The sequence below is a fragment of the Metopolophium dirhodum genome, chromosome 1, assembly GCF_019925205.1.
Source record: "Metopolophium dirhodum isolate CAU chromosome 1, ASM1992520v1, whole genome shotgun sequence".
Classification (NCBI taxonomy): Eukaryota; Metazoa; Arthropoda; class Insecta; order Hemiptera; family Aphididae; genus Metopolophium; species Metopolophium dirhodum.
In genome coordinates, this window is record NC_083560.1 from 40,333,972 (window position 1) to 40,394,005 (window position 60,034).

Genomic DNA, 60,034 nt, shown 5'->3' on the forward strand with positions numbered 1-60,034 from the left:
TGATGATATAATTGTGAAAAAAGTATTTTATATAATATAACATATTTACATGGAACCTTGTCTTAAATTTTAAATCCTTAGCTATAAAAGATGAACATCTTATAATTTTTTAACTGCTATTGTAGCAATATATTAGGAGCCTTATATTAAATTTCAACGCATTTTTATTTTTTACTTAAGAAATAAAATTTTATTGACAATTATAGAAAAAAACCAAAAAAATTGAAAACTGACAATGTCCGTAAACAGCTCAAAAATATTTAAAAAATGTTATAGTATATAGAAAATAAAAATATAAACATTCAGTGAAATTTCCATGCATCTACAGTTATTCGTTTTTGAATTACACCAAAATAAGAAAATCGCTACATGAGAAATTGAGTGAATATGCAACGTTGTAAAAACATGAACTTCAAACGCTCGTAAAAATATAATTTGACTTTCTTGTAGAAATTTTTTTTTTGATAAAGGTAGATAAACTTACAAGAAATCTTGTATTATATTTTTAAAACTTAGATTTAAAAAGAAACTTTTTATGAATTTCTAGCTTAAAATAATTTACATAAATTTCGTCATTTTTACGTATTTTGTGAATATTTGAACTAAATGCTAGTAAAAATATTCTGATTGAATATTTTTCAAATATCATTGTAACAGTATATAGGGAGCCTTGTATTAATTTTTCAGGATGTTTTACCCAAAAATACAATTTTATTAACATTCATAGAAATAAAACTAAAATATAAAACTAAAAAATCCGTAAGAAATCCAAAACATATCAAATTTTGTTCGTGTTTATAAAATGCTAATATAAACAACCAGTAAAAATTGCATGTATGTACGTTAATTTGTTTTAGAGTTTATAATTGTTAGGTTGTATTGTATAGCCGTAGTAAAATGCTAATGTAACGTTTGTATATTATTTTTTTATTACTGTAATAGAAATGCCTATTTTATAAAATACCAACTGAAACATACTTATAATTGTTTTTTATTTACTTTTTTTTTTAAGTAGTCCAAATTAATTGTATAGTAACTTCTAGGTAACGAACAATAGTTGTTTAAGTTATACGGATATCGACCGTCAGCGTTTTTAAAATGCTCCCAAAAGCAGCTTATACACGCTATATAAGTATTTTACAGTGTTAAGTTTTTATTGCCCCAAAGAGCTGCAGATTTGAACGTAGATAATTTGTGTTTATCTGGATATAGTTAGTTAAGATATATGAACTCGAAAATGTATTAAGATATTATATACCAGCTGATAGATATCTACTGAAAAAATGTAACATTTATAGATATAATTAAGTTTTTTTTAGATCATATTCTTAATAAACAACATTTGAGGACTTGAAATCAATAACACGCACTATATGCAGTGTTCGGACTTCTCTAGGTGAATATCTAGATAATTATTTGTTCATCTTTTATCTTATCTAGAAAAATAGTTACAAGTTATCTAAACGTTCATCTTAGATCATTTTTTTACTAATCTAAATAAATTCATCTAGATACATTTTTATCGATAAAAATCGCAAAATTGTACAAACGCATTTTTAAATATTTATAAAGATTCTCAAACAAGGTTTATGGTTTATAAGTAATGTAATTATTTTTTCTAAGCTAACTCAACATCATAACATATTTTAAGACTCATATAAAAAAAATTATTATTTATAAATTATATTAGTGCAGAGTGTTAAAACTATACAAGTTTATAATTTTATAAATAAGTAATAATAGTATTTAACAATAAAAGTACTTAAGATTCTAGTTATTCTAATATGATTTATAAATTATAATACAATTAATAACAATATACCATATTTTATACTTATACAGTAAGTTTACAGATACAAACTTAATTAACCATTAACATATTAGCCGTAAACTTGGTTGATAACTGATAAGTTATTCATTATCAATGTGTTCTGTGTGTTTTTATGCATTCAATATATTATTTTTAATCATCTGTAACAGGACATTTTTTAAAGAAAAACAGTGAAATTTTCAATTTTTAAATATTTCAATTAAAAAATGTCAAGTGACATATTTCAAATTCAGAACTTTAATTATATTCCTTTTAAACAAAGACAAAATAAATTATTATGTAATTAATTACATATACCTGTACACATATATATGCATTAATATTTCACACAATTGTAAGTTGTAATATTCATCTGTAAATACACAATAAATGAATTAACAAATAGTAGGTAGTGGAATAAAATGGAAACAAAAGAATATAGCATTCACATTATATAAATGCACAGATGGTAACATTTAAATACATTAAATATCCATGTATTAGAGCACCTGGATGAGGATGCCCTAAAAAAACCTAGAAAAAATGTTTATGTTGATGGCCTTAAATGCAAAAAAATATTTTGATTTGTTTTGAACTGTTTAGGTACATTTTCAGTTTCCAATTTTATTAGTATTTTTTCCTATGGATGTCAATAAAACTTTATTTGTTCGGTAAAAAAGATTGAAAATTTAATACAAGGCTCCTACTATATTGTTACAATGACATTTGAAAAATATTAAAAATCCTTAGTCTCAGTTTTTATTTATAAATTATAAGTATTTAAAATTCAAATCTTGACAAAATACGAAAAAATTACGAAAATTAGCAAATTATTTTGAGTTGAGAATTCATAAAAATTTTCCTTTTTAAATCTAACATTTTCAACTTTTTTAGCTAAGGATTGAAAATTTAAAACAAGGTTCCACGTACATTACTTATTGTTTACAATAATATCATCAAATATACTTAGTAATATCATACAACCGTCTTCGCTCAGAACCGTTTTTCTTATACAATAATATTATATCATTGAATTCAAATTTAGCACCATCCATTACAGTGACCAACTTGTAATCTACTGTACAGCAGAGCTACACACACTTGCCCACCTTTTTGTTTATTATAATAATAAAGGTTTTACTGCTAAAATAATTCAAAATGTAATTATTATTTAAAGAAATATACGGGAAAATACATAGCTTTTTATTGAGAAGGATTTTACTTAGTTGGATTATTGGTGTTGGAAATTATAGGGTAAGAATACGCCTCTGCACCACCAGAAATTGGACCCAATTTACGCCACTAGGGTATAGCAATATTGTAGATTATAAGCATAAAAATTGGTTAAAATATATAATATTGTATTTTAAATGTTGAGGGAATGTGAAGAATTATTTCTTTTTAATGGACCTCGTAACGTCGTAACTAAAATAAATATTAAAAAAAAAATAAAAAAAAATGAGCATGTATAATTCATATATGTACAGTTTTATTTTTAATGTACCTACTTTACGTATTATGTAATACAGTCGAGTCGCGATAACTCGAAGTTGAAGGGGGATAAAAATACACTTCGAGATACGTATTATTCGAGATATATAACTCGAATTTATCAAAATTAAATCAAAACTTCGAGTTATGTAATGAAATATAATAAAATATAAAAATTATAAAAATTTATGATAAATATATGTAAATAAATGTTTTTTCATTTTTTTTCGGAACCTGACATATTTGATCCTAAATGAATTGTTATCCGTTCCTTACTTTGTTTGCCACCTGAACAAGTTTCCCCTTTCAATATAAAAGTGCGATCGCGTAGGCATTGAAAAAACAATGCTGTCTCATCCACATTAAATACATCATCAGGAGAATATTCTTTTATGATGTTTAATAACTTTCCTAACCATTCATTACATAAAGAGACATTTACAGAAGCACTTTCGCCACATATTTTACGAAAAATTATGTTATGACGATTTTTCCAATTCCCTAACCAGCCTTGACTTGCTTTAAAAATTAGAATAACCAAATTGAGTTGCAAAATATTCTGCTTTTTTTTAGTATTGGTCCACTTATAGGTATAATTTTATCTCTACATTGACTAAACCATTTGAATAAACATACCTCTACATTTGGATATTCGGCTGGTTTTGACCTTTTATTGTCACCTTTATTGTCTTCAAATTTTTTTAAAATATCCGCCTTATTTTTTAAAAATGTTGACAGCGTATTTGGTGGAATATTAAATTATTTCGCGATGTCTTGTTTTTTCCGGTTACCTTTTTCCACCAATTGTATCACATGTACTTTGTCAGCTATAGTTAAATGATTTAATTTTCGTTTTTGAGACGTGTTTAAAAACATACAAAAATACGCACAATCGACACGACACGATCGACACAACACTGTCGACACGACAGGTAAACACATACTAACATTATTAACCATACATACATACTTACTGTTATTGTGATAATTAATTATAAATAATAATTAATATTACGAAATACCCAGATACCCATATATCACAGATATAAATCATATACTTCGACTAAGAGCTATTCATTACAATTTTATATTCGAGTTAACAAGACTTATAATACATTGAGTGTTATGAGAATTTCTAGGGGAATGAAAAAAAAATCGAGTTGTCAAGTTTTTCGAGTTATCGAGGTACGAGTTATTGCGACTCGACTGTACATATATATTTGGTTTTCATTCTATAATCTATTACCATATTTAATTACTGAATGTTTTTGAAACAATATAATTATTAATAGTTATTAAATAATTTATTTTAACCTTCCAATAGTGTTGTTATACCCATATTTCTGTTGTTGCTTACCTCGTCCAAGTATGATACTATATTTTTAAGAAAGTCTATAACTATTCACAACCCTACATAGTACAATAGTACATATTATAGTAATTCGACTATAATAATTTTATTATAGGTATCAAATATTGTTTGTTCATTTATACTTATGTTCGTGACTTCGTCACTACTACCTAGTATCTAGACACTTAGTAGTCTAGTATCTAGATATAGATCTTAACATTTACTTAACACACACATCTCTGTATTTTTATCGTTGTTAAATGTAAAAGTACTATTTAAAGTAAGCAAGGCAAATGTCTAGGGAAATGTTCATTAAGTTGATTCAAATTTGATTGCAATTTTCTACCCTCGTATTTTACCACTGTATATTATTACAATATTGGCTACAACCACGGATTAAGATATAATGAACTGGTGATTTTAAATTTACCCCTCCCCCTTTAGAACTAGGATATATCCGCCAATGTTACAATTGTCATGGAATCGTCTATATCCAGATTTAGATACAGGACAGAATCACTCGCCGTTCGTCCTCTCCAGACCCCGGTAAAATATCGTGAAAGTCATCACTCATCATAGAAAAGATTAGCATTCTTGGTATCTACCCTTTGGTTAATGCATACCTATGGACGTGGTTCTTCATACTGGCCAAATCCAGAACAATTATACGTCAGGATTTTAACTTCTTAAATAGTTCAATGGACCTAATGGATTTGATGGAAGAGGTGAACCAAACGGGATTATGACGGATGATATATAGCATATGAGATAACTCAACAATACATTTTATACTAATTGGTTAATGACAATTTTATACCACAACGCTGTATAATTTAACACGTGCTCAGCCTGATTAAAATGATTTAACTTATATTATTATCAATACCTATATGGCTATATGACTATGTAATGTGACAAAGACAGTAATTATAGTTAGTTAATTCATAACTATAAATATTGATGGTAAAATAATTTATGTAAAATTTAATATTAAATTTGTTAGAAGTGTTTATTAGAATTACGCTCCGTTCCCCGCGCTGAAACATTCTAGGATCGGGAAATACGCATACGCTAATTCTCCAAATAGTAAAAGGGTATACGCCGTATACCCTAAAATATCACCACTGGACTCTACCCATGTTATCAATCATGTTAAAAATACATTTTCATACCTTCTACTTACCTGTCGCATGTTAAAATATACATAATATAATATGTAAATATATAATTTTATTATTATTAAAATGAATAATTACAATAATAGTTACAAACCATAGCATTTGAAAATGTCACTGTGTGTAAACAATATAATTATAAACGCTAAATGTGTCAATATTGTACCCACGAATAATATTTTAAAATTACAAAAATAACTAAAGATCATGATCAAATATCTAATTTCGTCAAAATGTTTTCTCATCGTTGTTATATAACCGCTGGCCCGGTACCCATCACCATGGCGCCCAAAATAGTGTGTATTATCTATATTATATTTGTTGTATCAATAAACGCAACACCGAAATGTATACTTGAAAATAAACCAAATGATGTCTTGTTCTCCTCGACAGACAACTCATCGAGGCTATATTATTATAGGAATGATCGTCGGTGGGGGGGCAACTACGCTGCAGTGCTGGTACTTTGTACTTACTTGTTATGTTGCAGTTTTATCATTTCATTAAATAATTTATGAAATTACTTATAGTTACGACGTACTTGGGATTATAAACACGTGACATTCATAACCTGACAACGTGTTTTTGTTTATATAATATCATGACTCGCGTTCAATATCTGTAATAATATTTTGTCAATCGCCTACGTGCTACTGCAGCACGTGTTATTACGTCCGATGCCGAAAATTAACAGTAGCACGAACGTCGATGCCAACGGTCGACGGCTGACCAAGTTAGCACAAAAGCTCGCGGTTATGTTCATGCAGTCCTTCGTCACGGCGGTGTTCGTGTTCGTCCTGCTGACGTTCGCGTATTACCTGCACTTGCGGTGCAGGTCCACAGCGTCGGCGGCGGTTGCGGGTAACTTCTCGTACTACGACGACACCGACGGTTCGGGGTCTCGCGCCTCGGTGCCGGCGGAGCAGATCGTCAACGTCACGGCCAGTGACTTCTGTTCGGTCGTGTCCAGGGACCTGTACACGCTGGAACAGATGGGCTACGTGGACGAGACTCGCCGCGTGTCCAAGCTGCTGTCCCTGGACCTCGGTGGCTCACAGGACGTGTATTACGTGTTTGTCAACACCACGCACGTGCCGTGGACGGTCGCATGTTCGCTAGAGTCAGCCCTGGGCGCTGTTGGCAATGTCGGCCGCGTAAATGTGTTCGTCGTCAGTGGAATGGAATTCGTTCGAATCGATAACAGATGCGGCCTAACGCAGCCGGTGAGTGATTTATCAATATAATCATATGATATTAATAATAACCAGTATAGAGATTTAAGTTCCCTAAAAACAATAAAAAAAAATTACCAAAAATTCCTTTTCTACGCAATAATGCCGATAAAAACTACCAAAATTTATTTATAGGTACTCAAATGTGCAGGAAAACGGTGATTTAACTTTAGGCACTTATAACACTAGATTATTAAAACTACCAACAAAACAAACTACAATTGGGAAAACAAGCCAACGATACGCGCTCTGGTGGCATAATCCTCAACTCGCATATTCGGAATGTATAGACATAATTTTATATTGATTATTTCACTTTTTATAATAAATTAATTTTGGTATCGAAACTTTATACCAGTTGTTCTCAACCGGGGTGATATGTCATCCTTGGGTGATATGGATCCAATGTAGAGGTTGACAAGAAAACCTTGAGTAAAAGTTTAAAAATATAGAATTTTTTTCGAAAAAAATCGTATTATTGTAACGGTAATTATTTGATTGCTACCACAACTCAAATAACGCAATAATTGTTTACACTAAACGGCACAGATACACTAGAAGACGATATGAGACTCTCTCTTTCAACCATCAACCCTCGAATTCCACAACTATGTAAAAATCACCAGGGTCAATTTTCTCATTAATTTTTAGATTTTATAGTTTATTCAATTATTATATATTATCAATAATCTTAATTATTTTTTTTTCAATTTAAAATTTCAATGTTTATTTAACAGTAAAACAAAAATACAATTTGTAGTCATTATTTTTCTGCGTACTATATTTTTTATAGCGCTTGTATTTTATATTATTATTATTTTGATGTTAGGGGGACATAGTGTTGGGTTATCGTGGATGAGGGTGACACTAATCCAAAAAGGTTGAGAACTACTGCTTTATACGCTTTTATAGCTAACTGTATACGTCGATAAGTACAATTTCTACTAATATTATCAAACATATTTAAATACACTTCACAAAATGTATGCGAAATGTCGGGAAAATAAATACAATATCCCACATCGAGTCCCACATCGACGTAGGGGGTACCCGCCTAACCATCAGTAAGATAGGCGTCGACAGTGTTAATTTGCTTTCCCAATTGGTACTAAAACAAAATACCAAATACGACGTACAATAAATAAACTAAAACATTATACTGGAAATAAATGCAATCGCGAATGGTTGTATTTATTTTCCAACTGAATAATTAGTTTTTATTTGTTTGAGTTCTGGTAAGACACCTCATCCATACATCATCCGATAATCGCTGGAGATATACTCATCGTACATACTACGAGCAGCATCAAATGTTTTCGCATATTTTGATTCCACCAAAAAAAAATAAGTATAACCTATAAACTATACAGCTCAACATTTACTTGTTGGACCTTATTAAGTAGGTTCTGGTATTAAAAACAATAAAATAATTTAGAATAACATAAATTAGCTTCAGATCAAACTAAAATTCCAATTTTAGGAAATGTCAAATGTGCTGCATAAAAAACTTAAGGTTAAAATTTGCATTATAATTTTAAATAAGGTATATTATATTACATAATGAATAATGTATAATTTAGAGATGTTTGGTATCTCAAAAACCAAATTTTCATCCGCATAAACACGATTTGATCACTACAGAAACATAAATTTGAACTTTAAACATATATATTTTTTTACTCAAAACATACAATCTATATCTAGGTTAGGGATACAATATAAGCATACGTATCGGATGAAGGATAGTAAGATAGGTACCTACTATTATATTTATTTTAACGTGAACTATATTTAAAATGTTAATGTCAACATTTATTTTGACTAAATTAGGTTATTAAATAACATTTCTATATTAAACAAATGAGTTACTTTTTTTACAACTTTCATTTTTTTTATTGCTTTACTTCCAAAGTAACATGCTCCACAGTACAACGAATGATGATAACAACTGAATGTTGATGAATTTTGTATTTATTCTTTTAATCCTATATACCATGGTCATTATTTTTGTACTCTTTTAGGTCATCAACATCCTATGATTCCTATCAGTCATATAATAACAATAATTTATTTATGCTACTGCCACAGGTGTCGCTGTTGTCGATTCTTATCGACCTGACAAACAAGTACGGTAACCACCGGTTAAACGTGATGCACGTCAACCTTGACGATATGCTGGAGTTTTCGCCGTTCCAGTCAATGGGCCTCAACAAGCGTCCCGCGCTCGCCAAGTTTACCGTGGAGCTGGTGCTGCTCTGGCAGTTCGGCGGCACGGTGCTGGACGGCGACATGGTGGCGATCCGAGGGTCCGTGTACCGTGCGACCGACACCGCTGTCGAGTACGGCGACTTGACCGTCAGCTCGCCGGCCACCTGTCACCCGTTCGTGTACGATGCTATGGTGTGCACCAAGAGCTACGCGCTGCTTTACAGACCGTTCATGGCTGACACCAGCCTCAGGATCTTCGAAAAGGCGGTGGAATGGTCGGGGCGCGGCGCCGACGACGTCCGGCGTGTGCGCGACAGTGTGGTGTGCCGGGACGGCGTGGTCGGCGACCAATGCCATTACGTACACCGAGCCGACGTCGACTTCATACACCGCTACTGCCCAACCGTCTAAAATGTATGCTCCGAAATGCATTAAATATTCCAATCATAAAATCAAGAGTAACTATTTAAATAAGTATTTAAGAGGATGTTAGCGCACTATTTTTTTTCTTTCTCTGGCTCACGCGCAACATAGACAAAACGCATTTACGCAGAATCATTTTTTCTATGTTTTTAAGTAATCTTAGAGTAAAATCACCTATTACAAAAAAGATAGAGAATAATAATTTTGTGGGCATTACATATCGATTTGTCTAAATATTGTCTCAAAACAATTTAAACATAATTTAAATTTACAACATTTTTTTGTTTATTTTGAAAGTTGAATACAAAGTCAAATAACAATAAAATTTAAAATCGATATGTCGTTCCCTCAAAAATATTATTCTCTATTTTTTTTGTGATGGGTGATTTTACTCTAAGATTACTTAAAAACATAGAAAAAATGATTCTGCGTTAATGCATTTTGTCTATGTTGTGCGTGGGCCAGAGAGAACAAATAGTAAGCTGACATCCTCTTAAAGTAAATTAATAAATAAACAGTGTCTTAAATTAGAATACGTAGTCCAAGCTGTATGTCTTTCGAAGGACCTGTTATCTAATGTATTTTTTTAAACTATTATTTTCCAGACCCGGGGACTTGTACAAAATAGAAATATTGTTACCAAAACAATGGAAGATACGTGAACGATGAACGACAGCTGATAAAGAAAAATAGAATAATCATATTTCTGAATTTTTCTAAACAGTGCACATAAAACTGAAACGAACAACGGCAGCGAATAAAAAATAATTTTTATTCTGCATTATGAAAAAATAGAAATTCAAAAATGTGCATACACTAGCTTTCACTGCTATGCTTATCTCTGGTAAATTCGTACGTCGTGGTAGCGTCGAGCTGCATCGAAAACTTAGCGAGTATACGGGATACTTGTCATGCAGACTCATGCCTTGGAACGAATTAAATTCAATCAAATTCTCCAAGATGTTGTGTGACACGCGTTCTAACGTCTGGGTCCACTGTAGTCGTACAACCGATGGTCGCCGTACTCGCCGTAATGTCGTATACTTAAAACTATAATATTTAATGACTAATCCCTATTTAAAAGAGCAAAAGACACAAAAAAAAGTTTTTTTTAATTTGAAAAAATTTTCAATTTTAAGAATAATGGTATAGGTTTTACGTGTCTTCTACTCACATAATTCAATAAGTTACGAACAGTTGAAAAAAGACGCATGACGTCATTCGGTCCGGTTCATCGTAATTTCCTATCTTATACGTGTAAAAGTTCCTCGCTTCACACAATGATTTACCAATCTAAAAATGTTGTTTTTGAAATTTAATTTACGTTTAAATGTGTGATATTATGTGTTTAAGGCGGTACAAGTATCAGAATTTCAACGTTTAGTTTTTTAAAATTATTAAAATTCTTATATATTTGAATTTTTATTTTATATTTAAATGACCATGATGCACCGTTTAACAAAAATATCACTTTCAAGATTTATTAGTATTTAAAAAACTAAACTTTATATTGAACATCTGATACTTTTATCCTCTTAAACACATAAAATCACACATTTATACGTAAATTAAGTTTCAAAAATAACATTTTTAGACTAGTAAATCATTGTGTGAAGCGAAGAACTTTAACATGTATAAAATAGGCAATTACGATGAGCCGGGCCCTATGACGTCACTCGGCTATTCTACATTAATTCTTGATATCTCTTAAAGAAACAATTTTTTTGCATCGGATTTTTACCAAATCATAGCCATTGCTACAATAATTTAACATTTAAAAAAAATGTAAAGAACATTTTTTTTTGTGTTGTGTGCTCTTTTAATATCGTATGTTCTTTAGATCACGTTTCTTTAGGAACGTTTGAAATAAAACTCGTCTAAATTAATTTAATTTAATGCAAATGACGAGTTAGGCAAGGCTAAATCACCGATCCCTTTAAGGATTCCATACTTTCTTTATAAATCATAGTTCAGATTTTATAGCTGCAGACCGTTTTATTAATTTGATGAATTGATTTTGTTTCCAAGGCACCCGATAATGTGTGTTTTTATTTATCTAATTTCTTGTACGTTTATAGTTTATACAAAATATGCATTTTAAATCTTCGAAGATAGTTAGAATTGCTTGTTTAAAATCGTTAGCGAATTGTTCACTTATAGGTTGATTACGTAGTTGTACGCGGTATATAATATCAGTTGCAGTGTTGGCATATACAATTATTATTATTGTAATAATATAAAATATTCGATAAAATAACCCGTGAGATATCAAGATGAAAAAAAATCGGTTAAAAATGAATAACTACCGTGCCAAAAACAATGAAAAGTGTCCGGACCATATTTCTGAAGTTGGTGGATACCCCCCGCTGTTCAGTAGTCATACATGGACTGAATGTGCTCCGATTAGTGTAAAATATTTAATATCAATAACTAATATACAACAATTAAATGCGCTCAAATTACGGTTTTATGATATAATAAAAACAAATCATCATTGTCTTTTTAACCATTTTATATCGTTTTCTTACTCCCATAGCATCGAATTCATCTAATGCATCCGTCGATGTCCATTGGACGCAACTATAGACTAGGACTCGATAAGAAATTACGCGAAATCAACAAGTTAAACGAAACGACTATGAGTATTAAGATATTAGACGAAGATCATCATCTTTTACATTGTCCACGTCAAAAAAGCAAATCCAAAATCAAAAAACCACATAAAACGAATACCACGACTGCAGATTACAAATGTCCCGGGGTCGTGCCTCTAGCGGTAAACAAAATTAATTTACTAATTACTACTTATAGTCAGGCACGGATACAAATGAGGGGGAGGGGGTCTAAAGTCCCTTTAGGCCTTAGATACTTAAAAATATTTCACTCCACCTACGTAATTATATAATAATGCAATAAAAGGTTACTTTGTTATTAATGTTTGTTATTATTATTATTTTATAATATGAATGCATGATGAAGGTTTTATTTACCTATTATAAAAACTTAAACTTAATGTTTATGGCCTATGATTTTATGTAGGTTGGTACTCGAAATAAATTGTTTCGACTACCTATTTTCATTTCTAGATCCGTGCCTGATTATAAACAATAATAACACAATATTGAAACATGGGAGATAAACCTTACAGCAAGGTCCTCATAGTCCTTTGGTCCTTACTTGTGATTTGTCTCTAGCCATATATCATATAACTTTGTATTTGTACAGGATGTATTGTCCGGAAAATATCACAGAGACAAAGCAGAGCGGAGGGAACAAGAAAAAATCGCAAAGAAAATTAAAAATACTATGATAAAAGCACAGATATTACCTACAAAGTAATAATTGTATACACTTCAGAACTTTTTTTCTTTATTTATCAAATAAATTGATAACTAGTGTGATAATAACTACCTGTGTGCGTGTTTACATATTTTATGTTAAACTTTACAGTTTTATCAGATCATCATTACATGCTTGTAAAGCAATGAGTCCAGATGAACAATTGAATGTATTGAAAGATATGTGGAAAAAACAAGAAAACATAGAAATTGGCATGTGTAAAGAAGACATTGAAACGATTAAGTACTATTTGAACGAAGTGAGTTGATATTCAATATTTCACGTCACACTCCCACATTTATATTATATCATCATAAAAAGTTAAAATTATTAAAACTGTTGTGTTTGCTCAATTATTGTTCTTTATCCACCAGGGCATATCTAGTGATTTTTATAATCCGTTTCCAGAACAAGTTTTAGAAAATATAAAGGAAAATCGTATTGAACCGAATCTATTAAAAAAGTAATCATACCTAACTTATAGATAGGTAATTATTAATAGCATACATTAACGCTCAGCAGACAATCACGTTTAGCTCCGTTAGTTAAAAAATTAGTGTAAATCGACGTAATTATGAAAATTGATGGTAAAAACATTATCTGTGTTTGTCTTTGGGCTTTTTACGAAAGATACTTAATTTTTTTAGTATGTTATGCGTATAAAATATAGCGTAAATTAAAAATGCTAATAAATCACTTAAAAACTGAAGTATCGTAAAAACATAGATAATGTTATTACTTATTAGTTATTACCACAAGTTTCATAATAGGTCAATTTTTCGTATTTTGTCAAGATTTGAACTTAAATGTGTATAAAAAAATTGTGACATTGGATTTTTAATATTTTTCCAAGATCATTGTAATAATATATTAGGATCCTTGTAATACATTTTCAAGCTTTTTTACCCAACAAAAAATTTGTATTGACATTCATAGAAAAAAAACTAAAAATGTCCGTAAACAGTTAAAAAGAAATCAATTTTACAAATATTATCGTGTATAGAAAATACTGGTATAAATAACCAGTGAAAATGCAATGTATCTACGTTCATTTATTTTGGAGTTATACCAAAAACCAACATCGATTTTGTCAAAAACCTATTTTTCGTAAAATTTTTTATTAATTTTTTTTTCCTTTTTCCTACACTTTCGAAAACTTTTATGATTTTTTACTTTTGAACCCCCAAAGTACCAACTATAGATTCACTTTCCTATCAGAAAAGATACTATTAAAGAAAATCTGAGTATTTTTACTGTCCTAAAATGTGATGACAGACACAAATAAAAAAAAAAACATACATCATTGTAAAATCAATACATTCATCGCTTCACTCAGAATCTAAAATTCCTAATAGTTTTCAACAGCGCAGTGAAAAAGAAAAGAAAAATTAAGGAAAAACGGGAATTTTTATGCAAATTCGGTTTTCGACAAAATCGATTTTGGTTTATGGTGTAACTCTAAAACAAATGACCGTATCTACATGCATTTTTCACTGGTTGTTTGTATTATAGCATTTTCTATACACCATGTCCATAACATACAATAATATATACCAAAATATACAATTTTGAAAATATTTTGACTCATTATGTTTACGGACAATTTCAAATTTTAATTTTTTTAGTTTTTTTTCTATAAATATCAATAAAATGTTATTTGTTGGACCAAAAAGCGTCAAAATTTAATACAAGGCTCCTGATATATTAACAATATATATAACAATAACAGATGAAAAATATTAAAAATACATAGGCACAATTATTTTTATAATCATTTAAAGTATAAATTTTGGTGAAATATATCAAATTGAAAATTTACAAATTATTTAGTTGTTAAAAATTTATAAAAAGTTAAACTTTTATAGCTAAGGATTAAAAATTTGAAACAAAATAAAAAATAGATTAAATATAAATTATTACGTTCACAACTAGCTGTCCCGCCCGACGTTGTCCAGGCCAAAGATTTTTATTTTTAATAAATATATTTGTAAAAAGCGGGTAATTGGATGCCATTCTGCTGTACGGTATGTTACAAGCAAGGCTGGGCATTAACGAGTTAAAAAGTTAAAGTTAAGTTAAAAAGTTAATTTAATTTTAACTTTTTAACTTAACTAGTTACTTTTGGTTTTTCATTAACTTAACTGTTAACTTACTAAATTTCTTTCTTATTTAACGTGAAATTAACGAGTTAATTTTTCATTTTAAGAAGTAAGTTAAGTTAATTTATTTTGTTTTTAATTTTATAATATTTCACTATTTCAATCTATTTCGTTTTCATGTCAAAATATATGTATCGTAAATTGTTTAAAGTTAAAAATGTATATCATTCGAATCTAACTTATATAGAAATATAGAAATACTGTATGAAGTATTAAAACTATATCCTATAATTTAGTTTTGGGTTGGAAAAAAATTAAGTACGCTAGCGTTGTATAAACAAATTAACAACAAATTAACTTTTTTTAAACTTAATAAAGGGTAACAAAAAGTGTGTATTAACTTTTAACTTAACTGAGTTAATCTAGAGTTAAATTAACTTTTAACTTTTAATTTTTTGTTATTGGTGCATATTAACTTAACTTAACTGAGTTAAAAAAAATCATTATTTTGCCCAGCCTTGGTTACAAGTAAGTCAATGTATAATGGATTGTATTAAACTTTAATTCAATGATATAATATCATTGTATAAGAAAAACGATTCTGAGCGGAGACGGTTTTCAGTCTGGATTTTTTAAATTTTAATTTTCTAGTGGTTTTACAATGGTGTTTTTTTTTTATATATATCTTGTATACAAAATTTCTACCAGAAGAAGTGCTTCGATTTCAACATAATATAGTACCTTATCTTTTAGCAAATTAGATCAAAATGGTACTTTATAGAGGTCATTCGATATAAAAAAAAAATAAAAAATAAACGCCATTGTAAATCCACTAGCTTTGGTTAAAGTATTTAAATTTATATTTATACCATTAAACTAATGTCTAACATTTAAAATACTAATTTTTACTAATTATTTCTCCTATAACCAATATCAACCATTTATAAACCAACATTTCTATCGTAAATCTCAAAATAACCTTCCCCGTGACTCGACCGACTTATTAGTGAAAACCGTATTAAAATAAGTAGAGTTCTTTTTGAGATGTGCTCGTACATGCAAAAAAGGGGGAAGTATTTCTCTACTATATTATGAATGTTATATACATATAAACAATCCTCTTGAATCACTCCATCAATTAAAAAAACTGCATCACCCGTTGCGTAGTTTTAAAGATTTACAGACAGAAAAGGGACTTTGTTTTATAGTTATATACTATCATCAAATATACTTATAAGTATAGTACTTATAGTACTTACTATAGTAATCGTCTTCGCTCAGAATCGTTTTTCTTATACAATGATATTATATCATTGAATTCAAATTTAACATAATCCATTACATTGACCCACTTGCATCCTACTGTACAGCAGAGCAACACCCACTTGTCCACCTTTTTTAATCATGTTTTAAATTTTCTGTACATTTATTAAGAAAGTACCTACCTATGCATTTATGTTCTTAAAATATCAAAATATGCGTTTAAAATAAAAACCCTAAATGTGATATATAAAAATGGTAGTTTTTGATTCAGTAGAATATGAATCAAATTTGTTTCTAGGTCAGCATTAAAATGAATAAATAGACAAAAAAATATTCAATTTCATAACTTTTTGATCCCTAATTATAACAATAGGAAAATGTAATTATTATAACATATAGTATGCAGTCGGCAGATTTATCCTTGAGAGTTGTCAAAATTCACTCTAAACCCCACTAAAAATAAACTCTAGATAGCCCCTGAATCCGTATTCTGTTATTATTTATTGTAGCTTTACATTTATAAATTATCTTGTATAAGCTATAGGTGTAAGTTAGAACCGTGTAACAAATAATAATTAATATTTATTATTACTAGAGTTAGGATGTTGATGACTTGCATTTTTTTCCCTTTGATTCTATACAATGCTATCCTAGCTAAAAATTTGTTTCATGCTCCCTTGGTACAGAATATTCTAATTTTATTTTGCATTTTTTGGCATTTTTAGCTATATAAGCTATTTTTTTGTGTGGAACGATGAATGTATTAATTTTACAATGATGTGTGTTTTTTTATTTTTTTATTTTTGTGTCTGTCATCGTCACCTTTTAGGACAGTAAAAAAGCTTGGATTTTTTTCAACAATAACTTTTCTGATAGGAGAGTGAATCTAGTTGGTACTTTGGGGGGGGGGGGGGGGGTCAAAAGTAAACATTTCCAAGTAATTTTCAAAAGCGACGTGAAAAACAATAGAAAAATTAAGGAAAAACGGGAATTTTCACACAAAGTATGTTTTTGAGAAAATCGATTTTGAACTCTTAAACAAATGACCGTAGGTACATGAAAATTTGACTGAATGTTGATATTAGCATTTTCTATACACCATAACATTTTCCGAATATTTTTACTTATTTTGAGCTGTTTACGGACATTTTCAGTTTCCATTTTTTTTAGTTTTTTTTTTCAATAAATATTAATAAAAATTTATTTGTTGGTTAAAAATGCTTGAAAATTTAACGGAAGGTCCCTAGGTTATTGTTTCAAAGACAGATGAAAAAAATTAAAAATCCTTAGTCACAGTTTTTATTTATTAGCATTTAACGTTCAAATTTTGACAAAATTCATTAAATTTAAAATCTAATAATTATTTTGTACCTAGTTAAAAATTTATTAAATGTTCAACTTTTATAACTAAGGATTAAAAATTATAAATTACTTTATTCACAATAATATCATCAAATATACTTGGTAATATCATAGGCTGACTGACCGTTTTCACATTCTGTCACCCTATGGCCTACAATATTATACTAAGTATATTTTATGTAATTAATGATATCAAAGTAGTTTATTTTACTATTATAGACATTAGTTCTCCAGCAGGTTAATTTAATTTTTGCTGAAAAATTGCATTTTAAAATGTAATTTTGAATATACAATAAAAATATAATATAAGACCTTACTGACCTTACTAATAAGTTTCAAGTACCTACCCACAATAAAAAATATTTTTAAATTACAAAAATATAACTAAAATCGTAATTCTTCGTTTAAATATCTAATTCCGTCTAAATTTGAATATATAATATCTATAAAAAAAAAAATTATTATTATATTTATATATATTTTTAGATTTGTCGGTTATAGTTTGAACTATGTATGAGGAGACTTGCATTTAATTTACAAGCAAATCTATATTGACCCAACAAAAAAACATTTTATTAACATTTATGGAAAAAATACCTAGCTAAAAAAATTGAAAAATTGACAATGTTTACAAATAGGTCAAAACGAGTCAAAATATTTTGTAAATTTTATCATGTATAGAAAATAATAATATAAATATTTGTAAACGTAGTATTTCCAGTTATTTATTACCAACAATAAAATAAGAAAATCGTTCGATAAGAATTCGTTAATTTACGCAGAAAATCAAATGTCAATAAAATTTCAAACGCTCATAAAAAAATATAAGTTTAACTTCAAGTGTATATAAATATCTCAAAACGAATCAAAATATTTTGTTATCATGTATAGAAAATCATAAATTAAACATTTAATTAAAATTTCTAGTACCTACGATTAATCGTTTTTGAATAACGACGATTAAGAAAAACGATGTACTAGGATTTGATAATTTAAGGATGAATATACAATGTCTAACTTCAAACACTCCTAAAAATTAATTTGACTTTCCGGTAAACTTTTTGTTTTTTTTAAATGTAAAAAAACTTAAGAGGTATCTTGTGTAGAATTTTAAAAGCTTAGATATAAATAAACATATTTAGATTCTGAGTGGAACGATGAATGTATTGACTTTACCATGATGTGTGTTTTTTTTTATTATTTTTTTTTTTTTGTGTCTTTCATCACCTTTTAGCAGGGCCTTGCACCCAAATCATTTATTCGGGTTTCGGGTTTCGGGTGCTGGATGTATTTGGGTGTTCAAACACCCGAATAAAAATTTTAAACAAACATTTGGGTTTTCAAAACCGTTATTATTCGTGTTAATATTGGTTAATATGGGTGTTGAGAAATCTGGATAAAACAGAACTTTTGATGACCCCTCCCCCCCAAAAAAAGTGTTCATGTTTATGTTATTTATAATAAAATATAAATGTTTTACCCAAATTCGCAACGTTTGTTTTTAACTAAACTAGGTTAATTAATGTACAGTAGTTACCTTTTTCTATGAACTATAAGAAATAAGACAATGGGAAAGTAATTATTTAACTACCGATTCGTTTTATTATAGGCATTAGAGTCCACGTAACTCATTTTTTTTTTACTATATAACATGTCTAAAATCTAAATAGGTACTGGAATTAAATAACATACTAGCATATTTTAAAAAGAAAAATTGTAGGTACTTATTAAAAATATTCAGAAAAATTTTATTTGATAAGCAAACAAAAAACAGTCATCAAAAATCAAAATGTTTACAAGGTTTTCTGTGGTCAAAAAATAGTTAACTTGCTAGAGCCTAATCCCATTTAAAAGTAAATACAAAAACATAATGAATAGGTACCTATATTTTGCAAAATCAACAGTTAACAGATTGATATTTTAATTTTGCATAATGTTACGTACCTATTATATAACAGAATAGGTATTGATTATTTTGTGATGACTTAAAAATTAAAAACAATAATCTTTATAAATATTATGAATAATATTATTATACTATAACTAAAAGGTAATATAAAAAATATATAGGTATTCACAAATTGTACGATGAAATAATAATACAATTGAAAATTGAGTAGGTACATATAGTGAGAGGCGCGTCGTAGACTCGTAAACCGAATGTGATACAAATTACAAATGTACAATTTCCCACATGCCAAGTCCATGGATATAATAAATAATAAAATATTAAAATGTTTAAAATAGATGGCCATTGGGGCGCTGACTGTTGAGCCATAGACAAATAAAATAAAATATAAATTATGATTTCGTGATTACCGAAAAACTGGTAAATAATAAATATAGCCGCGTATTACGATATTCGAGTTACTAAATTAGATATTATAGGACATAGGTAATTCCGCTTTGGAAGTTCGTCGCAAATAATGAAATAACACAAGTTATTATTATAGTTATTAGTGTTTGGTATTTTGGTCACGGCTGTCAATACTTTCAGTTTTGTTGAGACCACGTCTATTTTATATTGCTATTGGCTATATTTGGATTTATTTTAATAATAAAGTAATAAAGTAATAAATTATATCATATAATAGGTATGAGAAATAATTAAATACTTAATATTTTAATCAGAATCAATTAAATTATTAAACATTTTAATGGATTTTATTTTCAAGAAATTACCTATGATTGTTTGTTAGATTGTTCCTGTTATTATTATTATTGATTATTTAACTCTACAAAATCGAACTCACCACAAGAAATACATAGGAAATGATATGTCGCATGAAGAATGAGAAAAAAAATTATTCGGGATCTCGGGTTAACCCGAATATTTATTCGGGTTTTGGTTAACACGGGTGTTTTGAAAACAGAATCATTCGGGTTATACGGGTTTCGGGTGTTTGATTTTTTAAAGGTGTTTAGGGGTGTTAAGGGTTCGGGTTAAATCGGGTGCAAGGCCCTGCCTTTTAGGATAGTAAAAGTGCTTATATTTTCTTCAACAGTATATTTTCTGATAGGAAAAAGAATCTAGTTGGTACTTTGAAGGGGTCAAAAGTAAACATTTCCAAGTAATTTTCAAAAGCGACGTGAAAAACAATAGAAAAATTAAGGAAAAACGGGAATTTTCACACAAAGTATGTTTTTGAGAAAATCGATTTTGGTTTTTGGTGCAACTCTTAAACGAATGACCGTAGGTACATGAAAATTTGACTGAAAGTGGATATTAGCATTTTCTATACACCATAACATTTTCCGAATATTTTTACTTATTTTGAGCTGTTTACGGACAATTTCAGTTTCCATTTTTTTTCTATAAATATCAATACAATTTTATTTGACGGTTAAAAAACCTTGAAAATTTAATAGACGGTCCCTAGGTTAGTGTTTCAAAGGCAGTTTTTATTTATAAGCATTTAAAGTTCAAATTTTGACAAAATTCATCAAATTTAAAATCTAATAATTATTTTGTAGTTAAAATTTTATAAAATATTCAATTTTTATAACTAAGGATTGAAAATTATAAATTACTTTATTCACAATAATATCATCAAATATGGTTAGGTTAGGTTACTTGGTAATATCATAGGCTGACTGACCGTTTTCGCTCAGAATCGTTTTTCTTATACAATGATATTATATCATTGAATTCAAATTTAACACCATCCATTACAGTGACCCACTTGTAACCTACTGTACAGCAGAGTGACATCCACTTACCCACCTTTTTTATTAATAATTTCAGAATATTTTTTAAAATTAATACGCTATTTTCATTTTTAGAAATATTAATAATAGAATTTGTAACTTGTTCAAACATTTCTAAAGCATCTATGAGTAGCAAACCTGAAGTCTCGAGCTTTTTATACTTTCATCCATAACCAACAAATTTGTTTTAATATTATGTTAAATAGTTCATTATATTTTTTAAATGTTTGAAATTATCTACATAAAATATTGCTGATTCTAACCAAACACACCATCGTGTTATTATAGGTTGAGGCGGTAATGGTTTATTATGTAACATTTCATGATATAATTAAATTTTATAAGTTCTTTCAAAAATATCTTTTTTCCGTTGTTAATTAAATCGTTGATTTCATGAAAAATATCCATATTCTTTTCTGCGATCCTATGAATCCCGTGAGCAGCACAAGTCTCATGAATAAGATTTGAATACAATGGTTTTAAATTGTTGACAGCCTTCTTCGCCATATGGGACTGCATCGAATAACACTAACAAAACTTTTTCGTCGTTACCTCCCTCCGGTCAATATACTCTAATACAATCATCTACAGATTTTACTATGGTATTATAATTTGTTTTTTCAAGAACTTTTGATGCTAAAAGATACGATTTTGATGGTGAATCGACATTTAATTTTCCAACAATAAAGTTTGTAATATATTTGCCTCGCGGGTCAGTAGTTTCATCAATACAAAAATATATGAACGAATTTCCTATGTTTTCTCGTATTTTTATTTAAACATCTGTGTAACATTTGATTACATAATTCTTCCTTAATTAAGGTACATCAGGTAGATATGTAGATGAGTATATTTTTCCAAAAAAGATTTGAAATTGGTATTTTGCAAAATGTATGCAGCGGTATGTTAGATGCAATCAAAGCTGAAAAATGTTCTTGGAAAAATACTGAATGATTTTCACCTAATGTCGACTGTTGATAAACAAATATTTGTTTAGAAGTCGGAGTTTTCGAATATTTTTCGTGTGAAAATGACTTAACGTGCCGATCAATTTGAAACTTTTTTTCTACTACAACTACGCTTTATTACAATACTGACAAAAAACTGAATTATTATTTAATGTTTTGAAAACCTCGCCTGATTTGTTATACGGTTCAATCCATTTTCAAAGTGATGGTAATTTTGAACTTGGACACTTTTGCATTGTAAAGTAACAAACACAAACAATGTTATATAAAATATTAAAATTAACATGTTTTTATAATACGTTGGTCGTTGACTATTGCCGAATGTACCCTTCAAACTACAGTCGTCAATCTATCAGTCCGTAGTACGATAAGTCGATAATGTCAGACGAAGTATATACGATAAAAATATACGATAGAAAAACCAGTACAGAAACATAATACCTATTATATTATTTTTAAAAATATTTTCAATTTTTGTGATGTGGAACAAAATTATATATAATAATTGTTCATAAAATTATAAAATTAAATTAAAACATTTAAATGTATACGTATCATGCAAAAACATTCGTTTTTATGAAAAACATGCAAAATAAAAATTTGTAATATTATTTATTTAAGTATAAATGTTGAAAATCCATTTATGCATGTAGTTGCTTATAAAAATATTAACTTGTATTATATGCAAAATTCGGTCTTTACCCACGAGGCTGTGTGAAGTGTGTGTAACTCGTTCGTTAAAATGTATTAATTATATAGGTAGGTAACTGGTAAGTAAAAAAAAAAGGTCTATAAAAATGTTTGTCCCTCGAACCTTTCATGTATAAATATATGGCCCGCCGGTAATTTGAGCTTGAGACTACGTCTGGCACTATGGTATAGTAATTTAGTCATCGCTCGTAACCGACGACTTTGATTATTGCAGTTTTTTATATAAATATGCTCAAGATACCGCCATCGCAGTACTTACTTAATAAGAATTCCTAGAATGATTAAGTTAAATGTTATAGCATGTTAAATCTGATTTAGGTAAATAAATAAAATGTACTAAGGTGGACAACAAAAAATGTATTTTTGTAAAGTTTGTTAATTTGAGAATATATTCCGTAAGACCTTTGAAAAATAATTGTTTACGAGTAAAGCGAGTAGCTTTTTGAAGGGTTGAATCTGATTAGCTGTGTGCTTGTAAAATTATTATATTCATTACATATTTGCATCTAAATTCATAAATGAGCGTTGAGCGTATACCTACACTTAAGTTTTTTTTTACGAAAACAGCTTTGGAAAATGAAACATGCACTTGTACCTGCTGACGACAATATTAATGCATTATATATTTATATAGGTACTTTAATAGGCGTATAATAAATATTATTTAACTTTATTTATTTGCACTTCTAAATTAGTTTGTTTGTATATAATAATTAGGACATAATAGAAATGTTTGGAAATGTCATACATTTCAACATTTAATTAAAATGTTTGATATACCTATACCTAGTTAATGAATAATTTTAATTACTTAGGTATTATTTTTTGACGGCATATATGGAAAGTGAAATACGAACAAATTATGACACTGCTTGCAAAACAATAATCCTAAATTATTTACTGATGGAGCCAGATGAACTAAATAGAATTGGAATAACAAATTATTATAGACCTGATTATTCTACAATGCAAATCAGAGGTCCAATTCCGTGGCACCAAACAGCTACTATTCAGAGGGATCAGCTAAGGCATAATTTATATATTTTTAATGAATCTATTTTAATATTGAATACTATATGGAAAAAGTAAGCAATTTTATTACATTTTTATTAATTATTTTATTATTTTTATTTGCTTTTTAATTTTCTCTTAAAGGTATTCTAAAGGTTATATTTTTTCAATAGAAAATTTAAAAAAAGAAGGATTGCCTATAACTCCAAGTTCTTTACAAGATTTTTTGGATAAATCATGTGATCAATTTCGGAACAAATTAGTAAATGAGTATGCAATTTTACTGTTATTTCTATTTTATAAAATAATATTGGTTATAACTAAATTTATGAAAGATTCGTTTTCATAGTCAATTTTTGTGCCTCAAAAACTAAACAATATGTAATAAATATTCTTTGAGCGCGTTGAGAATTTTTCAAATATAAATTCATTTTGTGTTAACTCTTGTGGAATTATTGATTGTTTCTGCAATATATTATGGTTAGGTACTGTTCGAAATTATTTATATGAAAAAATTGACTTTATAATGATCGTAGGTACAATTAAATAATGATAAATAATTTATAACATTAAAAAAATTACAAACGAAAACATCTAGTTCTGCTAAATAAAAATATAAAATGTGTATAGGTAATAAGTATATTACCAACATTATATTTAATGTATATTCAATGTACTCATGACATTGTACTGAAAATGTTTCAAATATACCTATTATCTATATACATTGTATATTCTTATTTAATGGAACTAGAAGTTTTCATTTGTAATTTTCTACAGGCTTAAATGTATAGGTTATTCATTAAGATGCGATATTTAAATAAATTGGTTTTTTTTTTTTACAAAACATTTAATACAGATAATATACTAAGAACTAAATTATCTGTACACCTTGTACTGCATAATTTATAATTAAAAATAGGTGGATTGTGGAATGTGCCGAGTTATTTCTGAAAACAAAAGAAAGTTATCGAGATTTATTACCAACACATGGGATAAATGCAACAAAGTATAAAATTCAAAAGTTTTTTGATTGTGTTGCAACAATTATGTCTAGGCAGTTGAGACAAATTGTATTTAAGTCTTTGAAACAATTCATGAAGACAATACTTGAATATAAGGTGAGGGTTAAGTTATTATTTTTTTTGAAAAATATTTTTAAGACTTTATATTTAGTTAAACTGTGTTAAATTGTCACTAAATTGAACATAAGTGGGTAACAAAATGTCTATCGATTTTATATAAAATAAAATAATTACCGTAAAACCTGGTTACTTGGGACATATTTATGAGATTGGAACGATTCTGTTTTAGCAATTTTTCGATTTTTAAAATATTTTTTTTTCATAATGTGTGTTTTAGGGTACTTTGTAAGAATGTAAAAAAAAAGCCCGGACAGACTTTGTTTTGAAGTTATTGATGAAAAATTTCAAAAACTTAATTTTTTTCGTAACAAAAAAAAATACTTAAAGTTGAAATTTTTTAAAATTTTTTTTTCCAAATTGTGTTTTAGGGTTCTTTGTAAGAATGTAAAAAAAAATCCCGGACAAACTTCGTTTTGAAGTTATTGATGAAAAACTTCAAAAACTACATTTATGTCGTATAACGTGCATTTTAAAAAAAAAAAAAATAATCAAGTATAATTGAATATCGCTGGGACAAAAAAAAATCGAAAATATACCCCGATTTGCTAATCGTATGTAAAACCATCTTGGGCAGTACTCGGAATTAAACAAAGTTGTTAAAAAGCACATAATGTGTTAGCATTAAAAAAAAATTTAGACAAAAAAAAATCGATTATCGTTTTTCATCAATAACTTCAAAACGAAGTTTGTCAGGGCTTTTTTTTTTTGACATACGTACAAAGCACCCTAAAACATAGTTTGGAAAAAAAATTAAAAAAATTCAATCCTAAGTATTTTTTTTTAAATGCGCATTACGAAAGAAATTAAGTTTTTGAAGATTTTCATCAATAACTTCGAAATGAAGTTCGTCCGGGTTTTTTTTACATTCTTATAAAGCACCCTAAAATACACATTTTGGAAAAAAAAAATTTGAAAAATTAATAGGTTGCTAAACAGAATTATGCCAAGAAATTTAGTATTGCATCGTCTGGCATCACTAATTTATCTTTTTGCTATCATTATAAATTTATTCACGCAGTATACACATTAATACAAACAACTTGACTACTTACAGACGTATAAATAAAAGTAAGTTATGTTTATTTATTTAATTAAGTAACATATATTAAAAGCTTTAAAATTCATGTGAATTAGGTTTAAGTCCTGTGCGTATGCTAGTTGAACTATGAAATATATTTTTATGTTAATTGAATGGCGAATATAATTTTGTAAATAAAATTTAAACGTTGTTATCACTTTAAAGTAATTTGTACACAATAAGGTTCGGAGGTAAATAAATATTGTACTCTAACTTGGGAAACGCTTATCCTATGCTTTACTAGGTACTGTCCCAAGTTAAACCTAATGTCAGTAATGTTACTTTAAGTTCAATAAAATCTTTAAAAAACCTATTTAATAAGTAATAATATCAAATTCTTTTGAAATTTTTAAAAATTATCCCAAGATACCTCTTATCAGTCCAACATGAAATTTGAATATATTTAATATGGTTGTACTTGTACCAAGTTATACTTTTTGGTAACATGGAAACACAAGACAGAGAATTTTTTTTTAAAAATAATGCTTAGCCACTTACTTTTTTAAACTTAACAAAAAATTTACACTTTGTAAGCTAATACGCTAATAAAACAAATTCATATATTTCTATGAGAAAATTACATACAAACGAAAAAAATGTCCCATGTTACCCTGTTGTACGGTAGTTAGGTAAATTCTTTTTACATATGAAGAAGTTATTTATAAAACAATACATTGTATGTTTTTCTAATGTTTCTATTCGCTATAGATAATATTTTATATTATACAAATAATATTAACTTTTATCCATCCTTAAAAATCCTAACAACCTATTTCCTCTTAATATAATTAAAATAGGTTTCCCAGTTTCGCTCATAAATATAAGTAGTATATTAATTATATTTATAAATATATATTATTAGTGTTTATGTTTATTATAGTTTTAACTGCAGCTATAAACATTTGTTTTAAAACTTACTATTTAGAATGGAAATGTAATAGATTCTGAATTTAAAGACAAAATGTTCATAAATCTGCCATTTTTTATTCTACGAGCAGTAGTTCCTAACCCCAATTCAATTCAAATATCATTTGAACCTACGCGTGAAGAATGTTTAAATCTTTTATTGTCAATCCCGAGAAAAATAATTAAAACAGTACAAGATATACCAAGAGTTGAACAACTGTTAATGAAACGTAATATTATATAGCTATAAGATATTAAATATCTTCTATTATTAAAATCTAAAATAATATATAAATTGTTTTTTAATTCTTTAAAGAACTGAAAGGTGATTCTACTATGGTATTAAAAAACATTCATGAAACTGAAGAGGATGTTCAAAATATGTTAATTGAAGTTAGTAAGGTTCTGGAAAACAATTTTTCAGGACCAGAAACTTACATTACATGTTATAAATCCTACTACTATTTGTTAAATGGCACTGAAGCTAAAGCCTTCGATAAATTTTTTTCAAGTGATCCATTTCCATTATTGACTGTATGTACCTATCTCAATATTATAAATTTATAACTAAATTTAAAAAGTAAATAGATCATGTTAATATTATTCTATATTTTTAAGGAATTCAATGAATGGGTCATCAAGTATATGACTATAAATGAAGATATCCTTAAACTTAGAGATCGAGTGGAATTAAATTTAATAAAACTAGATGTATCTGAGGTTAATACATATTTAAAAAATATAATTAAGAGTTTGAAAAACAGAATTCTTGACTATTTTATGAATTTAACTCAGCAAAATATTTCTGGGTAAACATAATATTCTAAAATGCTGAAATGCTGAATTATTTTATATTTTATTTTATTAGCAGTATATATAATAATAATAAAATAAAAACAGTGACATCAGTAATAATCATATTTTTTCAGAATAAATAGTGAATTTGAAGTTATGTCTGCCAAGTTATCAGAAACACCTGACACTACTGAAGAATTAGTAGAGCTTAGTAACTATGTAACACTAAGTCGAGATTCTACTTTATCAAAAATGAAAGCTCAACTAAGGACTGTCGGAGAATACATAATGTTTCTTTTTGATTACACATTGTTCAACAGTTATAAAATATTCCATTTTATTTCATGAGATTTCATTTTTAAATGACTTTTTTTTAATAGTTGATGATATAAATTTGCAATCACGAGCATATCGATGGCCTCAAGAAATTGAACAGTTTTTAGATTTAGCTACAAATAGAGTTGTTCTAAAGAAAGCGGTAGTTGAAAGCCAGTTGAAAACTAAAAAAACTGAATTTGAATTGAAGTATGTTAAAAGTGATTTCAATTAAGTAGGTAGTATTAACAATTAAATGATTGGTTTTTATAGTCTTAAAAGTCATCACAAATTATTGGATCATTTAAAAAAAAAAGACCCGCCAATATTAACTAATGATGAAATCATTGCAGCAACTGAAGAAGTAGATCGTCTTACTGATTTTCTTAAAGAAGATATTGCTGCTGCAAAGGTATGTAAATAAAATTTAAACTATAGGTACCTACACTATAAAACAGTAATCTAATTAAAAATTAATTTAAGTTTTAACTAAATCAATATATTTTTAGAGTTTGGACAGTGTGTTTAATAGGATGTTGTTATAATTGTGCTTATTTTATTAAAAAATGTTTTACTTTCATTAACAGTACCTATAGAAATTCTAATAATATCAACTGCTGAGTTAAGAAATTACTTACCTACCTATGTTAATTGTTATTAAATATATTATGTATTTATTTTAAGAATTAAATAATTAAGGGTTCAAATAATAATAACATTAAATAATTTAGAGCATTAATCACACTGAAAAACTTTTGGATGTTGAAGTTACATCATATACTCATCTTTATACAATGGTTACAACTAGTGAGCAATTTGACCGTTTGTGGCACATTGCTTATGATTTCCAGAACTATTATCAAATATGGTTCAATGGTAAAATATACATTAATAAAATATATGAAAAATATGAATTGATGTATTCTTAAACGAACATAATTTACTAAATCTCAGGGCCATTCCACGATCTGAATGCTAAGGAAATAAAGGATATGGTGGAAAATATGTGGAAAACCCTATATAAATTAGCTAGAACTCTTCAAGACTATCCTGGGTCAAAAAGAGTAGCAGAAATTGTACGTGGTCGAGTCGATGATTTTAAAAAGTATTTACCAGTATTGGATACAATTTGTAATCCGGGTATACACGATAGACATTGGACAGAAGTAATTTTATTAATATTTTACTGTTGTGAATAATCAGTAATAAAAAAAACCTTAATACACACCAGATTAGCAAAAATGTTGGTGTAGAGTTACATCCTAATGATTCATCAACTTTGTCTCAAATGATTGAAATTGGTTTACTGGATTATATTGAAAAACTTGAAGAAATTAGTGTTATTGCAACTAGAGAATATTCTCTTGAACAAAATCTTCGAAAAATGAAAGAGGAATGGATACCTATTGAGTTTGAATGTAGCCCATACCGAGATACTGGAGTTAGCATATTAACGGCGTTAGATGATATTCAGGTCATGTTAGATGACCATATACTGAAAGCTCAAACAATGCATGGATCGGTTTATATAAAACCTTTTGAAGAAGAAATGGATATATGGGAAAAAAAATTAATTTTGATGCAAGAAATTTTAGACCTATGGATTTCAGTAAATAATATTATGTTTATTAATGGTAATAGGTGCTTAAGAGGACGTGTTGTCTCCGTCTTACAAGTGTACAGCATAGAAAAAACTGTTTTGCGTGTGAAAGAACCGAGAAGGCTACAATCATAACTAAGAAACGTGATTTTCACCACATAAAAAGGAGATTTTTGGCTGTGCAACGTTGTTTTTATTTTTTTGATATCATTTATATGAAAATAGTTTTTCAAGTTTGAAAAACACAAACAATAATGGGTTTTGAAAGAGTAAGAACTATTTTCATATAAGTGATATCAGAAAAATAAAAACAACGTTGCACAGCCAAAGTTCTCCTTTTTATGTGGTGAAAATATCGTTTCTTAGTTATGACTGTAGCCTTCTCGGTTCTTTCCCGCGCAAAACAGTTTTTTGCTATGTTGTACATTTGTAAGACGGAGATAACGCATAGCGTCCTCTTAAAATTAAAATACAGTTATTTATTTTCATATTAATTGTGATCAAATGCATAAGAATAATTATTTATAAAAAGTATTAATGACTGTATAATTTGTAATTTATTGTGATAATATCAGTATAGGTTATGTTTACTAAATATATAAATAGATCGCGGATTTCTATGCAATTGCATATTTTTTTCCTTTTAATATTTTTGGATTGTTGTCAGTTATCTCCACGAATCATCATAATTTGAAGCTAATGGAGAAAATTTTTTTTGCATATTTCTGCATATTTAAAGGTTATTGCATATTTTTGCATATTTTGGCAAAATTCAAAATTTATTGCATATTGAAGCAAAAATTTAAAAAATGTATTAAATAATATTTTGTCAAGTAGAAAAATTAAAACTAAATTTCATAGTCACTAAATAATAATGTATATATATTTATTTAAACCTTTATAAGATAAATAATCGATTACGACGTAAACTTAATCGCTCTTGCTGTGTCAGTCGGTTATCGACATACCACTTGGCACTCGGTTACATCGTTTTTCGTTGTCCGTAAATCGTTAATATGCCGAAAATAAATGTGTGTCTACCTATAATCTAAATTGCTCTTGCTGTATCAGTCAGTTATCGACATACTAGTATACAACTGAGTTTCGTCGATTGTCGTTGTCCGTAAATTGTAAATATGCCAAAAATAAGGAGTTCGTTTTCTAACAAAATTCGCGAATGGATTTCCACAGCAAACACAGACACCGAGGTTTTCACTACTGACGGGAAAATAGTATTTTGTAACCCTTGTGGAAAATCTATTGTTTGTGAGAGAAAGTCTCAGGTAGATCAACACATAAAAACAGGTCGGTTCAGCTCGAAGATCTTTATGAAGACCCGACAATACTAAGTTGCTTCAAATATGCCCCAATAACTTCGGTTGACGTCGAACGTTCGTTCTCAGTCTTTAAAAATATGTTAACCGATAAACGATACAGCTTCACAGAAGAAAAACTTGAAATGCACATGATTATTCATTTTAATAATAAATAAAATTTTAAAAATAAATTAAGTTTTTCAGAAAATTCCCTAAATTTTTTTTTATGAAGTACCTATTTAAGTAATTAATTATTATAAGTTGTATTGTAAATTTTAAATAAATAAAAAATTTTTGCATATTTTTTACATATTTTTATGATTTTGACTCCATATTTTTTGCATATTTTCATGATTTTTACTGCATATTATATGGCATATTTCAATACTTTAAAGTGCATACAAATCCACGCTCTATATATAAATATATTTTATTAAGCTCATAATAAATGACAATTTCATTCCAGTTCCAATGTTGTAAATCAATACATTAGTAATGAATAATAATATAGGTATGTATTTATTTAAATTACCTATAAACAAAATTATATATTTTTAGATCCGGCTATTAACTATTATATTTTACACTTTGAATATGTATGGGTAATTTATAATAGGGTTGCAAAATATTTACATTTCAATGAGTGGATTTTATTTTATATATATATAAACAACAATTGGGTGGGGGGGGGATACTGGATGAAGTTTGATAAAATGTGCTAATAACTATACATTTAACCAAAATACAAGCATCATTAAATGTTTTACATTTAGACAACCTATTTGTGCTTATCTAATATTTATATAGAAATATGTAAATATGAAATCTTATAGATTAATAAATTATCGTATAGATAAATATATATTAGTTCTATACTATATACCTTATTATAATAAAGAAAGTTTTATATACCGATATAAAATACCTATATACAATTATTGTTTTTAAATTGTAGGTGCAAGGGATTTGGATGTATTTAGGTCCAATATTTAGTTCAGAAGACATAAACCGTCAGATGCCCGAAGAAGCTAGAAATTTTAGGACAGTCGATGCTATTTGGCGTCATATTATGATTTACACTGTTAAAAATAATAAAGTTCTCGAAGCTACAAATTATCCAAATATGTTACAATTACTAAAAAGGTGCAGTGTTATGTTTGAGCAGATACAAAAAGGCTTAAATGAGTACTTGGAGAAAAAACGTCTTTTCTTTCCACGGTACCTACTTACCTATGGCATTATAGTCTTATTATTCATAACATAGACATGTTTAATAGCTCAATTAAAATTACAGATTTTTCTTTTTGTCTAACGATGAACTCCTTGAAATTTTATCCGAGACCAAAAACCCACTACGGGTACAACCTCATCTTAAAAAATGTTTCGAAGGCATTGCGAAATTAAACTTTACAAAAAGTATAGAAATTGTGGGAATGATATCAGCTGATGGTGAAGTAGTAGCATTTAATGGAATAATTTATCCCGCTGAGGCTAAGGCATGATTAATTGTTTATAATTTATTTTTGGCACTGGAGTCTGAATTCAATTTTATGTCACAGGGCTTAGTAGAAAAATGGTTAATCCAGGTTGAAAGTTTAATGATGCAGTCAATAAACAAAATTATCAACGATGCAGTAAAAAAATATGCTAATACTAATCGGTCCGAATGGGTACTTCAGTGGCCAGGTATGGTAGTTTTATGTGCTGCGACAATAAATTGGACTGCCGAAGTAGAAACTGCTGTTGAAAAGAGATCACTTCCTGTTAGAGAAGTTTCTTAAACTAATAATAGCCTACCTTAAATAGTTAATAGTATTGAATTTGTGCAATTTTTGTGTTAGGCTTACTTACAGAAAAGTAATAATCAAATAGACAATTTAGTAAGTTTAGTGCGTGGCACATTAAGCAAAGGCGAAAGGGCCACGGTGTGTGCTTTGATAGTTATAGATGTTCACGGTAATTAACTTAAAATATTTATTCATTAATTATAGTAATTTTTTTAATAAACCATTGAATTTAACATGTTAAGCTCGTGACGTTGTTAAAAATCTTAAAGTTCTGAAAATAAGCAGTATTCGAGATTTCAATTGGATTAGTCAACTTAGGTATTATAATAGAAATTCGAAAACTACTGTGTCGATGATAACTACTACTTTAGACTATGGAAATGAATATTTAGGCAATACACCAAGATTGGTAATTACTCCATTAACAGATCGATGTTACAGGTAAAATAATAATTTTAATTACAATTTTAATTTTTTTTAAAAATGTTTTTGAATTAAATAGAACGCTTATGGGTGCATTAAAATTATACCTTGGTGGTGCTCCAGAAGGTCCAGCCGGTACTGGAAAAACAGAAACTACAAAAGATTTAGCCAAAGCAATTGCCAAACAATGTGTCGTATTCAATTGTTCTGAAGGACTTGATTTTAAAGCTATGGGCAAATTTTTCATGGTTCGTATAATGCAGTTAATAATATTATGATTTTTAAAATGTTGCATCTGCACATTTACGTGCATTAAATTTAAAGGTAAACATTAATTATTATAGGCTTAATGTTAATAATACGTGAACACGTTATCCTCGTTATAGGAAACGGTTTTAGTGGTTTTGTTTGCATATTATACTATAGTAAAATCCGAAAAAAAATAACAAACAATTTGAAGCAAACACTATTTATGTGTAATACAAATTATACAATGATCAAGAGCGCCTGCAGGGGGGGGCAAAGGTGGCTGTTTAAGGATTTTTTTGAACACTGTGTCTGTATATAGTTTATAATTCATATGTCACGCATATGACTTACCGACTATGCATCATCTGATATCCAGACTTGGGTAAAATACTTTTAAAAAGTATTTGGAATAAATACTCGAATACTTATGAAAAATAGTATTCAGAATACCTATGTATTCAAATACTTCATACAAATAGTATTCCGAATAAAGTATTTTAAATACCTACCTACTTCAAAAGCATTCCAAATAGGTACTTTTAAAATACATTTTAATTTTTGTTTTAAATATAATACCAATAATACTTTTCTTCGGGAAAATTTTCCAACATTTAGCTATAATTTAATAATTCTAAATATAATGTAATTTAAGTTGTTGATACTCGATTTAAAATTTTAAAACGTGTATAAAATTGTAAAAAATGTCCAGAAAAACAAGAAAACTTGAAAATTTTATAGGATTAAAATACTATATATATATAATATTTTAAATAATTATTCAGAATACTGTTGGAAAAAGTATTTTATAAGTATTCTATATACCTACTAATAAATTGTTCCAAATACTGTATTTGGAATACTTTATTCAGAATACTACCCAAGACTGCTGATATCTCCATTTAATAATGATAACAAATGTTGATCTTTCCTTGGGAGTTTATTCTACATTATAAAATTATAAAATTGCTTATAAATTGTTTAGTTAATACAATTTTTAATTGTTTTTTACATGTTAGAATCTGAATTTTAATCTGCTGATTTTTTTATAATATAATTTAATTATTTTAAATCATTTGGTGTTGGTGGTTAAGGTGCTAAAGTAAGTTGATTTCTGACCCACCCCCCCCCCCCCCTATCTGGTCTACGAATCAGTCGATTTTTCTATCGTATTCAGTGGGCCCGATTCTATTAGCTATAAAAATTTAAAGGAAGCTTAAATAGATGAGGTCAAACCGTGTCAGTAGCTCCTAGACTGAGAAAATACTTTTTACTACTATATATCGTAATAAATTAATAATAAAAACATATATTATATTAAATTCAATTGTTTAGTAGGTACATATTCACCTGTTCTTTTTTTGGAACTATGGGGGCTAAGCCCCCTGTCTCCTCTTAAAGCATCCACTCTCTTATGGATAACTACAATTAAAAACAGTAAAACACGTGTAATATGGAATCTGAACACGGAAACGTGTTTTTTATGATAGATACAATATTGTTGTCTTGATTTTAGGGATTAGCACAATCTGGAGCATGGGCATGTTTTGACGAATTTAATAGAATTGAACTTGAAGTGTTGTCAGTTATTGCTCAGCAAGTGTATATTATACAAATGGCGGTTAAAGCTAAAAAGGAAAGATTCGTGTTTGAAGGCACAGAGTTAACATTAAATCCCACTTGTGCAGTTTTTATAACTATGAATCCAGGGTAAAATTATATTTTTTAAAATTGCTTACATTTTTACCATAATATTATCCTAATGTTATAACAAAAACTATTATTATTATTATTATTATTTTTATTATAGATATGCTGGACGACAAGAACTACCCGATAACTTGAAAGTATTGTTCCGTACAGTTGCTATGATGGTACCAGATTATGCTATGATTGGAGAAATATCATTATATTCTATGGGTTTTAGTGATGCTAGAAGGTATGTTGTTAATGTTTTCGTATAAAAGGTAATAATTTGAATAACTTTATATAATAATTGTACTACAGTTTGGCTGAAAAAATTGTTGACACATATAAGTTATGTTCAGAACAATTGTCATCTCAATCACATTACGATTATGGAATGAGGGCAGTTAAATCTGTATTAACATCTATTGAAAATTTGAAAATTAAATATCCTGATAACGACGAAGAGCAAATTGTACTAAGAGCTATATACGATGTCAATATGCCAAAATTTTCATCGGAGGTTTCATTCTAACTATAATTACCCAACTATTAACTAATTTAAATATTATTTCATACCTTAAAATATTTCATGTTAGGATATACCACTTTTTGTTGGTATATATGGAGATTTGTTCCCCGGTGTCAATCTCTTAGTTCCAGAAAGAGAAGAACTCATAAATAAAATAAACATAAACTTAAGTAAAAGGAATTTACAAAGTACTCCGTGGTTCATTGACAAAATAATACAAGTATATGAAATGGTTTTGGTTAGACACGGACTTATGATTGTTGGTGAACCATTTTCAGGAAAAACTTGCGCCTATCAGGTTATTAAATATTATTTATACAATTGTTGTCTAAAATTGTTCGTATTCCTTTCAACATTTATATCTATCGTAAAATATATTTAAATTTATTTTTGCAAATCGTAAGTGCATCTGGTATTAGGGTTCCTTGTAATTAGAGCTAGGATTTATGTGCAATAAAAAATGATGAAATATGCATTTGTTTTATTAAAAATATGCTAAAATATACTTCCACATAAATATGAACACTTAATACAAAAACATGAAAAAAAATTCTAAAATCTATAAACTTATCAATTATCTCTAAATTTATTTAAGCTATTCAAATGAATTACATGAAACAATAACATGGTGCTTTAAATTTTTAAAAATAAATTATCTTCTGTTTAACCTTAAGAAATTCTTATATTTGCTAAAACTTCGCTCGACATTATTCACACGACGTCATTTTTGCATATTTAAATTTTGTTACTTCTCCAGGGGTTATATTTGGGAAATCTTCATTTTTTAATTTGTTGTCGATTTTTTCAGCAATGGGTCCTTTGTTTTGGCAAAGTTTAGATTTAGTTTTTTCAACGATTTCCAAATTCTCATCGAGTAATAGTGAGGTATTTCCTAATTTTAATATAGATTGAGTGATTAAGCCCAAATTACATTTTATATAAGCTAAATAATTTTGTATATATCTATATTCAAATAAAGCTATATCATTCTTTATGGATTTCGCAGAACTTTCGTCTAAAGACAAAAGCACCGATTTTAAGGAGTATAAATTATCAGAATAATATAATGCGACCTCTAGCCAAGTTCCCCATCGGGTAAGTATAGGCTGTGGTGGCAAAGGTAATTTTGGAAATAATTCTCAAAATTTGAACACACGACTCGGAACTTTTAAAATACTTTTTTCACACAACTTATCATGTTATCAATATGTGGATACTCAAGCCTTAATGTTTCACACACTCTGTGAAAACCATGTGCCACACATGTTAATATATCATATTTGGATACGAATATAGGTACAATACAGTTAGAGATTCGGCCGTTTTCACCATGTATGGCCAGCGTCAGTTAAAAATAAAAAACTTTATTATATTTAATCTCGTTGGGCCAATGTATATTTAAATCGTTAATAATTTTCCTACAGTTTTATAATTGCATTTTGTAAGCTCCTCGCATGTTAATAAATACGAATTAGAACATTTTTTATCTTTATGCATAAGACCAACTAAAACATTAGCAACGTACCTTCCGTCAACGTCTGTAGTTTCATCAATTGAAACATATATTAGGCCCTCTCCTTTCTTTACGAATACGGTCAATTACTCCGTTGTAAAGTTTGCAACGATAAGTTAAGATGGATTAAATTACTTGTAAGTATTTTTGTACAGCGATGGAATGAATCGTAACGAAATATACCATAAAACATAAATTGTTCGCGTTATTGTTGTTAAAATATGCAATATTATTCATTTTTTTTCTCAAAAATTTTACACAAAATATGCTAAAACATGCAATAAAAAAATACCCCCATTTACCTCGTCATGAGTTGATTCTTGGACATAATTAACAAAAGGAGTAATAAGAAGTAGTAAAAAAACCATACCAATGCATATAAATCCTAGCCCTGAGTTGTAATCAATTAATTAATATTCAACAATAGATTTAAGGTATTGGTATAATGTTATTTTAATTGGTTAGGGATTTTTAAAGTAATGATATTTATACTAGGATTTATTTTTAATTTAATTAAACATTTTTTATAATATCCATATTTGAATTCTTTATAATATTATAATTGTTATTTTTCTTAAATTTTAGATTATTACCTACAAATATATTTTAGATTCTGAGCGAAGCGATGAATGAATTGATTTTACAATGATGAGTGTTTTTTTAAATTTTTTTTTGTGTGTACACGATAAGTAGTCGAAATAATTATTCTTCGGTTTTCACTTTCAGTATCTTGTTCGATGGGAAAGTGAATCTAGTTGGTGCATTGGGCAGGACAAAATTCCTATTAAGTTTCAAAAACGCCGAGACACAAAAAAAAATTTAGTAAAACCGGGAATTTTCACGCAAAATCGATTTTGGCTTTTGGTGTGACTCTAAAACAAATGATCGTAGATACATGAACTTTTCACTGGTTTTTTATATTTTATACATTTTATATACCAACACGATAAAATTTTCAAAATATTTTGATTTGTTTTAAACTGTTTACAAACATTTTCAGTTTCCAATTCATTTAGTTTTTTTTTCTCTGAATGTCTATAAAATTTTATTTGTTAGCTAAAAAAGCTTGAAATTTTAATACAAGACTCTAAGTATATTGTTACAATAGTAATTTTAAAATTATAAAATGTTCAACTTTTATATCTACGGAATGAAAATTTAAAACATGGTTCCGCGTAAATAGTTTATATATAAATTTTACTTTATTCACAATAATATCATCAAATATACTTAGGTAGTAATATCATATAGTCTGACCGTGGATCATATCACCGCCTTCGCTCAAAATCAGTTTTCTTATACAATGATATTATATCATTGAATTCAAATTTAACACCATCCATTACAGTGACCCACTTCTTACCTACTGTACAGCAGAGCGACACCCACTTGCCCATCTTTTTAACTATTAGATTTACCGCTTGGTGCTTAAATGTGCTCGTTTGTTTTTAAATATTTTAACATTTTTGTAGCTTATTGCAATCTTTATTAGCTTTTGACTTGAGCAGTCAAACTTAATATTAGGTAGGTATATTATGATTATTTATTTACTTACGTCTTACATATTGATATATTGGTTAATCTTATTATTGTCAATAGAATTACGATAACTTATTTCTATAGGTCTTGGCAGAATCTTTAGGTGATTTACAACTCGACCGTAAGGCCCTAATGAAAGAATTTAAAACCACGTACAAAATAATCAATCCAAAAGCAATTACTCTTGGTCAATTGTATGGTTCATTTGATTCTGTTTCGCACGAATGGTATGATGGTAAATAATCGTACTATATATTATGTATAAAAAAAAATAATATCGCTAATTTAATTTTTTATTTTAGGAGTTTTAGCAATCGTATTTAGAGAATTTGCAAACAGTGTATCAAAGGATCGTAAATGGATTGTATTTGATGGCCCTGTTGATGCAGTATGGATAGAAAATATGAACACAGTGTTGGACGATAACAAAAAACTGTGCTTAATGTCCGGAGAAATAATTCAGGTTTATATAGTTTATCAAAAACGTACTGTATTTCAACATTAATGTACTAGCCAGGTACAGTGGTGGTCAAATTGTTTTGTCCAGAGGGGGGGAGGGTTAGATTATTTTTAATTATGATAAATACAAACTTTATTTATAAACGTATTAATAAGAATATTTTCATGAAATTATTGAATCTATTTTTTTGCTACTACGCCCAATACTTTGTTTCCGGTTATAGCTATAGTAGCGTAAACGCTTTAAATTTACATTTCAAATATACTTTTAATTTAACTATAAAAGAAATAAACCAAACCTAAAAAGTTATATTTTGAAATATAAGACGTGTTGTATGTTTAAATGCGTGTACTGTTAAGGAAACAGTACTGCAAACAGTAGGTTAACCTATACATTTTTCATCATAACGACATTGACGAATGACAAAAATTAATGTATGTTTAGTACCTCAATTTAAAATTTTTGTAAAGAAGTTTACTTTGCATTATTACTTTTAATACTTATTCCAATTACACAAATATCTCTCAGCCTAAAACACATATAATAAGAAGCATATTTTAATATTTACCTCTGCCTTAGTATTTCTTAAATATACAAACTTGGGTAAGACAGTGTTTAAGAATATAGGTAGTCATGTAATCATATTCTATGGAAATTTACTACAATTGATGATTTATTTGTTTAGAAAATAAGAATTATAAATAAATGTAATACATTATACTATATACCTACAATCTACCTATAATATACCTAATATAATTTGTTATAAGTATTGAAAAAAAAACTTGGTGGTGGGTCTTCCCCCCTCCATTGTTTGATGACCACTGACATATTTACATTATATTTTCTAAAATGCTTTTCTATTGTACAGATGAATAATAAAATGAACATGGTATTTGAACCTGCAAATTTAGAGCAAGCTTCACCTGCAACAGTATCTCGCTGTGGTATGATTTATGTGGAACCAAAGCAGCTAGGTTGGAGATCTTTTTGGTTTTCTTATAAGCAAACTCTTTGTTCTAAAATTTTGCCGGACCAACAAATTATGATGGATGATTTAATCGAATGGATGGTACCTGCCGTATTTGATTTTATACAAAGGCATTGTAGTTTATTTTTAGCTACTTCTGAAAATCATATGTTTAACGTAAGGGAATTTTTAAATAGTTAATTTAAATAACACAAATATAATATATAATATTATTATATTATGTTTTATAGTCCTTTACAAGGTTAACAGAATGTATGATTAAAGAAGAAACCGGAGTTGGATTCGCAACCATAATGTTGGGATGTATAATAATTTTCAGTTTGATTTGGAGTTTTGGTTCCTTAATAAAGGGCGATAGCCGAAATAAATTTGATACTTTTTTACGGAAACTTCTTCTTGGAAATATTGATGAATATCAGAAACCAGCTACTTTTAGGTTGACAAAAACAAACCTTTTTCCAGATATGGGCACAGTTTATGATTATGTATATGATTATAAAAATAATGGCTCTTGGGTCTTATGGTCGGAAAAATTGGAATTCAAAATGATCTCACCAGACGCTAGAGTAAATAAATCATTTAATATTTATTGGTTTTTTTTTTTATTTTGAGTTAAAAACAATAGTTGCATTAGTGACACTGACTTGCTTTATTGTATAGATAAATGACTTAATCATTGAAACGGATGAAACAGCAAAGCAAAATTTCTTTCTTCAAATATTATTAAAAAATGAAATTCCTTTACTATTTGTTGGTCCCACTGGTACTGGAAAATCAGCTATTGTACTGGACTACTTAATACATTTGCCAAAAGAAAATTTTTTAGCTAATGTTCTAAACTTCTCAGCACGAACCGCAGCTAACACTGTACAAGACATAATCATTTCTAAATTGGAAAAGTATATCAATTTTTGTAACTTATATTAGAGAAATGTATAAACTAACAAAATATTATTTATACAGGCGAAAAAAAGGAGTTTTTGGGCCGTCTGTTGGGAAAAAATGTATGCTGTTTGTAGATGATTTAAGTATGCCGTTACCAGAAAAATATGGTGCTCAACCTCCAATAGAATTGTTAAGACAATGGATTGATCATGGTAATTGGTATGATCTTCAAACCAAGTCAAGAATTGATATACTCGACATGGTTAGGTTTATTTAAATTTATTATTAGGTATATAATACATACAATTTCGTTACTAATAAGCAATAATTTATTTGCTTTAAGTTATTTATTGGTGTACTTCAACCTCCTGGCGGCGGTTCGAATTCAGTGACTACACGTTTCACTAGACATATGAATGCTATTGGTATTGATTCATTCAGTCAAGAAACTATGTCTAAAATTTTTTCTCAAATTATGAAATGGCATTTTAATAAAGGATTTGCCGAGACTATCGCATTACAAGGAATTGTATAAACTCATAGTTTTGGAAGACAATTCTACATATTTTAACTAAAATGAATTTAGAATGTTGTAGAAGCCATATTATTTGTGTACAAAGAAGCAGTCACTACATTTTTACCGACTCCTGCTAAATCTCACTATACTTTCAATCTCAGAGATTTTACCAGAGTTATAAAAGGAATATTATTGTTACCAGCATCGCGGTGTAAAACTCTTGAAAAAATGTTCCGACTGTGGGTTCACGAGACATGGCGTGTATTTGGTGATAGATTAATTTATGACGACGACCGTAATATATTATTTGAAATAATGAAAACAGCATCTTATAATTGTTTGAGACAACCAATGGACGTTTACCTTAGTGATTTAATGCCAATCGAAGAGAGCTTTTTAAATTCTGATCATTTACGAAACCTTTTTTATGGAAATTACATGGATCCAGATAGTGATAAAAAAATTTATGATGAAGTTCATAGTGAAAAACAACTAATCAAACGAATGGAATATTATTTGAGCGAGTACAATACTATGTCTAAAAGTCCATTATCAATGGTTATGTTTAAGTTTGCCATTGAACATGTATCTCGTGTAAGTAGAGTCTTACAACAAGACAATGGCCATGTGTTATTAGTTGGAATAGGTGGCAGTGGAAGACAATCAGCTACAAAGTTGGCCACATTTATAGCCGATTATAAAATATTTCAAGTATTATTATACTATATACTATAAATATATTCATATACATATATATATATATATATATATATATATATATCCATTCATATATACTAATTTTATATAAATATTTCCATTAGATTGAAATAGGAAGGAATTATGGTAAAAATGAATGGAATGAAGATATGAAAAAAATATTAAGATATGCTGGATGTGAAGGAAATCCTATAACATTTTTTTTATCTGATAATCAAATTGCAGAAGAAAGCTTTGTGGAAGATATAAATATGTTACTTAATACTGGAGATATTCCAAATCTTTATCAATCTGATGAACGTGTTGATATTTTAGATAAAATATCCAATATTGCTCAGAGTCTCGTAAGTTATATCAATAACATACTATTTTAAATAACGAGAGGAATATGAATCATAATTTCATAATTTTAATTTATTCTCAGTAGTGTAATGCAATTAATTTGAGTACCTAATATTTGTTATTAATTAGTAAAATTATCTTCTCGTTCTTTTACTCTTTGATTTTTTTCGAAAGTAAATCTCTCAATATTTTATGCTTGTCCAATTCCGGAAAGTGCACAGCATAGTACATCTCCTCTTGCAGAAGTTTTTCTTTTTTCAATCTGGCAATTCGTATTACTTTATCATAGACACCTAACGGCGAACACTCATATTGAGTTTCAAAGGCCCGATTTTAAATTAGAATATTATATTAACATAACATAATTCAGAGTGATTCTTTTATAATTGAAAAATCATTATTTCAAGAAGTGTCAATGTTTTTGAAAATATTATTTTACATAGTTTTAACTTGTTTCAAGTCATTTACAAAACAAAGTTTTTATTAAAAAATTAAAAAGATAAAAAATATTTAAAAATATAATTTTTTGATAAAAACGTTTTGTAAACTACTTGAAACAAGTTGAAACTATGTAAAATAATATTTTCAAAAACATTAACACTTTTTGAAATAATAAGTGTTCAATTATAAAAGAATCACCCTGTATATTAATATATATATATATATATATATGTATAATTATATTATATATTTATAGTTATTATTTATTATTATATTATTAATAATAACATTAAATTTTTAATTTGTTTATTTAAAATTAACACATTTTTTTTGTTACAGGAGAAAAACATTGAAACAACACCTCTCGCTTTATACAATTTCTTTATAGAAAGAGTCAAAGAAAACCTTCATCTTACTTTGGCTATGTCACCAATTGGCGATGTATTTAGAAACCGCTTGAGAATGTTTCCCTCGCTTATTAATTGTTGTACAATTGACTGGTATGGTATAATTTATTTAAATAATTAAAAAATAATATGTATACAATATACATTGATGGAGGAATAAAATTCACTCAATGCTCTTTGTTTTAACTATAGGTTTACGGTTTGGCCTGAAGATGCTCTTGAGAAAGTTGCAGAATATTATTTAAAAGATATGTCTATTAACAGTGATATTGCATCATCTTGTGTAGTAATTTGTAAAGAATTTCATACGACGGCTAGAGATGCTTCTGTTAGGTAAATTTTCCCATATCTACATTTCATTAATATTGGTACAACATGTAATTATAATTTAAAAATATTAAATTTATTTCGTTATTTTGTATTTGGGTTAATTTTGTTTATCAACTTGTAACTTTTTTATTATTTATGGACAACAATAATGTGACTTACATATGGGAAATTGTGATTTAGTCATTTTATATTTTTAATAATTTTAACTATTGTTTAAAAATATTAAATTTCAGGTTTTATTCAGCGTTAAAGAGGCACAACTATGTTACACCAACGTCCTATTTAGAGTTGATTAAAACATTTAAAAATTTACATAAAAAGAGGGTAGATCAAATTACGACTTTGCGTAATAGATATGAAACTGGCTTAGAAAAATTAGACTTTGCTGCTGGCCAAGTATCTGTTATGCAAGATCAACTTACAGCTTTAAAACCAAAACTTGTAGAAACATCGTTGGCAACTAAAGCTCTTTTGGTTAAAATTGCACAAGACACTGTAAAAGTCGAAGCCAAAAAACAAGTAATTATTAAAACAAAATCATTTTTATTTATAATATTCTTATAAGGTGGCACTACTGAGTGCCCTCCCTTATCTGTCAGTCTCGCTATGTAAATATCTTAAATCAAAATTACTTATTGTACAGATGTTATATAGATTATAATCAAATATATTTTTAATGAAAAAAAATATATATTCTAAAATTAACTGTCCATTTTAGTTAGTGGGTGCCGATGAAGCCCTCGCTAATGAGGCTGCTGCAGCATCACAGGCTATTAAAGATGAGTGTGAAAGTGATTTAGCTGAGGCCATACCAGCCCTCGAAGCTGCAGTTTCAGCTCTAAATACTCTTAAACCTGCTGATATTACCTTAGTAAAATCTATGAAAAATCCACCACATGGTGTCAAGTTAGTCCTAGAGGCAGTTTGTGTTATGAAAGGAATAAAATCTGAACGTAAACCAGATCCCAAGGGCTCTGGGAAAATGATTGAAGATTATTGGGGACCTTCTCAGAAACTTATTTCAGATACTAAATTTTTAGAAAGCTTAAAAACATACGACAAAGATAATATAGATCCTGCAATCATGAAACATATAAGAGAAAAGTAATTTTATCAATTTTTTTTGTGTACAAAAATTAATGCAAGAATAATTTTCAGATATATTAGTGATCCAGCCTTCGATCCAATTACTATCAGATCTGTTTCTAATGCGTGTGAAGGCCTTTGTAAATGGATACGAGCGTTGGATGTATATGACAAAGTAAAAAAAATAGTTGGACCTAAACAAGAAAAACTTCAGCAAGCGGAATCGGATTACAACGCTCAAATAGAAAAACTTAACGAGAAAAGAGCTGAACTTGCTGGGGTATTAGGCAAGCTTCAAACATTGCAAAATGAACTTGCGAAAAAAACACAAGAGCAAACAGAATTAGAAGAAAATATTGAACTATGTGCTAAAAAATTGACCCGAGCTGAACAATTAATTAGTGGACTTAGCGGAGAAAAAAATAGGTGGAGCCAAACCGCTCTGGATTTGCAACTAACCCTGGATAACGTGATTGGTGATGTATTGTTATCTGCAGGTGTTGTTGCTTATCTTGGGGCATTTACTGTTGACTTTAGAAATGTTTGTATTAATATATTAATTAATGTATTTATATTTGTATTTATCATATATTTAATTCATCAAAATATCAGTTATATACTTATATATATAGGTGTATACTATATATTAGATATAAAGTGTAGACGCTGGGTTACTCCTTTTCTCAAGTAATTCATGTCAAGTACCTACCTACTTTTATTCTTATACACAATATATTCTTATTGTAAAATTAATTTACATATTATTGTGTATTTACTAATGAGAAAAAAATGTGTATATGTAAAATATATCTATATAAAAAAATTATTGTCCAGGTACTTATTGATGAATGGAACCAAATGTGTTCAAAAACAAATATTCCTTGTTCAAAACAGTTTTCATTAATACATACATTAGGAGAACCCGTATTAATTCGGGAATGGAATATATTCGGACTTCCAGCTGATAATTTTTCAGTTGAAAATGGGATTATTGTATTTAGTGGTACGAGATGGCCTCTAATGATTGATCCCCAAGGTCAAGCAAATAAATGGATAAAAGCTTTGGAAAGTACAAATAATATTTCTGTAATCAAACTGACAAATTCAAATTATATGACTTCGATACAATTAGCCATTGAACATGGTTTGCCAGTTCTCTTAGAAAATGTACAAGAAGACATAGATGCCACACTTGGTAACATATTACCTATACAAATATACATATTAAAAATTTTGTAAAATTTAAAATTTAATATTTATTTAATAAAATATAAGAAATATAATTACTAGACTTAGGTACTTTTTATAGATCAAGTACTGCTAAAAAATATCTATAAGCAAGGTGGAATTGAATACTTGAGATTTGGCGATAATTTGTTGGAATATAACCACTCATTTCGATTTTACATCACAACACGACTTCGAAATCCTCATTATTTGCCAGACATTTCTGTTAAAGTAGGTTACTTTATCTAAGGCTTAGGCTAAATTAATCAAAAATAAACCATATTCAGATCATGAAAAAAAATTATTTAAAAATTATAAAAATATATTCACATCATGCATTTTTCTAATTTTTTAATTAAATCAAATTATCTTCTAGAATAAATAAATATTATGATTTGGATATATTTTAGTTTTGTTGATGCAATATAACCTAACTGTATATAATTATTCAATTGTTAAAAATAACCACTTGTGTAATTTAGGTGACACTATTAAACTTTATGATAACACCACAAGGGCTTCAAGATCAATTGTTAGGGATTGTTGTTGCTAAAGAACGACCTCAGTTGGAGGAAAAAAAAAATGAATTAATAGTTGAAAGTGCTAATAATAAAAAATCGTTGAAGGAAATCGAAGACAAGATATTATATATTCTATCGTCGTCCGAAGGAAATATTTTGGAGGATGAATCAGCAATAAAAGTTTTATCTTCGTCAAAAGTACTTAAAATTACTTAGGTACTTAATTTGTAAGACATCTACATTACTTTAGCGTATTAACTAATTTTACAGACATTATCAGTTGAAATTCAATTGAAGCAAGAAATTTCTATTATAACTGAAAAAGAAATTGATGTAGCTCGAAACGTTTATATTCCTGTGTCTAAACACTCTTCAGTTTTATTTTTCTGTATCACTGATCTAAATAATATCGATCCAATGTACCAATATTCATTATCATGGTTTATAAACTTATATTATCAGGTAAGTAACTTTTATTTATTTTAATACAGGGTCATAATAAACTAGTATTCAATATTTTTAAATTATTAAAAACGAATATAGCACATGTTACAGGATACGTAATATTGTAGGATTCACCAATAGGTGATTATGGAGATTCTATTGAATTTTAATTTGGGGATGGGGCTAAAATATTTTATCCTAAAATGAGTCATTTAATAACATAATAGTAAATTAATATTATCTTCATTTCGGAGAACTTCGAATAATTTTTGGGGGCCAGCCCCCCAAGCACCTTTCTCTCCCAATCACCGCCAAGATCACCTGCCACCACGAACGATATAGAGACGGTATTCAAACTCTTTCCAAACTCGCTCAAGCATATCTAATGTGACATTAGCTACTGATATTGTTGAGTCACCATAGTGTAATGAAAATAAATTTCTACCTGAAAAAGTCCATTTCAACTTCTAGAGCTTCATGTGTTATCATATATATAAATATCCGGAACTAGAATATAACCTGGAAATATTTCCTCGCTTTTTCGATTTAAAATATAAACGACCAAAGACGTTCTTTGTGGAATGTTCTATATATAAATCATAATAAAAAATAACTGATGATTGTTGCTATATTTGTGTGACAGTCGATTGCACAAAGTGAAAAATCGGATGACATTAATGAAAGAATAAAGATTTTGAATGATTATTTCACTTACAACATCTACCGAAACGTTTGTAGATCTTTATTTGAAAAAGACAAACTGATTTTTTCATTTATTTTAACAGTTGGAATTTTTCGGTCCAAGGTAACTAATAATATTCTGTATTATAATTAAATGTTTAACAATACATCAATACTCAATATAGTAATATTTTATGTCACAGGGTTTAATTGACGATGAGTTATTTACATTATTCCTTACTGAAGGAGTTGGATTAACCAATGAACACCCCAATCCGGCTTCTAAGTGGTTAAGTGATAAGTCATGGGCTGAAACTGTTCGAGCATCTCAATTACCAAGGTAAACTGATAAATATATTTTATATTAAAATCATTAGTACCTACTTACTAAGGCTAGGGAAGGTATCAGACACAGTTAAAACTAAAAACTTATAAAATTCATTGAGATATTGCTGTAAAAATATGCAAAATTGGCAATTGCACTAATGTTTTTTCTACAATTACATAAAAAGTAAATCAAAATTATAACTGACTAACTATTTTGTTTATTTTTTATTAATAACCAATGGTTAGTAAGGAACAGAAATTATTATTAGGGTAAATCAGACACGTGTATTTTATTAGTTTATTTAGTTTATTTTTTTGGGCCTTTAAAGAAAAATTACGCAGTTAGTCTTATACCACTTAGTTATATCGTTTTCAAATAATTTTTAACTACTTCAAAGAATTAAGAAAATATATATACAATACAGGGTGATTCTTTTATCGTAAAACACTCATTATTTCAAAAAGTATTAATGTTTTTGAAAATATTTTTTATCCTTAAAATTTTTTAAGTTTTTTACTTTTTAAATGACAGCATAGAGTTTTAATTTCATATTCCAAAGCAGAATATTTTTCTAAGTATTTTGATTCATAAAAATCGAATTTAGGGCGAGTCGGTTATGAGTTATAACTATTTAAAGTTTAAATGGGCGGTGTGGAGTGGTACGGGGTTATCCCGCAAAATGTTTGTCCACTACTCCGCTTGTCATACTTTTTGAAATAATGAGTGTTTCATGATAAATATATATATATACATAAATACATTCATTAAGCTACGTGAATACGAGTAGGTAAATTAAATTTTTTACGTTTATCAACTTTTAATCAATTCTTTGAAGTATGGTAAAAAGATAGTAAATCAAATTTTGATATTAAAGGTTTTAAATGCATTTCAATCCGAAAAAATGTGTGATTTTATGAATTGAAGCCTTAGGTGACTAAAACTGACTTAACCCATTTTGACTGAGCATTAAGATGGACATATCGAGTTTTTAGAAAATATTTATATACCTACTAAAATTAAAATAAACGCATTTCACTAAATATACATTTTAGATTAAATAAGTTCTATAAATCAATTATCGATTCAAATGATGAGTGGAACGAATGGTATGATTCAAATAATCCACAAGACACACCTATTCCAGAGCCTTTTAAAAATATCGATGGCCTAGAAAAACTTGTAATTATAAAGTGTATTCGTTTTGATAAAGTAGTTCCAGCTATTCAGGTATATCTATATTTTATTTTATTTATTGATGAGCTTCCCAAAAATTATTTAAATATCATCTTCAAAATTTTTAGAAATATGTTGTAAGTAGCATGGGTCAGAAATACGTCGAACCTCCATCGTTTGATTTAGCGGATTCGTTCAAAGATTCAAATTGTTGTAGTCCACTGATTTTTATATTATCAGCGGGAACGGATCCGATGTCTAGTTTGATGAAATTTTCCGAAGACAGAAAAATTAGCCAAACTGATGTAATAACTATATCACTTGGTCAAGGACAGGTAAAATAAATACTAATGTTTGAATTGTTTACATCATTAATATTATTATATTTCGAGTATAACTTATTTATAGGGTCCAATAGCTGCTAACATGATAAAATTGGGCTTAGAAACTGGTAAATGGGTCGTGTTACAAAATTGTCATTTAGCTGTTAGCTGGATGAAAGAACTTGATCGCATTTGTAACGACGATATTATACCCAGTCGTACACATCTATCTTTCCGTCTATGGCTTACAAGTTACCCATCTGATGATTTCCCTGTTTCTATACTACAGAACGGTAAATTAAACATAAATGATTCAAAATCGTTAAATTTCATAATTATTTATTAATTCAAAACTAGGAATTAAAATGATAAACGAAGCTCCGAAAGGTCTTTGTGCAAATTTATTTCGTTCGTATACAACTAACCCTATTAATGATCCAGAATTCTACCTCAGTTGTAAGAACCGTTTAGGTTTGAAAACGTTATTATTTTCACTATGTTTTTTCCATGGAATCATTCAAGAACGTCGAAAGTTTGGACCACTTGGTTGGAATATACCATATGAATTTAACGACTCGGATTTGCAAATCAGCGTGATGCAGTTAAATGTATTAATCAAATGATTAAACTTAAATATAAATATAGTTCATTAATTAGTAATAATTAAAAAAACATTATACTTAGATGTTTTTGAATGATTATGATGAAATTCCATTCGAAGCATTACTTTATTTAATTGGTGAATGTAATTATGGTGGTCGAGTCACTGATGACAAAGATAGACGTTTATTGACATCTTTGTTGTTAATTTTTTTCAACTCAAATGTTATTAACAACAATTCGTAAGTATAATTTATGTATACATTTGATACATTTATTAGATTATGAGTGGAGCGAGGGATCTAGTGATTTTACAATGGTGTTTATTTTTTAATTTTTTAATTTTTTTTCACTTTTTTTTTATTCTATATACAAAATTTCTACCAGAAGGAAGTATACTTTGATTTTAATATAAACTACCTTATCTTTTAGCAAATGGGACAAGATGGTACTTTAGAGAGGTAATTTTTCGATTTTCTCAATAGTTATTTAATGTCATGGGAAAAACTGCCGACAAATTACAAAAAACCCGCTAAAAATGGAATTTGAATTTCTAACGCTTTGTTTATCACCATAGAACAGAATAAAAAATTATAATATTATAATATCAATTTAACTTAAAGGCTATAATAAATAATAACAATATAAAATATCCAGACTGACAAACCGTCTCCACTCAGAATCTTTTTTTATTTTGTTTAAGCTTTGGATTGCACTTTACACATTTTATTTATTTAATCCAACAAATATTTGAAATGTTATCCATCAAATTACTAAAAATATTATATACATATTTATAATATACACAATATTTATTTACTTTAAGTACATACTATAGTATTATTGTTTTTTTAACTGGTTTTCTGATCGGCTATTGGGTTTATTTATCCTTTTCTCATAAACATTGATTATTTTTCTATTAGACCATCATTACTATTAATTGGTTTTGAATTATTTTTTCTTAATTTTAAAACTGTACCGTATTACTATGTACTAGATACACATTTTCTGAGAGTGGACTGTATCATTTACCTAAAGACGTCACCTTAAGTGGATGCTTAGAATACATTAAATCTTTGCCCATGAATCCGCAACCGGAGGTATTCGGACTGCATGAGAATGCTGACATAACAAAAAATAATTATGAAACTCTTATGGTAAGTACATTTTTTTTAATAATATTTATTAATATTTGATATATTTTTATAATCAGAATACTAATTGTTTAGTTATTGAATGGCACCATTTTAACTCAATCTCAAATCGCAGCGGGAAGTAGTGATAAAGATGTAGATGCAAAAACAGTAGAGCTAGCTAGTAATATTGCGAAAAACATTCCAGATTTATTTGACATAATTGAAGCAACAAAAAAATATCCAACAATGTATGAACAATCAATGAATACTGTAATAAGACAGGTATCAATTACATCGATTATTATTTAAAAAAAAATATTAATTCAATATAATGTTATAATGATTATATCGTTTGTGCTGACTGCTGATACCCATACTTGGCACATTTATCATAATACTCTACTTTCTACGTAGGAATTGATACGTTTCAACAGACTATTGTCAGTTATAAAAAAATCACTAGTGGATGTACAAAAAGCTATTAAAGGTATTGTTGTCATGTCATCTGATTTAGAAGAATTAAATACGAGTCTAGTCATTGGACGAGTACCAGCTAACTGGTTGAATTATTCGTACCCCTCATTGAAGCCATTAGGCGGTTATGTTGCAGATTTATTACAGAGGTAAATTGTATCTTTTATATTTCTAAGCAATTTAATTAATAAAAAATATAATAATATTATATTAATAAAAATAATCACAATCGTCTAGACTAAAATTCCTACAAGACTGGCTGGATAATGGAATGCCAGAAGTATTTTGGCTTTCTGGTTTTTATTTTACACAGTCTTTCTTATCGGGTGTGCTTCAGAATTTTTCGCGTAAAAACAAAATACCTATTGATAAGCTTGGATTTGAGTTTGAAGTAACAATATATGAACCCGAAATGGAATTGAAGGATATGCCTGAACAGGGAGTCTATTGTCGAGTATGAATAACTTATCAAAATATTTTGATAAATATATTAAATAATTTGATTGATGATTATCATACATTATTTATTCATATTTTAAAGATTAAATATTTGTATGTTGATCATGCACTTTAATATCATAATATACAATAATCACTAATATTTAATTTTTAATTTGCTTGTATCTATTTATCTATACTTAGGTGTTGAAAATAATATATAATATACATATTATATTATAATATATTTATATTTTATGTGTACTATATGAATTATACAGGTAATACAATTCAATTCATGATACTGTGTATTATTTATTATGTTAGAATAATTTAAATACCTACTTTTTTATGAATTTGATGTTAGTTCCTGATTAAGGAAATCTTTCATGCAGGGATGGGGTTGTTATTAATAATATAACTCAGTTATAACACTATTTCTTTAACTATTGATATTGTTTCAGCTAGGTACCTAACTATGAATCGTTTATTCTAAACATAGCGTACATTGCGCGCAATGCACTACTCACGTCTCACAATACGAGTTATAAGACACAGTTGAGAAACGTATAATTTGTATAATTTATTATTATATATTTATATGCGTTGAACAACAACTAATAAATAATAATACAAGCGTACCTATTTGATTTTCTAGTTTGCAAATTGTCTGTAATTGTATAGTGTTAACAACGACAATAATATTTAATTTAAAATTATTTTCACAGGGCTTATTTTTAGAAGGAGCTAGATGGGATCGAGAATTACAAATATTAAATGAATCCCATCCAAAAATTCTTTTCGATACTGTTCCAATTATTTGCTTTAAACCGGGAATTAAAGTACAGTATATTATAGCATAAACAAAAAATGATTAAAATAACTTTACCTACCTACATTGTTATTATATTTGTTTAGTCTGAGTTTGAGAAGAAAATGTATTACGACTCTCCTACCTACAAGACAAGTGCTCGTCGAGGTGTTCTTTCCACCACAGGCCATTCGACAAATTTTGTGATGTTTATAAACTTTTTAATCGATCGACCTAAAGATCATTGGATCAATCGAGGCACCGCTTGCTTGTGTCAGTTAGACAATTAAATAAAAACAGATTTATTTGGATCTTTACAAAATTAATGCGTTTGCTATACATATATAGATACTTACTAAAACGAAAATATAATAAAAAAATATAATACAGGACGATTCATAAAGTAATATGTTCACACGTCTTTTTTCTAATGCAGTGGTTCAAAATCTGTTTTTTAGAATTTTTTAGTTTACTTAATGGCAATATTTTCATATAAACTTGAAATATTCTGTACCGTTTAAGGAATATTCTATGGTGATACAACTTTCTGTTATCAAACGAGAATCACCATTTTTTATTGTAAATTATTCAACGGATAATTTTTTTTTGAGAATGTAAATGTAAATGTACCTGTCTAAATAAAAATACGAACAAGTTGTTCCCGAATAATTGGACTTTGTATAATATCTGTACTAATAGTCCATGATAATATCCCGCTCTGCTTAGAGCATATAAAATAGATGTCATTATAAATGTAAATTAATGGTCGTCATTTAAGTTCTTGATAGGTCCCCCGCATTAATAGTAGGCTAAAATAAAATATTAATTGATCTGACTATAATTGGATTTTTGATCCAATAAGTTAAGATTTCAGAATCAATGCCTATCAAAAAAAATTTTACGTTTCGCTCGCGTCTCGCATTTCAGTTTACTATAATAGTTTTAATTATTGACAGGCGTAATTTAATTGGCCAGCTGTCAACTATTAGGTATTACTCAGAAAATACAATAATTTAACTACATGATTAATATAATATAAAAATTCGGGTCCATTTCAATGCCCAGCTCACTTTCATAATTTTAACTTTTGACAAACCCGAATGATTTTGTCTGTGCAGAAAAATACATCAAGTTTCATCGTTTGTGTATAAACACAATAAACACTTATCATCAAAACAAAGTGAGGAATGGGGAGCTATTTAAAAATCAAGGCTGGGCATTAACGAGTTAAAAATTAAAATTAAGTTAATAACTCGTTACTTTTTTTTTAAATTAACTTTTAACTTAATAATTTACTTTTTTTCAAGAATAACATTTTAATTTCAAGTTAATTTAATTTCAAAAGTATCTAAATTATTAATTAAGTTCATTTTCGTCCGAAGAATAATGCAAATTTTTTAATAAGGTTTCTTGAGCGTAAAGAAAAACTATCTAATAAACCATATTATGTGTCTCGAATTTTTTATTTTTGCAACATAGCAAATTTGAACTTTACACTAAGTTAAGTTACTTTTTTTCAAAGTTAACTTTTAACTTAACGATTTAACAAAAAAAACACGAATAACCACTTAACTTAACTTTATTATTTTAAAATAACTTAACTTAACTAGTTAAAAAAAATAGTTAACTGCCTCGTGAACAACTATCTTTTGCAATTTTAACTTTTACCGAGCACATACGTTACTTGGAAACCTATAATTTTCTAACGTGAATTATTCCCCCCCCCCTCACACTAACAACTATATGAGTTTAAAAAAAGTTAGACATTAATTTAGGTAATAAAGCCAATAATAATGTCTGGGAAACAAACTGAGTCAATAGCATTAAACTAATTAAAAAAACTAAACTGTAATATAATCATTTATGTATTTTATGTATGATTGTATATTCTCTATCTTATTCCAAATATAACATTATAATATTTAAAAAAAAAGGTGGGCAAGTAGGTCTCGCTCTGATGTACAGTAGGTTACAGGTGGGTAACTGTAATGGATGGTGTTAAATTTAAATGATATAATATCATTGTATAAGAAAGACGATTCTGAGCGAAGACGGTCAGTCAGCTTATGATATTATACTAAGTATATTTGATGATACAATTGTGAATAAAGTAATTTATATACATAACCTATTTTCGTGGAACCCTGTATTAAATTTTCAATCGTTAGCTATAAAAGTTGAACATTTTATAAATTTTTAATAATTATTAAATTTTGTCAAAATACGAACTTTAAGTACTTATTCAAAAAAAATGTGCCTATGTATTTTTAATATTATTCAACAGCTATTGTGACAATATATCAGGAGCCTTGTATTAAATTTTCACGCTGTTTGGCCCAATAAATACAATTTTATTGATATTTGTGGAAAAAAAACTAAAACATTAAAATTTGAAATTGTCCGTAAATAGCTCAAAATGAATCAAACATTTTTCAAATTTTTATGGTGTATAGTCATAGGGATTTAAAATTTCATGAAATTTATTTTCTTGAAATATTTCATTTCCATGAAAAATAAAAATAAAAAGTTAATAGTCGTCAACTTCCAAGTGAACATTTGTAAAAGTTGGTTTAGTGTACCTATATAACAAAAAAAAAAAATGCAAATATTTAATATAATTTATAAGTTGTTTAACATATATAATACAACACATTTAAACATTTAAACATTTTTTAACTCTTAAGTTACAAACTCATAAGCCAACTCAACATCATAACATATTGTTCAGAGCCATGGCTCAGCGAATGCATGTTATATTATACTATATTATAATTATTTTATATCATATTCACAATATATAGACATAAACCACTCTTAATAGTCGTAACCTTTCGCAATATACAAAATATGATCTAAGTATTTAATAAAAGAGCACCTTCACATCACTCTTATAATAACTGAAAATACACTATTATTTCATTCACTGATGAAATTGACATCAACTTAATGGTTTTAAATAATTTAAACCATTATTTTATGGATCGCTGACTGTCCGCATACTCATATAAAAAATGTTTTTACTCTCAAAATAATCCCGGGAATATTTTTCAGAACTACATATAGAATATACAAATATGAAATAATAAATCAACAAAAATAATATGTTTAGCTTTACTTTTAAGTGTGTAATCAATGATATATTATTTATCATCTATAACCGAACACGTTCAAAAGAAAAAAATAATATTTTTCATATTATTTCATTGAAGAGTGAAATTTCAAATTCAGAACCTTATGTATAGAAAATGAAAATATAAACACATTCATTGAAATTATCATGTATCTACAGCTATTCGTTATTGAATTGCAACAAAATAAGAAAATCGCTACATGAGAAATCGAGTGAATATGCAATGTTGTAAAAATATGAACATCAAACGCTGATAAAAATTTAATTTGCCCTTCTTGTAAACATTTTTTTTTTTTGATAAAGGTAGACTAACTTATGAGGAATCTTGTATTACAATTTCAAATCTTAAATATAAATAAAACATTTTTATCAAGTTCTAGCTCAAAATATTTTTCACATTTTCGTCATTTTTATTTATTTTGTCAATATTTGAACTTTAAATCCTTATAAAAAAAAATATAGACTAATGATTTTTAATATTTTTCAAATTTCATTATAACAATATATTAGGAGTCTTGTGTAAAATTTTCAAGATTTTTTACAATTTTATTGACATTCATAGAAATAAAAACTAAAAATATTGAAACTGAAAATGTCCGTAAAAAGTTCAAAACAAATCAAAATTTTTTAAAATGTTATCATGTATAGAAAATGCTATAATACAAACAACTAATGAAATTTTCATGTGTCTACAGTCATTTGTTTTAAAGTTACACCAAAAACCAAAATCGATTTTGTCGAAAACCGATTTTGCGTAAAAATCCCAGGTTTTCCTTAATTTTTTTTTTTAATTAATAAATAATACATCTAGACATCAGCTAGTACCTACCATCTTACAATCTACATTCTATAAATATAGTTACTATACTATCAATTATACTATCAAAATACTCCAAAGTATTATTCTGTATTATTCACATACAAACAATTACATAGACAACCCACCCCACCCACCCCACCCACCTCTAATTAAAGGTGTAGCGGGCGCTACACCTCTACTCTAGGATACCCACCACTATGTATAGAAAATGCTAATATAAACATCCAGTGAAATTTTCAAGTATTTACAGTCATTCATTTTTTAATTACAAAAAAATAAGAAAATCGTTACATGAGAAATCGAGTGAATATCAAATGTTGTAAAAATATGAATTTCAAACTATCATAAAAATTTAATTTGACTTTCTTGTTACATTTTATTTGATAAAGGTAGACAAATTTATAAGGATTCTTGTATTATATTTTCAAATCTTAGATTTAAAAAGAAAATTTTTTATGAATTCTAACTCAAAATAATTTACAAATGTTCGTCATTATTACGTACTTTGTCAATATTTGAATTTTAAATGCTTATAAAAAAAAACTATGAATAAGAATTTTTAATTTTTTTCATCTGCCTTTGAAACAATATACTAGTAGCCTTCTATAAAATTTTCAAGCTTTTTAACCAAAAAATAAAATGTTATTTATATTTATGGAAAAAAATAACTAAAAAAAATGACTGTAATCAGCTCAAAATAAGTCAAAATATTTTTAAAATGTTATGGTGTATAGAAAATTCTAATATAAACATTCAGTCAAAATTGCACCAAAAACCAAAATCGATTTTCTTGAAAAACATATTATGCGTAAAAGTTCAAGTTTTTCCTTAATTTTTCTTTTGTTTTTCAATGCGCTTTTTAAAAATAAAATTTAATCTAAAACTAAGATTTAATCTAAAATTGTTTTGAAAAAATATATTGAAATGTGGATTAGTTATTGATCCTGTAAGACCTTGGATTTGTATTTTGTGCTAGTCCAGATGGAATAATTCTGAGTAGTGCTGGTATAGTGGAAAGTGTTCCAGAAATCAAATGTCAAATTTCATGTAATAACAAAGCCATCATAGAAAACGGTGAACCAAACTTAAAATATATCCAAATAGATAAAAATGGAAAACCAGAAATAAAAAAAAGGTTAATTTATTTCACACAATGCTAAATGTTAATTCATTGCACTGGCTTAAACTCATGTATACTATTTATTTACAATAATATTGATATATATATTCCATAATAATTGAAAAAGATGAACATTGCATAGAACCGTTGTTCGAAAAGAATGACATATTAATATTTTTATTTTTATCTTTTAAAACTGGTCCAGCAAATGTATACAAATACATTTATCAATACAACTTTATTGTTTTTTTTATAAATTCTGAGCGAAGTGAGAAAGCTAGTGGTTTTAGAATGGTGTTTATTTATTTATTTTTTTTTATATTCTGAACAAAGCGATGAATGTATTGATTTTACAATGATGTGTGATTTTTTATTTTTTTATTTTTGTGTCTGTCATTGTCGCCTTTTAGGACAGTAAAAAAGCTTGGATTTTTTTCAACAATAACTTTTCTGATAGGAGAGTGAATCTAGTTGGTACTTTGGGGGGTCAAAAGTAAGCATTTCCAAGTTATTTTCAAAAGCGACGTGAAAAACAAAAGAAAAATTAAGGAAAAACGGGAATTTTTACGCAAAATCTTTTGGTTTTTGGTGTAACTCTAAAACAAATGATCGTAGGGACATGAAATTTTGACTGAATGTTTATATTAGAATTTTCTATACACCATAAAATTTTGAAAATATTTTGACTCTTTTTGAGCTGTTTACGGACATTGTCAGTTTTCAATTGTTTTAGTTTTTTTTTCTATAAATATCAATAAAATTTTATCTGTTGAGTAAAATAGCATGAAAATTTAATAGAAGGCTCCTCAGCAAGTGTTTCAAAGGCAGATGAAAAAAATTAAAAATTGACTTTTTTGCATTTTTTTTCACGTTATATTTCATAAATAATATAATAATATACATGTTAATTTTACATTATATGACTGTATATTATATATTATGTACCTATATGTTATTTAAATTATTAGGAATTCAACACATATTATTTTCTTTAAATTGTCTTTATTTTTCATAAGTTATTTCGAATGTTGGGTTTTTGGAAAATACTATTTTTTCTCTTCACTTATAGCAGCTATACATACTAGACTTATTTTCTGCAGCACATTGTTCGCTATCCGTCTAAGTCGGATAGCCAACCTAGCTGACGAACTTTAAAGTTAATAGATTTTGACTTGATATGACTGACTTTCTAGACACTCCAACACGGTTTCGACTTTACACTTTTTACATAAGAAAAAGCACCGGACATGTGACGGCACATACCTACCATTCTATCCGCAGTAGACGGATTGCTCATTTTATATTGTATAGTTATAGTTTGTATTTTTCGTAAATTATTTCGTAAGTTGTGTAATAGGGTTTTCACTTATAGCCGCCCAACGTCGGGTCTGCAATCCACCGCAGGTGGATTGCCTACTTGATATACTGTAGCACATTGTCCGCGATCCGACGAATTCGGATTGCCTACCTAGGTGGCTAATTGGATGTTAATCGATTTTGACTTGAGATGACTGACTTGCTAGACAATCCAACCCGCAGGTGGATTGCTTATTTTTGTTTTGTCTTAGATGGGTAATGACTGATTTGCTGGACACTCTAA

General features: G+C 27.9%; 4 protein-coding genes across 4 annotated transcripts; all 4 read left to right on the forward strand.

The window, feature by feature from the left end:
• The first annotated feature begins 6,504 nt into the window (after positions 1-6,504).
• LOC132938288 (uncharacterized) lies at positions 6,505-9,678 on the forward strand. The gene is made up of 2 exons (XM_061005045.1): positions 6,505-7,050; positions 9,148-9,678. The coding sequence occupies exons 1-2, from the start codon at positions 6,505-6,507 to the stop codon at positions 9,676-9,678; spliced, it is 1,077 nt and encodes a 358-aa protein (XP_060861028.1).
• A 2,285-nt stretch (positions 9,679-11,963) lies between these two features.
• On the forward strand, positions 11,964-24,229 carry LOC132934766 (dynein axonemal heavy chain 3-like). The gene is made up of 6 exons (XM_061001104.1): positions 11,964-12,098; positions 12,227-12,466; positions 12,916-13,025; positions 13,141-13,288; positions 13,404-13,492; positions 23,956-24,229. The coding sequence occupies exons 1-6, from the start codon at positions 11,964-11,966 to the stop codon at positions 24,227-24,229; spliced, it is 996 nt and encodes a 331-aa protein (XP_060857087.1).
• Positions 24,230-27,335: 3,106 nt separating this feature from the next.
• On the forward strand, positions 27,336-28,218 carry LOC132938294 (uncharacterized). The gene is made up of 4 exons (XM_061005059.1): positions 27,336-27,510; positions 27,597-27,814; positions 27,899-28,000; positions 28,210-28,218. The coding sequence occupies exons 1-4, from the start codon at positions 27,336-27,338 to the stop codon at positions 28,216-28,218; spliced, it is 504 nt and encodes a 167-aa protein (XP_060861042.1).
• On the forward strand, positions 28,075-53,988 carry LOC132934764 (dynein axonemal heavy chain 3-like). Its single transcript, XM_061001103.1, is given in 47 exon segments — positions 28,075-28,089; positions 28,210-28,394; positions 28,456-28,600; positions 28,664-28,802; positions 29,122-29,266; positions 29,345-29,556; positions 29,622-29,999; positions 32,262-32,524; positions 32,601-32,802; positions 32,866-33,069; positions 33,148-33,262; positions 33,336-33,534; positions 33,596-33,764; positions 35,279-35,472; positions 35,573-35,701; positions 35,770-35,971; positions 36,048-36,278; positions 39,117-39,267; positions 39,335-39,495; positions 40,364-40,639; positions 40,714-41,049; positions 41,144-41,382; positions 41,447-41,630; positions 41,712-41,897; positions 41,955-42,596; positions 42,707-42,946; positions 43,725-43,885; positions 43,985-44,125; positions 44,356-44,641; positions 44,841-45,226; positions 45,281-45,749; positions 46,043-46,403; positions 46,518-46,666; positions 46,918-47,154; positions 47,227-47,418; positions 48,044-48,205; positions 48,285-48,421; positions 49,462-49,636; positions 49,711-49,917; positions 49,991-50,198; positions 50,263-50,513; positions 50,590-50,747; positions 51,503-51,662; positions 51,735-52,264; positions 52,353-52,645; positions 53,280-53,395; positions 53,472-53,988. Coding segments are annotated over 46 exon segments (10,467 nt in total). The 5' UTR covers positions 28,075-28,089; positions 28,210-28,231; the 3' UTR covers positions 53,655-53,988.
• The last annotated feature ends 6,046 nt before the right edge of the window (positions 53,989-60,034 follow it).

What these genes read in the sequence shown, in the direction of transcription:
- LOC132938288 (XM_061005045.1), top strand. Translation starts at nt 6,505, where the DNA reads ATGCCGAAAATTAACAGTAGCACGAACGTCGATGCCAACGGTCGACGG. An exon ending in GATGCGGCCTAACGCAGCCG is followed by an intron (nt 7,051 to 9,147) that starts GTGAGTGATTTA and finishes CTACTGCCACAG; the next exon opens with GTGTCGCTGTTGTCGATTCT.
- LOC132934766 (XM_061001104.1), top strand. Translation starts at nt 11,964, where the DNA reads ATGAAAAAAAATCGGTTAAAAATGAATAACTACCGTGCCAAAAACAAT. An exon ending in TTAAGTACTATTTGAACGAA is followed by an intron (nt 13,289 to 13,403) that starts GTGAGTTGATAT and finishes TTTATCCACCAG; the next exon opens with GGCATATCTAGTGATTTTTA. An exon ending in GAACCGAATCTATTAAAAAA is followed by an intron (nt 13,493 to 23,955) that starts GTAATCATACCT and finishes TTAATTACTTAG; the next exon opens with GTATTATTTTTTGACGGCAT.
- LOC132938294 (XM_061005059.1), top strand. Translation starts at nt 27,336, where the DNA reads ATGTTCATAAATCTGCCATTTTTTATTCTACGAGCAGTAGTTCCTAAC. An exon ending in TGAACAACTGTTAATGAAAC is followed by an intron (nt 27,511 to 27,596) that starts GTAATATTATAT and finishes AATTCTTTAAAG; the next exon opens with AACTGAAAGGTGATTCTACT. An exon ending in ATCCATTTCCATTATTGACT is followed by an intron (nt 27,815 to 27,898) that starts GTATGTACCTAT and finishes TATATTTTTAAG; the next exon opens with GAATTCAATGAATGGGTCAT.